This window comes from Alligator mississippiensis, chromosome 5 (genome assembly GCF_030867095.1).
Source record: "Alligator mississippiensis isolate rAllMis1 chromosome 5, rAllMis1, whole genome shotgun sequence".
Taxonomy (NCBI): Eukaryota; Metazoa; Chordata; order Crocodylia; family Alligatoridae; genus Alligator; species Alligator mississippiensis.
Window position 1 is genome coordinate 64,546,186 of NC_081828.1, and position 72,089 is coordinate 64,618,274.

General features: G+C 42.9%; 1 protein-coding gene across 2 annotated transcripts; it reads left to right on the plus strand.

The window, feature by feature from the left end:
- The first annotated feature begins 40,889 nt into the window (after positions 1-40,889).
- On the plus strand, positions 40,890-50,398 carry LOC102560847 (beta-1,3-galactosyltransferase 1). Of its 2 annotated transcripts, none has more exons than XM_014610344.3 (3): positions 40,890-40,955; positions 43,978-44,069; positions 47,116-50,398. In XM_014610344.3, exon 3 carries the CDS (start codon positions 47,323-47,325, stop codon positions 48,502-48,504), a length of 1,182 nt encoding a protein of 393 aa, XP_014465830.2. In that variant the 5' UTR covers positions 40,890-40,955; positions 43,978-44,069; positions 47,116-47,322; the 3' UTR covers positions 48,505-50,398. The 2 variants fall into 2 exon arrangements, with proteins under 2 accessions (XP_014465830.2, XP_019343951.2); XM_019488406.2 differs by having other exon boundaries at positions 47,144-50,398.
- Positions 50,399-72,089: the final 21,691 nt, after the last annotated feature.

Genomic DNA, 72,089 nt, shown 5'->3' on the forward strand with positions numbered 1-72,089 from the left:
TGTGTTTATTTCCCTACCTGATTCCATCAAAGTCATGGCAGGTGAGAAATAAAGGAAATTTACCAGTTCATATTAAAATGAGAGACTGATTTATTTTGCAGGCGTAGCTCAACTCTCACAGTACCCCAAAATTTGAACCCGGCCTTTGTTGTTTCTGAGTACTGCCTGGCAGAAGGATTACATATACAAAGAGGTACTTCCAACAGAGCTCTATGTAAATTACCTAGGAACTAAGGCTGTTTGTACATGTTTAAACACACACACACAACAAAAAGACCACACTTTACTGGAGGAAGAAGCATGTTACTTCAATGCAGGTTTCCAGGTCTGTAAAGACTGGGCACTTCAGTGAGCCTTTTTGGCACTTTTATCTAAAGATGATTCAATCAACTACTAAACCACTAAACAACCCCTACTAAAGCACCCAGTCTTTATAGATGTCAGGAAAGCCAGGTTCAAGTAAGCACTGCCTCTTCTTGGCAAGCACCGAGCTTGGTGCAGGAACATGCAGAGTTTAAAGTAAAGCACTGGGTTTTTGAGGAGGGGCAGAGGTGGGGGGGGGGGGCAGTCTGCAAGCACCTTAACATCTTTTCTAACATCAACTTAAATACTGAGAGCAAAAAAACATCTGTAGTGATTATGAAATATTCTAAATCAGTGGTGCAATGAACAGCAGTGGTGTTGAGCTGATATGCCAGTGAGTTTAGAGATTACATGAAGCTCTCGAGCTGAGCACAGCCACTATTTCACGTTCCAATTCCCCTCTCCCCACACTGAATTCAGCGGCGGGGAAAAAAAGAGGATGAACAACAAAGGTAGCTCCTAGATTCCAGAGCGGTGTGAAAGGTCTGAATACACTGTCATGTCTGCATCTGTTCACTAGGCCTCTGCAAGTAGGCAGCTATTTGATCCAGCTTTGGATCCAGCCACTTCAGATGCCAGGGATCCAATCCAGAGCTCCAGATTAGTTCCCGCTTTGATCCAGCTGAAGCAGCTCCGAAGCTTCAAAGCCGCCTCGGAGATCCGGCCATAGGGTATAATGGGGAATCAATGAAATATCTATAACTTTGTTGGTTTTTGTCTGATTTGGTTGAAACTTGCATATATGGTAGCCTCTGCTGAGAGCATGAAGTCTGCCAAGCTTCAAGAAGATCAGTGCAGGGATTCAGTGGGAACTGCACCCCAAATTTGTGAAAGCAAAACTCATGTCACATGTATGTGTTACACCCCATGGAGGTGAAAAATGCAGGGGTGGTATACCCTGCTGAGGCCACAAGATCTGCCAGGTTTCAAGAAGATAGGTACAGGGGCTTGGGGGAAACTGCATCTCAAACTGCTGACAGGCAAAACTCGTAACATAGATGGCTCTGTGTGTATTAAGGTGCAGCGGGCTGAAAAATGCAGGGGTGGTAGCCCCTACTCAGGCCACAAAGCCAGCCAAGTTTCAAGGAAATAGGTGCAGGGATTTGCGGGGGACTGCACCTCAAGCTGCGAACAAGCAAAACTCGCGACTTGGGTGACACTGTATTTGTTAAGGAGCAGTGGGGTGAAAGCTGCAGGTTCGTTAACTCATTAATGAGCAAGGATTAACACCTACAAAACCACAGACTAAGGAGAGGAAATAATCAATACAGACAATCAACTGCCCCAAGACAGAGACAGTCAGTTGCACAAGCACCCATGTCACAAGTTTTGCTTGTCAGCAGCTAGAGGTGCAGGGCCCCAGAACCCAGAAGCCCTGCACCTATCTCCTTGACATCTGGCAGGCTTTGTGTCCACAGCAGGGGCTACCATCCCTGCAGCTTTCACCCTGCTGCGCCTTAACACACACAGTGTCACCCATGTCATGAGTTTTGACTGTCAACAGCTTGACGTGCAGTTCCCACCAAACCCCTGCACCTATCTTCTTGAAACTTGGCAGACTTTGCGGCCTTACCAGGGGCCACCACCCCTGCAGTTTTCAGCCTGCCCTCATGGTGTAACATATACCTGTGACATGATTTTTGCTTTTCATAGATTCATACATGTTAGGATCAGAAGGGACCTCAATAGATCATCGAGTCCAACTCCCTGCATAGTCAGGAAAGAGTGCTGGGTTTAGATGACCCCAGCTAGATGCTTATCTAACCTCCTCTTAAAGACCCCCAGCGTAGTGGAGAGCACCACCTCCCTTGGGAGCCCGTTCCAGACCTTGGCCACTCTAACTGTGAAGAAGTTCCTCCTAATGTCCAGTCTAAATCTGCTCTCTGCTAGCTTGTGACCATTATTTCTTGTAACCCCCGGGGGCGCCTTGGTGAATAAATACTCACCAATTCCCTTCTGTGCCCCCGTGATGAACTTATAGGCAGCCACAAGGTCGCCTCTCAACCTTCTCTTGTGGAGGCTGAAAAGGTCCAGATTCTCTAGTCTCTCCTCGTAGGGCTTCATCTGCAGGCCCTTAACCATATGAGTGGCCCTTCTCTGGACCCTCTCCAGGTTATCTGCATCCCTCTTGAAGTGCGGTGCCCAGAATTGCATGCAGTACTCCAAATGCGGTCTGACCAGTGCCCGATAGAGGGGAAGTATCACCTCCTTGGACCTATTCGTCATGCATCTGCTGATGCACAATAAAGTGCCATTGGCTTTTCTGATGGCTTCATCACACTGTCGACTCATGTTCATCTTGGAGTCCACTAGGACTCCAAGATCCCTTTCCACTTCCGTGCCACCCAGCAGGTCATTCCCTAGGCTGTAGGTGTGCTGGACAGTTTTCTTCCCTAGGTGCAGCACTTTGCATTTCTCCTTGTTGAACTGCATTCTCTTGTTTTCTGCCCACTTGTCCAACCTATCCAGGTCTGCTTGTAGCTGTTCCCTGCCCTCCGGCATGTCCAATTCTCCCCATAGCTTTGTGTCATCTGCAAACTTGGACAGAGTACATTTGACTCCCTCGTCCAAGTCGCTGATGAAGACATTAAAGAGTATCGGTCCAAGGACCGAGCCCTGCGGGACCCCACTGCCCACACAGCTCCAGGTCAAAACCGACCCATCCACCACCACTCTCTGGGTGTGACCCTCCACCCAATTCACCACCCACCAGACTGTGTAGTCATCCAAGTCACAGCCTCTTAACTTGTTCACCAGTATGGGGTGGGATACCGTATCGAAGGCCTTCCTGAAGTCTAAGTATACGACATCCACCCCTCCTCCTGTGTCCAGGCATTTCATAACCTGCTCATAAAAAAAGACTAGATTGGTCAGGCACGATCTGCCTGCCACGAACCCGTGCTGGTTTCCCCTCAGCATAATTTGTCCTGCTGGGCTCTCGCAAATGTGAGCCTTGATAATTTTTTCAAAGACTTTGCCAATGATGGAGGTGAGGCTGACTGGCCTATAGTTCCCCGGGTCCTCCTTCCTCCCCTTCTTGAAAATGGGGACCACATTGGCCCTTTTCCAGTCCTCCGGGACTTGGCCCGTGCACCACGAGCGTTCAAATATTCCCACCAGTGGCTCTTTTAAGAATTCGGGGTATAGTTTCCCCCAAACCCCTATACCGATCTTCTTGAAACATGGAAGACTTCATGCTCTCAGCAGAAGCTACCACTTCTGCAAGTTTCATCCAAAACCCAACAAAGTTATAGATATTTCATTGATTCCCCATTCTGGGAAGATTACAGCAGGGCATGTTTGGTCAAGCTAGCAGGGCTGACCATTTTTACTTTTGATGTTGGCATTGGCAAAGGACTCGCTGTTCAGGGCCCTAGCCTCTGCTGCAGCCAGGCTAAAAATGGTCAGCCCTGCTAGCTTGACCAAACATGCCCTGCTGTAATCTTCCCAGAATCTGGCAATAGCAGCTTCCACTGATGTTGAATAATTGGTACTTCCATACTTGTGCTGTTAGCATTGGTGAGGATACTAGCATTTGGCCTTCTAGGCTTTTCAGGTAGTCCCTGTAGGTCACCCAAACTTCACAGCCATAGAGAAAAGTTGGGATTACCACAGCCTTACATAGTGGGAGCTTTGTTTGGATGCCGATGTTGTGATCACTGAAAGCACAATGATTCAGTCTTCTAAAGGCAGAGCTGGCATATCAGATCCTATACTGAATCTCCTTATCGATGTTGGCCTACTTCGAGAGATGGATGTTCCGAGGTATGAAGCGTTCAACATTCTCCAGCTTCTACCCATCAATGAGGATCTTTCCTGGAGTTGTTAACTGGACCAGAGCAGGCTGGTGAAGCACCTTCTTCCCCTGCTAGCTTGACCAAACATGCCCTGCTGTAATCTTCCCAGAATCTGGCAATAGCAGCTTCCACTGATGTTGAATAATTGGTACTTCCATACTTGTGCTGTTAGCATTGGTGAGGATACTAGCATTTGGCCTTCTAGGCTTTTCAGGTAGTCCCTGTAGGTCACCCAAACTTCACAGCCATAGAGAAAAGTTGGGATTACCACAGCCTTACATAGTGGGAGCTTTGTTTGGATGCCGATGTTGTGATCACTGAAAGCACAATGATTCAGTCTTCTAAAGGCAGAGCTGGCATATCAGATCCTATACTGAATCTCCTTATCGATGTTGGCCTACTTCGAGAGATGGATGTTCCGAGGTATGAAGCGTTCAACATTCTCCAGTTTCTATCCATCAATGAGGATCTTTCCTGGAGTTGTTAACTGGACCAGAGCAGGCTGGTGAAGCACCTTCTTCCCCACAACGTTAAGGATAAGTTCCAGGCACTGGTATGTTTGAGAGAATCAGTTAAGGGTCATTTGTAGGGCTAGCTGGGACTTGTCAGAAATGCAAAATGAGCACAGAAAGTTCAACAAATAAACTAGCACTTAGCTATCTTCCAGTGGGTATGCACAGGCTTCACCTTCGTAGATTTCATAGACATTAGGGCTGGAAGGGACCTCGGAAGATCATCAAGTCCAGCCCCCCGCCCAAAGGGCAGGAAGTCAGCTGGGGTCATAGGATCCCAGCAAGATAAGCATCCAGATTCATCTTGAAGGTGTTCAGTGAAGGCGCTTGAACAACCTCTGGTGGCAGGCTGTTCCAGACTTTGGGGGCTCGTACAGTAAAGAAATTCTTCCTTATGTCCAGCCTGAAACGATCTTGTAGTAGTTTGTGACCATTCAACCTCGTCATCCCTTGGGGTGCTCTGGTGAACAAACTTTCCCCCAGATACTGGTGGTCACCCCTGATAAACTTGTAGGTGGCCATCAGATCACCCCTGAGCCTGCGCTTTTCCAGGCTAAAGAGCCCCAGGGCTCTCAGCCTGTCATTGTAGGGTCTGCTTCCCTGATCTCTAATCATGCGTGTGCTTCTTCTCTGGACTCTCTCAAGCTTCTCCACATCCTTTTTGAATTGTGGAGCCCAAAACTGGACGCAGTACTCCAGCTGCGGCCTCACTAAGGCCGAGTACAGGGGGAGAATGACGTCCCGGGATTTGCTTGAGAAGCATCTATGGATGCAAGCCAGAGTTTTGGTCGCTTTACTAGCCGCAGCATCGCATTGCAGGTTCATGTTCATCTTGTGGTCAATGATGACCCCCAAGTCTCTTTCTTCCATAGTGCTAGCCAACATAGCACTGCCGAGCCTATAAGGATGCTGCGGGTTTTTTTTCCCCAAGGTGGAGAACCTTGCATTTATCGGCGTTGAACACCATCAGATTCTCGTCCACCCACTTGCTGAGCCTGTCCAGGTCAGCCTGGATCACCCACCTGTCTTCTGGTGTGGATGCTTTGCCCCAAAGTTTGGTGTCATCTACGAACTTGGCCAGTCCACTTCTGACTCCAGTGTCCACATCATTAATGAAGATGTTGAACAGTATGGGTCCAAGGACAGAGCCCTGGGGGACCCCACTGGTCACAGGACACCACGATGAGTGACTTCCATCAATTACTACCCTCTGGGTCCGACCCCGGAGCCAATTTTCCAGCCAGTGGATCGTGGAGGACCCAAGGCGACAATTGCCCAGTTTCTCCAAGAGACGATCATGGGACACCAGATCGAAGGCTTTTTTGAAGTCAAGATATATGACATTAATCTCTCTCCTTCTGGCTCCCTCTTATCTCTCAGATGCTTTTCAGAGCCTGCCAGCTTGTACAAGCAAACAAACAAACAGGCAGGAGCCCCACTCTTGGGCCAGTCCTGGTGGCTGCCTAATCCCTGGTAACCCCAGGCTCCAAGCAGCCTGCTTCAGCCAGGTGCAGACCCTTGAGGTTGTTTTCAGCATCTTTTATTCTTCCCCCTGCTGATGCTGACCCATGTGGCTGACTCTTCCTCATTCACCACACCTGTGTCAGCTCCCTTTCTGGGAGACTCACTGTGTCCCTGGACCTGGTTCCCCAGCATTCGGTGAGTCCTACCAGGTCTGGTATGGGCATAAGGATGTACTTCCAGGGTATGGGGCTGTTCAGACTCCCCCACACCTCTAATAACAGGGCCCTGTCTTGTTACAATCAGCTATGGTGGACAGGGAGCTGTGTGCACATGCCTGATGTATGTTTGCTAAAACAACTGCTAAACTCCTAACTAAGCAAAGGACATGGGGGGGCCAGCGGATATGATTCAAGGACACCCTCAAGCTAAACGTTAACACGTGTGGCATTGACACCAGAAATTGGGAAAAACTAGCGCAGGACAGGGTTACATGGTGATGCATTGTGAGAGAAGTTACATCTTATGAGGAAAACCATCTCACCCTGGAGGCAGAAAAATGACAGAAACAGAAGAAAAGGAAACAAGACTAAGAAATGCAGGGTCCCATCCTCCCTTTAACCACTGCCTGTGGCATTCTCCAGAGAGTCAGTGGCTCTAGAATCAGTCTTCTTAGCCATCAATGGACTCATTTACAACCCCTTACTTGACCTGTGGGACTGATCTTCTTTGACCATGAAGGATCACCAGCAACAACTATGGCTAGCACTGCCGAACATGTGTGCCCATAATCTTCACCTCATGTAATTTATTAGACATGTACAAGTGTGCTAACATAACAAGTACTAATAACGTGCAAAAGTGATGATGGCTTACATTACATGGTAAGACCTGGTTCTGAAAGTAGACCGTAGCAGCCCGTTGGCTGCTATCAACTACAATACTCCTGGAATACTAGGTGCATTTGAAGATCCAGGAATTTTTATATGCTGGATTTACAATGTTTAGTAGAAATCATCATCAATGTATCTTCAAGTTTTGTTGCCGGGTGGGGGGAGAGGAGTTGTAGTCCTTCTCAAGCCCAGCCTATAAGTCTTACCTCTATCTTCTCCAGATTTAAATTAAGCCATAAGTACCATTCAGATACTGATTTTTTCTTCAAAATGTAAAGCACATTTTGCATTTTAGACTGGGGCATAGCGGCTTCTCATTACCGAGGGGTGCACCCTTGCACCTTCACTCAAGTTCCCAGCTAGACCTCGAAATAACTTAAGTATTATTCCCACACTATCCAAAATAGCTGACTTGTGTCATCCCCACCTTCCCTGACCTAACACTCATTCCATCAGACTCTAAGGTGGCATTTTATTCACATCAACATCCCAGTAATTTTGTCCCTTCTGCTCTTCCACATGACATTTTTAGCTAAAACAACCTAGAAGCATCCTGTGCCCTATATGAAAAGTTTACAAGTGTTTGCTTCCTCTCCAGTTATGGAGACTGAATGGGCCACCCTCTTCCCTGAATATCTTTTTTACCGCTATCTTTGCAGTATTTTGTAAGTAGAGTTGAACAGTTTGGGGACAGCAGTCACACCCTGCTATAGTCACTGCTAGTATACAGGCCTTCACAGCTTATGCATAGTTACACTTTCTTCTGGGCCTATAGATAAGTGTGTAGTGTGTATGATTCCCTGCTGCCTAGGAGATGGGGTTGCCTTCCAAGCCCATAAAACTATGCAAAAAGCATATCAACAGACTAATTACCAGGGACCTTGAAAACTGTTTGGACAACACCTGAGAATAATATAAGCAAGTATTATTTTGACAGAAATGTAGGCAGAAAGTTTCAGTATTTTGAAGTATTTGGAGATGTTTCCATCAGACTGTGATTTAGATCTTTAAATGTCATGATAGAGCTACATAGCTCACAGCCAAGTGGAATAGAAGAGTTTGGATGAGGCAGTGTATTGGCTTAATTTGCTACCAATATTAAATAATTTGCTACCTATAGTAAATAATCTTTGTAAAAATGCAACTGTTTATCATCACTGGTTCTTCACATGGGTAGATCCAGGACTTTGTAAAGTAGGATTCAGGAGCAGTGAATAGTGCTGCAGCAGCCCCCATCACTCCCAGCCTCCCCCTCCACCCAAGGAGCAGCAAACAATAGCTCTTTTTAAGTAACAATCTTCTCTCCCCCTCCCTTTTCCTGCATGCACAGTGGCATGTCCCCTCCCCTTTTCTCCCACTTCCTCCCTCCCTGGCTCACTGCGACTGCTGCCTACAGCTGCCCAGGATGTGAGCAGGAGAGTTCCAGAGCTGCCCCTGTCCTGCTCCCACTGGGATGAACATGGAGCCAGGCTCATCCAGAGACAGCAGCGGGCAAAGTCCCTTCTTCCATGCCTGCTCCCTGTACATTGGGGCAGAATCCAGTGTCATGTGTATCAGCATCCCCATGCTGAAAAATGTTGGCAGAGGTGGTTTAGTTAAAGAAGCATGGCAAACAAGCTTTAGTTAAAGTGCCCCACCACCATCTTTCAGTGCAGGGATGCTGATGCATGAGATGCTCCAGGTATTTTAATTAGAGCTGCTCTTGAAGCTGGTATAATTGTGTCCCCTGCTTCCGCTGCCACCCCAGCCACCGGGGGCATGCATCGTTCATGACTGAAACTGCAATTTGTAGTACAATTGCATTACAGATACAACAGCACATATTCTTTTTACTACATGCAAATAAGTTATGTTGAAATTCTAATGAGAATCCAACAAAACAACTGAAATTAATATCTGAATTCAGATTTTTGAAAGATTCCTAACCTTAAATTCAATGCTTGCAGAAGATACTAGATGCAAAGTATAATGTACGTTTTTGTCTCAGAAAGGAGACAGTATAGTATATTTCCATATCACTGCAAATTTCTCATGCTATACCAGTGGTGTGGTTTTAATCCAGATTTGTGTTGGGCCAGTAATGTAGCTTTCAGGGCCTGTAAATTGTGGAATCCATCTTATGTCCCTTACCTGAAATTACCAATTTGTTTAAAAAAGTCCTGGAATACACACATTTCATGGTTATTACAAACTTGAGCTGAATTCTGCTTGTGAAATAAATGAATTTGCAGTCTTAATTACCACTCCTCTGAGTGGTCATTAGTATTATAGTACCCTCTAGAGGTCTTTACCAAGATCAAATCCTCATTATGCCAAATGCAATAAATCTATCATGCAATAAGACTATCATTCCCATAAGCATTCTGTTAATTCAACTTTGAGCATCTTAAAGATTTGTTCAACTGTTAGATGCTAGATTCTTGGAATGAAGTTTTGTGTATGGTAATTGAACAAAATTTTTCCAAAGGGGTGAGAGAGGTTTTCAGGTATAAACAACCAAAACACACTTGTTTTGCCAGAATGTAACTGGAAGAAAAATCCCTTTTAATTTAATGTGTGCACCTGAAATAGATTGTTGATATACGTGGCTGTTACATTATCAATGCATCTATTCAAAACTTCCTAGAAGTTTGTATATTCCATTTTTAGATTGGTACTGATTAATTCAATCCTAACAGTAAATATTTTGGATTTGCATATTTTTTGAATATCAGGTCATAGTATAGATGGAAACTTTTAATATCTTTTTAGCTAATAGAGAACATTAGAAAAAAAATCCCTGTAAATTATAAACTTTTGAAAAAATGCAAAATCTGCTTTTCATTTTTTTTTTAATTTTGTTTCCTGGAAAGATTTAAATGTCTCTACTGGCATTTCTTGAAGACTCAGAACTGAGTTGGGACTTTCTGCTAAAAACGGCTCCACATGCATGTATTCCAGTGCAATGGCCCAAGATGTGTCCACTTAAGACCGGAGATTGCTGTTCTTTGTAGTCTACAAACATGCCATAATGGAGAATGGTCATTAGTAGGAGCATCATGTAACTGTCTAATGACTACAAGAGTACATGTGATCTAATCTGGGATCATGGAGACTGAATAAAATGTTTCTAGACATCTAGCAGAAGGCCTAGAGGACATCTAAGCAGCACTTTATGGGAGGAATAGTATGCAGGTTAATACACAGATATATGGCATAGGCTTCTTCTACCCCAGTTTATGTGGGGGGTTAACTTTTTTGCATCTTTTATTAATAATCAAACCAGCACTGAACTGAATGGTTTTAGGTAGGTTTATTGTACTTATCCTGGTAAGCATATTTCTTAGTTGCCTAAAGTTGTAGCTCACCTATGCTCAGAACTTTTGCCATCTCAGCAGGGCTGAGGAGCATGGCAACTGTCTCAATGGCATCCTCAAAATAGACTTTCTTTCAGCTGCTGTAGTGGCATCTGCTCTGGGAATCTCTTCTAGTGGCACTCTCAGAAGATGCCTTCAGAGCACAAAACTCGGGAGACATAGGACTGGAGGGACTTCTTGGCCATTGAGTTCACACCCCTAAGCATGACTATCTTCTTTCAAAAACACAGTTGGAGATGATAGTGCTTATTTTTTATCCAGTAGCTCAGTGGCTAGACTGAACAATCTAGCCAGCCCAGCAGAGCCTGAATTCCTATGCCTTCTTCACCCTGAGGATGTTAAACACACGTCTCTTACCTCTCATGAATACGTTTTCTTAGTCTGGTGGTCTCTTTCGTCCTTCCTGTTGAAGCTGTGCTGTGGTGAAAATATTTTCTATTTTCATTGGGCTAGAGAGTGTTAGCATAATTTTCTAGTCCAGTTATCAGGGTATTCACTTGCAAGACAGGAGTTCTGAGTTCAGATACCTGCTTGTAACACTATTTCTGTACTTTATTAAATAGCTGTTTAAAGTTAATTGCACAAAATTTGCCACAACTAAGTCCCACAAGGCTTAGATGAATAATGAAAACTTTGATATAGGCAAGAAATGCATGTTGCGTGGATAAACTAAATGACACAAGTTTGTTAAGACATTAATAAAGAGAGGGAGATAGAAAAGCTGAATAACCTTGAGCATCTGGAATGCTGCTGCTTTTACAAGAATCCATATAATACAGTTTCTGAGACACTAATTCCAAAGATTAATAATTTATGAGCTACCCACACATAAAAACCTGTAATTACATTTATGTTAATTTGTGTAGCACTTGATCTGAATAACGCATTATTGTGAGGACCTTTAATTATAAAATAGAAATGAATCAAGAATTCTCTAATATGAATTACAGAATAAAATAGCTTCTACATCTTTACAGTCATCTATTGGGTTTTCATCCAAGAATATCATTGTAGTGGAAAACAGAAAAAATTAAACTAATTCTTATTTTCCTTTTTCTTTACACTCCAGAAAAAAGTAACTATTATAGAATAAGAAATGGTCTCAACATCATGCTTTTATTTTCTTAACATTAAACCCAAGAAAAATATACTCTTGTGTATTACTTGAGTGATTTGTTGTTCCCAAATAAGGCTTTATAAGCATCATGAATCTTATCATTCAGATTTTCTTTTTTCTGTGAACTTCATCAGTTAAATATGAATCTAGATTTTGGCTTGAATATTTATATCTATAACACATCATAGATTCTCCAGCTCCTAAGAATGCAGTCAAATCTTCATGGTAAATAAAAATTTAGTTTACCCATAGAAAACAGGGCCCTAGGGAAAATGAAATTTTAACTTTAAATGTAGCTGCATAAAAACTTGAAGCTGCATGCCACTCCTCTGTAAATTTTCCTGATGTGTATGTTGAGACTATTCTAGGCTTGTACAAAACTATTCTAGCAGTGTACGTAAGTACACAGATGGCAAAGGGTCACTAGATGGGGCACAAGAAAATGTGGGTTTTGTTAGGTCTAACAAGACATGTGTGTCCTGCAAATGGCTTCCCTTGTACAGCTCTTAACCTGACTTCTTAATGTGGTCTCTCTCTTATGTAGGCTCAGAGTTCATATTTGAATTATACTATCAACTTCCTATAAAAATGGTCTCTCCGGTTCTTAGCCTACCAAGGGCTGTAAATCCTGACATTTGCAGAACTAAAGTTGTGTTCATAGACGTTAGGTCAAGTGTCTCCCTGAAACCACTTTATCTCCCTGAAACCATAGCATGGCTCCCCAAAGGGAAAGGGAAGCAAAAGGCAGAATTTTTTCATTTTTTTTTCTTTACAGAAGAAGCTGATTTTCTCAAAATTGAAGTCTTTTTCAATTTCAGTGTTGAGGAGAAACAATTGAACACATTTTCATTGAACAGGAATTTTTTTTTTTTTTTGTCTCTGTTCCATTTTAAAGCAGAAAAAAAATGTAAGCTTCTGAAAAAAAAGACAAGAAAATGCAATTCCTGTCCTCATCCAGTTATACAACATATGCAATATTCCTTCTCCTGGTATGCAGAAACTTTTAGCTGAATTTCAGATTGGCATATTACCCCATTTGGGAGAAGATAGTTGCATTCCCATTTCCCTTCAATACCTTCTATATCTGTCTCTTGTCTAATGAAATCCTGACTCGGTGAGAAATAAAAATTGCATACAGATTGGGGAGTGGATGGGAAAGAGAATTGGCCAAAAGTTACATTCCTCCTTCACGCATTTGCCCTGGGTCTTGTTGGACATTATACTTGGGATATAATTTAGTTAGACTATAAGCATCACTATGAGTTTGAATTTTTTTGAGCAATCACATAGTAATGCTTACAATGATTTCAGCTTTCTGGACAGGGCTGGAGCTGGCTCTGAGGCTGATAAATGGCTGTTTGTCAGTCCCAGATCCCTCACTGACAAAGAGATATTTGCTGACCCTAGTCCCAATGCCATGTGGCACCTGGCTCAAACAGCTCTTTGTTGCTCCCAAACCTGGCACTGCACTGAAGCCAATGAGAACTGCTGGTATTACTGTCATGGAGCAACAATGCTTAACAGGATAGCTTAACATGTATGATCTGACATACTCCTCACCTGAAAAGTTCTAACTTTACTACCATACTATCATGTTTTCTTTCTTGAATGAATGGACTCTCACATTTTAAGTGCAGTTAACATGTGCTAAATGCAACAAGGTATCCATACTATTGTTTCTAAACTAGATACCTGGAAAAATGTAAACTTTATTGTGGTAGTGTTGGAGTTATGTTGTAGGTATGATGGTCCAGGAAGAATGCTAGAGGCAAGGATTTTTGTGGACCATGTCCTTTATTGGACCAACTGTATAGTTGGAAAGAGACATACACAAGTTTTTGGGTAGCACACTAGCCTTCCTTAGGTCTCAGAAGATATTGGCCTTAAAGATAGCACCCACAAAAAATCCTTCCCTTTCATAAGCTTTAATGTCTTGCATTTGAAATTTTGTCTAACTTTATCCCAACTATAATGTTGGCCCAATAAAAGATATCACCCTAAGAAATCATTGCCTCTCATATTGTTTTGAGGCAGAGTGCCATTTTCCATTTGATCACAAGATGGAGCTATTACAAAACTATTCATATTAGGTGAAACAAAATCAAGAGTTTCATAATTTCATAGACATTAGGGCTGGAAGGGGGCTTGGAAGATCATCGAGTCCAGCCCCATGCCCCAGGGGCAGGAAGTCAGCTGGGGTCAAAGGATTCCAGCAAGATACGTGTCCAAATGTTTCTTAAAAGAGTCCAGAGTAGGTGCTTGCACCACCTCTGGAGGGAGTCTATTCCAGGCCTTGGGGGCTCATACAGTAAAGAATTTTTTCCTTATGTCCAGCCTAAAATGATCTTGGAGGAGTTTGTGACTGTCTGACCTTGTCATCCCTTGGGGTGCTCTGGTGAACAGACGTTCCCCCAGATCCTGATGTACATCTCTTATATACTTCTTAATGGTTTGCTAATACTAGTACTAAATAAATGCCAGTAACCACCATACAGTAGAATCTTGTGTAGAAGAGCCCAGTGATATTGTAACAGGGAGCTCCCTTTGTACACTCTCCTACTAGGCATTGATATAGCAGAAGCCCCTTCTGCCTGCACACCCCGCCCCTTCGGGCATTTCTTTTTCCTTCTAAGTATTGGCAGAGACCTAGCACACTCATTGCATGGGTGTGGCAAGGCTAAGACAAGCCAGAAAGCTGAAGTGGCTCTCTGTAGCAGAAACCTAGAAACTACATCTACATATCAATTAAGCTAAGTGTCACTAAAGAAAACAAAAGAACTAGAATATCCACTTCAAGCAAAGCCTGTAAAAGACAAGAAAAGCCAAGGTGCATTGAAAGCATGACTGTAAATATATCCTGGTGAACACATTCCCACTTTGGTTAAGACTTATTTCCAAAAGCAAACTTCCCATATCTTTCTAAAGTTTATACTAAATCAGTTGACTGCATCTAACCTAACTCACTTACTGTCCCTAGTGGCCTTTGATCCTTACTACCTCACATTGCATTTTTATATATTACTCACAGTACATTTTTATATTTCATCTGTTTCATCTTTGGCCTGGTATTCTGTATTTTATGTTTTATACCTTTTAACTTTTAACAAATGTGTTCTTTGGAGTAAGTCATACCTTGGATTACTAAAATTATTATTATATAAATACATTGGAATTGTAATCACTGGAATTGTATTGCTATATTGGCTTGGTCCCCTAAGTATATGTGAGTATATATGAATCAGGAGATATTTGAATGACAAAGCAAGAGCCTCCGTCTGTTAATTGACAATAGCCTAGCTAGAGGAACTTACCATTTCAAAACTCTACAAGCCATTTTAAGCTAATTAAACCACCTGAAACCTGTAACGACACACCTGTTGAGTCAATCAAGTCAAGGGCGGACTCCCAAAACTGCACTATCAGGCGGAACCCCCAGTGACTGTGACTAACGGCTGTCATGCACCACTCAAGACCCATGTGGGACATGACCTCCAGACTGGGCAGCCAAGATGATTCTGGGGGATCACACAAGTCTGCCAAAAGGGGATAAAAGGCAGTGAAGCATGACCCGCAGTGGCGCCCTCTCATCCAGAACCTGACCTACTGAGACAGAAGGACAAGCAGGCAACCCCCTTCTGGAGAAGACATCACCTCGGAGGAAGGTGCTCATCGACAGCCGACTCTAGCACCCCAGATAGGGGTAAACCAACATTGGTGCTACGCTACTATTGCAGCAATTGTGTGTGTGTGTGTGTGTGTGTGTGTGTGTGTGTGTGTTTGCATGCGCTAAGGTGACCAGTACCCATCACAACCACCCAGAATTTACATTTATAATTTTTTTAGAACTTCACATCCCATCTAACAAACTAGAATGTATGATGATCCTGTGAGTTGGTCCTTTGTAGCCAACAATACCTGGAGATTAGGGCTGTGCAAAGCTTCGGTCCCTGATATGATTTGGTGGAGATTCGGCCCGATTCAGTGGCCAAATCTCTGAATCTGAATTGAAACAGAGGACCTTTTAATCTCTCTGAATTGAATCAGAACCCTCCAAATCAATTCAGAGAGATTCAGAAAGATTTGGAGATTCGGACGTGGAGATGGTTTAAATGTTTTTTTCTACATACCTCTAGGTAGCAGGCAGCTTGTGAACACTATGATGCTGTGGTGCATGGAGAGTCCCACAGAAGCATGGGGAGGTCCACAGTATGCTTGGCTGCAGTCCTAGAAGTGGACTAGAAGCACTTCCAGGTCTACTGGGGATCACACTGCCCTCCCCTCCCCCCCGCACCTGCCCGGCTTGGTGACTGGTGCCTCCTGGGTCTGAGGTGAGCACCCGGGTTCCCCCTGCAGCTGATCGCTGAGCTGAGAGGGCACAGGGGGGGCCTCCACTGTGCTCCCCAGCAGACCCAGTAGTGGATCAGAAGTACTTCCAGTCCACTTCTGGGTTCACTGCCAAGCACATGGAGGGCCCCCCTGCACTCCTGTGGGACACTCCATGCACCCCAGCATCACAGCAATCATGAGCCACACCTACTACCTCACAGTATGTAGAAAAAAACTTTTAAAGCTGTGTCTGTCTGAATTACTGATTCTCTGAATCAGCATCGAATCTTCAGATTCGGATTCAGCCAAATCAAATCAGGAAGAATGATCCAAATCAACTAATCAAATCACTGTCCCTGATTCAGGCCAAATCTGAATCTGAACTGAACACCCCTACTGAAGATGGATGATATTTCCCACCCTCTTTCTTCATAGCTGTTGAACTTACTCACCATAATCCTTGCCTTATTTCCTTCAACGTTCTTCCCTTTCAATGACCTTGTTATCCTTTTCCTACTTTCTTGCTTCTCTCTTGCCCCCTCTTCAACCTTACCACTCCTTTACCTCTCTTCAGTACAGTAAACTGGAACATGGGTGACATCATACTCTTACTAGGTTCATATGTTGTTCTCTACCTACCTCACCCCTTCATCCTCTTCTTGTCTCTTTACATTGTTATCTCCTTGAGACAGGGACTTCTGTGAAATCACAAAGTATATTGCAAGTACTTCCACATATTAATAACATCTACATATAGTTGTAGGAGCAAAATTATTTTTCCTAATTCTTGGAAATAGGATAATATCAGTGTAAACAGCTTATGCCATTTAATTAGGACTGAGCTTACATATCTACTTATGCTAATGTCTGTTTAGAGAAAGAAGTGCACATACAATAAACCATATTTTATTAGGTCTCACTTCAGAGTCACATCTCCATAGTGAAAGACAGATTTATTAGAAAGATCCAATTAAATTATCCCTAGAAATGGTGCCTTATGTCCCACAAAGCATAACGAAAATGAAATAGGTTTAACTCATCTATCCATCAGGGGAATTTTGTCAACTGGTGCTCTTTTGTCATTGTAGTCCTCTTTTATGTGAGAACAGAAACTGCCCTTGGTCTAGATTCATAGATGTTAGGGTCGGAAGGGACCTCAATAGATCATCGAGTCCGACCCCCTGCATAAGCAGGAAAGAGTGCTGGGTCTAGATGACCCCAGCTAGATGCTCATCTAACCTCCTCTTGAAGACCCCCAGGGTAGGGGAGAGCACCACCTCCCTTGGGAGCCCGTTCCAGACCCTGGCCACTAACTGTGAAGAAGTTCTTCCTAATGTCCAATCTAAATCTGCTCTCTGCTAACTTGTGGCCATTGTTTCTTGTAACCCCCGGGGACGCCTTGGTGAATAAATACTCACCAATTCCCTTCTGTGCCCCCGTGATGAACTTATAGGCAGCCACAAGGTCTCCCCTCAACCTTCTCTTGCGGAGGCTGAAAAGGTCCAGTTTCTCTAGTGTTGTTTAAATATGTCCCAGAGAGACTTTCTCATTTTGCTGATGTGTGAAGGTGTTTTGGCAAAGCAGCTCATCAGGGCACTGGGGAATTCATCATTTAAGTAGGTATAACAGAATGGAAATCAAAATGCAGGGTTTAAAAAAAATTCTGAGTATGAGTCTAAATGTACTGCAATCATTTATTTACTTAGCGTGAATTTGTTGTGCTTGGTACCTTTATATATTTAACTTTATTCTTACCCTTTTACTTGCCCCATATGCTTGTATATGTTTTATGTTCTTAGTAATGTTCTTAGTAATATCTAACTGAGTAGATTGAATATCAAAACACTTGTCCATGTAACCTCATATCTGTAATAGTTTCTGTGGTATGCTTTCATGCACATACCTAGTTGGCCTGTGTGAAGCAGCTAGTATTCACTTCAGGGGCCAATTCAGGGGACAGTGATTTGATTTGGTGATTCAAATCACCATCCCAAATTGAGTCAGCTGAATCTTATTCGGAGATACAGTTCTACCGAATCAGCCAAGTCTCTAAATCAAACAAGCCCCATCCCCTGCCTGCTCTCCCAGCCCCATCAATGGCTGCCCTGCCCAGCCCCAGCATCCCAGCACTTGAAAGAAAAAAAAAGTGCCCCACACTCACTGGCTCCTGCCTGGTGGGGGGGATCCCCGCTGCCCCCCACTGCCTCAGGCTGTGGGGGTGCTCTGCCATAAGCCCCCAGAGGCCCCAACAGCTGCTGCTGCATCCAGTGAGTGCATTTGTGAAAAGTGGTTTGTAAATTCAAACAAGCACTGAACATCGTTAACCTCACCACCAGACACCAACTTCCTACTGCCCAGAACACACTGAGTGGATCCAGGCCATGCCATGACAAGACATGCAAAACCTGCCAACAATATCTCTAGTATGGAGAAATCTTCACAATACAATACATATCTCCATCAGGCCACCAAATGCCCTGATGGAAAACATGTAGGAGACACTAAGCAACAACTGCGCACTAGAATGAGTGCAGACCAAAAATTTATTAAAGACAAGAACAGAACACCACCTGTCTCCAGCCTCTCAGGCCTGATCCTCAAAGGGAATTTACAAACCACTTTTCACAGAAGAACCTATGAACTGCACTTTATCAGCCTCCTAGGCACAGAAACTCATGGATTCAATGTAGACACTGGAATTCTGACCCACTGCAACCTGCCAGACATCTGACTCCCCAGGTACCTCAACTGTGCTGCTATACCCTTTTCCCCCCAACCTGTCCTTTCATTAAGAAACAGCACACACACCAACTGCAGGTGCTTCCTCAGCCTGACAAAGGGTTTTTCAACCCAAAAGCTAGCATCCCAGGCAGCTAAGCTGAGCTGAGCTCACCTGGAGCCTCACAACTCCACTACAACCAGCAAGCATCAGGCCTGTCAAAGATGTGATGGGTCTGGGCTTTCCCTAGCCAAGACTGTGCATGCATGTGGTGTCTGGAGGTTACAAGTTGCCTTATACCCACCTTTCACCAGAGAGATCCTTGGTTCTGGCATTTCCTGGGACTGCCACGCCACTGGCAGTCCCACTAGGCCTCCTGACCCTGGAAGGCTGCAGTTTTAGTGGTCATGCCCAGGACCTGGGGCTTCCCCTTCCCCATAGCCCCTGCCCATATCTCCAAGTTCATCCTGGCACGGGATCTCAGCAGGCACATGTTCTTGCCCTGATGGCTGGTAATACAATGAGTGCCCTCTCCAGCTCTGAGAGCAGGGCACTAAATGGTTGTTAAACCCAAAGGTAAAAAAAAAGAAGGAAGTGCAGATGGAGTAAGGAGGGTAGCACATACTCAGACTGCATGTGGAGGTTAGGGAACCCCAGGAGCAGGAGGTTCACCTTTAGGAATACCAATTTCTCCATGAAACCAGGACCCAAGGAGGTGTGGTGGGGTATCAAAACATCCCCAGCAATGCTGAACACCCTTTTGCTCGGTACACTCATTGGTGGACAGGGCAGGTGTTCCTGGGCAACCATGGCTAGATCTGGCCACACCTGGCTGCAGCTTACCCAGTAGGCCAAGGGGTCATGCAGCAGTGCCTCCACATGCTCGGTGAGATAGGCAGCCAACAAGGCCTGAGCACTACCTGCCTGATGGTGGGGTCTGGTGCCTCTGGACCCCACCATGGAAACCATGCCCTTGGTCCACATTGGCAGCACCTGTGGTGGAGGATGAGACTGGCTGGTGGATAGCATGCTAGTATGGGACAGTGGATCCCCCTCTTCAATGTCCCCCTGCCTCCACGCTTCTGCCACCCTGACTCTCTTTACCAGCACCTTCGTTCACTGATTCAGGATTTTGGTGCTGCATACACTGATGCTCCCCTTCACCCTTGGGTCACACATGGTGGCCAGCACATGGACCGTACTTTACCGCAAGGGATCAAACCATTTCCTGGTGCCTTCCTTCAGCCACCTCACCAGAGCCTGCATTTCTGGTGACAACGGCTTGCCCCAGCAAGGAACACTGATCCCCTGGTACTTCTCCATTTGATTCTGAAGTTCCTTCACTACAGGGATCACCTGGCTAAGGAGGGCATTGCCAGTGCTCAGGCTCTCACCTTGAGGAAGGGCTTGAGGACCACCAAGATCTGGGAGATGTTATCCCACTCAGCTCTGTTAAGGGGGCCACTGATCCCAATCTCCCCAAGCAAGGCCATCTCATGGTTGGCCTTCTGTTGCTCCACCAGCCTCTTGAGCATCAGATATGTAGAATTCCACCAAGTCTCCACATCCTGCATGATTTTGTGCTATCAGATGTTCAGCTCTGCCTGTTTGTCCCACAGCATCTTCCCCCCCTTGATGCTCCGGTGGAAGTAGCCTGCCACCTTCCTGCATTTGGAAAGGAGCTTGCTGGTGGTGCTGGCACTGTCACCATCAGCCCTGTCCCCATTCAAGGTGTCCCTGACAATGAGGTGGAACTTGTGTGTCACACAGCGGATGCCAACAAGTTGGCATCACACATTCCCTTGACCATATTAGCCTCATTGCTGGTGACCATGAACCCATGAGTTAGCTCACCCTGCCCAACAAGTCACCTCTGCACCAAGCAGTTCATGGCCCCCATGATCTCAGTTGCCATGTGGGACTCATCCATCACCTTGGCTTGAAGGAGAGTCCAACTACAGCCTGACTGGTCACACCACTGCCCTGTGAGGGAGAGGTAGGCGTGATCTCCACCCTGGCTGCTCTGGAAGTCTGAGGTTAAGTGTAAAGCCACCTGTGGACCTGTCTTGTGCAGCTTCTCCCTCAAGTACTCCCTTTATGTCACATACAGGGAGGGCACCACTGTCCTGCTGAAGGTGGTGCATGTGAGCATTTGGTATGATGGGGCCACGAGCACCACGAGCCACCTGAATCCTGGCTGCCCAACTAAGAGAAAGGGCTGTCCATTCACAGCAGGCATCTCCCCAATGCTCTGGGTGACCTCGCTCACCTTGGGAATACGCCTCCTCTGTGCTCACCACTTCCCCACTGCTGCAGGGTGGCCTGTTTCTGCTTTAGGGGATCAGGGGCTTCCAAGCAAGAGGGGAACTTCTTTTTGGGCATGCTCTCACTGGTCCCAGGCTGAGGAGGAGCAAGGGCAAGGGGGTAGTGCCTGTGGAGATGCATCATCCCTGTGGTGCTCATGTGTTTCGTTCCCTTGTCCTGGCTGGTTTTGGCTCAGCAGTACAGGCAGATGGCAGAAGATCCCACATATGATAGCTCAAAATTACCCCAGACCACACTACCCCATCACTTCTGGGGTGTGGCTGCATGTGCAGATGCTACTGCATTTTCCCCCTCCTCAGCAGACAGAGGCACAGCAAGAGGTGGAGCAGACTCAGCTGAGCCATTTGCCTCCACAACCTCTACCTCTACCTCCTCCAAAATGCCTTCTAGGGAAGGAGACCTGGCTCCAAGAGAAACTTGAAGGGTGTGGAGCACACACTCATATGATCCCCCCTCCTTCCCCAGAATTTCCCTTGCTATGGCACTCAGATCTAAATCCAGCTCCAGCTCCTCCTCTGGCACTGGAAGGCTCAGGCTAGGCACTGAAATGGGAGTGGAGGAGACTGTCATGCTGGTGCTGCTTGTTGTCATAGTAGTGGAGGAGTGGGGATTATGGCTGGTGCTCTTGGAGGGGATGCAAATTTAAACAATGGCACTGCTCCCCTCTCCTTGCTGCCAGTAAAACCAGAAGCCTCATGCCTGCTAGTTGTAAGAAAGAGGCTCCATCTCGGGTGGGAGGGGGGGGGAAACTTACAGCTCTCCCTCTGCCCCCTCTTCCACTCCTCCCTGAAGGTCTGCCAACTGCCTTTCCAGCATGCTTCACAGTTTGTTTCATAGCGTATTTGGTGTGCTGGAAAATCTGCATTTTGATGAATTGCCCATAAGCTATAATGGGGAATCATAAAAATGCCTATAACTTTGTCATTTCATGCATGATGAAAATTGCAGGGATGGTAGCCCCTTCTGCAGGCATGAAGCCTGCCATGTTTCAAGGAGATAGGTACAGGGGTTTCTGGGAAACTGCACCTCAAACTGCTGACAAGCAAAACTCATGATGTGTGTGACTATGTATGTGGTAAGGCACAGTGGGGTAAAAACTGCAGGGATGGTATCCCCTACTGAGGCTATGAAGCCTGCCAGGTTTCCAGGAGATAGATTCAGGGGTTTCTGAGAAACTGTACCTCAAACTGTTCAGAGCAAAACTCGTGTCACTTGTAAGTTTCAAGGCACAGAGAAAGTTCAAACAATGCTTTTTATGCAGTTTTTCCATCCCTCCCCCAGAGCACTGGAATTGAAAGGGACCTCAGGGAAGGATCACAGTCACTGGCCAGCTACACAGTCAATATCAGAGCAGTCATTCCCCCTTCTTTCCCCTCCCTCTCCTTACCTTCTGTTTAGCTGCAAGCAAGCCCAGCTTTGAAACTTGAAATGTTTCAAAACTTTTGAAACATTTTGAGTGCCCTCATTTCATTTTGAAGCTGTTTCAAAGCCATTCATTCCATTTTGATTTTGCTGTTTCAAGCTTGCAATGGGTCGAAACAGCTTTAAAATGAAACAGTGGTCGAAATTTTACACAGCCTTAATATCTAGCATGGAACCTAGTAATTGTCTTTGAAAGTACACAGCAGGGCGTGATTGTGGCTTTTTCTTTAAAGACTTTAATGTGGAACATTTACCACAATATTATTCATGAAAAACCTTAACTATCAAAACATACCAGGCCCATCAGCCTGACTTCTGTCCTGGGGAAGATCTTAGAAAACTTTATTAAAGAGGCCATTCTTAATGGACTGGCCGACACCAACATCCTGAGGGATAGCCAGAATGGGTTTGTTGCGGGTAGGTGTTGCTTAACCAATCTCATTTCCTTTTACAACCAGGTGACCTATCACCTGAACAAGGGAGAACAGATTGATGTCATATATCTTGACTTCAAAAAAGCCTTCGATCTGGTATCCCATGATCACCTCTTGGTGAAACTGGCCAATTGTGGCCTTGGGTCCACCACAATCTGCTGGCTGGGAAATTAGCTGCATGGTCAGACCCAGAAGGTGATAATTGATGGAAGTCAATTATCATGGTGCCCTGTAACCAGTGGAGTCCCCCAAGGCTCTGTCCTTGGACCCATATTAATATATTAATAACCCATACATTATACAATAACCCAATCTTCATTAATGATGTGGACATTGGAGTCAGAAGTGGACTGGCCATTTCACTGATGACACCAGACTTTGGCGCAAAGCATCCACACCTGAAGACAGGAGAGCGATCCAGGCTGACCTGGACAGGTTCAGCAAATGGGCGGACGAGAACCTGATGGTGTTTAACATTGAAAAATGCAAGGTTCTCCACCTTGGGAGGAAAATCCTGCAGCATCCTTATAGGCTCGTCAGTGCTATGCTGGCTAGCACTATGGAAGAAAGATATTTGGGGTTCATCATTGACCACAAGATGAACATGGGCCTTCAATGCAATGCAGCAGCTAGTAAAGTGACCAAAAAGCTGGGTTGCATCCATAGATGCTTCTCAAGCAAATCCTGGGACATCATTCTCCCCTTGTACTCAGCCTTGGTGAGGCCTCAGCTGGAGTACTGCGTCCAGTTTTGGGCTCCACAATTCAAAAAGGATGTGGAGAAGCTTGAGAGAGTCCAGAGACAAGCCACGCGCATGATGAGAGGTCAGGAAAACAGACCTTACGATGACAGGCTGAGAGCTATGGGGCTCTTTAGCCTGGATAAGCGCAGGCTCAGGGGTGATCTGATGGCCACCTATAAGTTTATCAGGAGTGACCACCAGTACCTGGGGGAATGTTTGTTCACCAGAGTGCCCCATGGGATGATGAGGTCGAATAGTTATAAACTACTGCAAAACCATTTCAGACTGGACGTAAGGAAGAATTTCTTTACTGCCCGAGCCCCCAAGGTCTGGAACAGCCTGCCATCGGAGGTGGTTCAAGCGCCTTCATTGAACACCTTCAAGAGAAAATTGGATGCTTATCTTGCTGGGATCCTATGACTCCAGCTGACTTCCTGCCCTTCAGGTGGGGGGCCTGGACTCAATGATCTTCCGAGGTCCCTTCCAGCCCTAATGTCTATGAAATCTAATGCTTTTTTAAAGATGCAGGGTCAAAAGAAAACTACTAATCAAATAAGGAAATCTGCACTAAATTTGTTTCTATATTACTGAAAGGACATTTTTTTCTTTAATGAATACCTGAAAAGGAGGAATGCTATTTAAAATAATTTTACTTTTTGCCACAAGTTAAAGCTACGTGATGAAGTACTCTTTTACACTGTGATACTATAACACTCTTCACATTAGTGCAACCCACAAGTTTTTCCTCGTGGATAGTCAGAAAATATAAGTACAAGGAGAAAAAGTAATTAAGGAGACTGTTAAAAATGTAATTGCTTAGTGTACTTTTGGTGGTTAAGATGATGTATATTGTTAGGGTGCTTTTAGGTACCTTTGGGTAATGGAATTGTGTAACATACTTAAATGTAATGTAATTATTTAATAAGTTTCTGTCGAGCTCTGTCACCTCAATGACACCCAAGAAGGCCTATTTAAAAATTTGCCTTCTGTAAAATTACTTCTGTTAATAGTTTTTGGAAGGACTTCCTTCCCATACCTATTACCAAAACTCTTTTTTTTTTTTCATGCTTTGATAATGACCGGTTTAGTTTATAGCAGCCCTTCAGGTTTCCTGGCTCTCACTGCACTTTCCCTGTCTCTGCATAGAACTGTATTACAAAGGTTATCGTATTTGCTCACCATGGTAACTCTCTCTTTCATTCCCTCCAGTAGTTCTGCATCTCCTTCTGTGTTGATACCAAACTGCTCATTCCCATGTGTAAGGCTATGTAAGATCTAAACTTACCTTCATTTAATCTCTCATTTACTACTGCACCCTTCCTTAGGGCCTGAACTCTGGTTGCACTGCATTCCTTCAAGCCCTTACTCAGAATACATATTATGTTTTAAAGACTATTAACTGGGAAAGACCCATATTCATTACCTCTCTAAGATCTTCACATTTCAGCAAGCATTTCCTTCCAAAATGTAAGATGCATCTTCTTCAAAAATTACCTTGCAAATGCAATCCAATTAGTAATAATGCTTATAGTTCAGAATATTCTGCACGCAGTCTTACTTATTTTTTATTTCACCTTTTTGCTCTAGTATGTAATTGCTTGGCTATATTTCAATAGTGCTATTATGACATATTCATGACATGTCTGTCTTCATTTCACAGTTCTCTCACCATTAGTCTAGGATCTGAATACAAAACACTGTTGTGTTATTATTAGTACTAGTAGAAGTATTACAATAGTAATAATAATTATGGTAATAATAATATTCAGTTAGACTAGTCATCATCATCATCATCACCACAATAGGCAGACAAGGTTCTTTGGGTAGATGTGATATCTTTTATGAGACCAACTAAATAGTTGAAAAAAGTGCTTTGCAAGCTTTCAGGCACAAACACCCTTCCTCGGGCATTGGGAGGTTATTAATATATTACGCTAACAATAATGATAATAATAACCAGTCTAACTGAATATTTACATCTCACTTCCCTTTGGGATCCAGTCACCAGGTTTATAAGGAAGAGAAATCTTGTTTAAAGGAAAGGGTTTAAAAGCAAAATGGATAAAGAAATTAATCTCAACAGCCTATATTTATATTAGACTGATTTAATCTTTTGCCTCAGTAAGTTAGATAGGCTTGTCTTTTGATTAACAGGGGGGGGAAGAAACTGAAGTTGCATTCTTTTGGGAATCCAGAAATTTGGGGGATTCATCACATCTTGTTTTGCCTTCTGTAGTGTCTCTCCTCCAGACAGCTTCCATTTTTCAGAGAAAAAAAAAATATTTTTTTTTTCAAAGTCCCACTTTCCGACATGTACTGAAGCCTATGATTTACCTCACTGGTATTAGTGGACATAGATGTGAAATCCTCTTCTTGCTGTAAACGGTTGCCCCCCACCCCCATTCATCCAGCTGGACCAAGTTAGAAGGTGGCCTGTTGCTATTTCCTTCATTGCTTGGCAGATAGACCTATTCAGCCTTAATGATTTACATCACAAGGTTTCTAACTGCCACAGAAGTCAAGGAGGAGGACTGTGTTGAAACTATCATCTCACTTCAGTAATTTAAGCTTCCATTTCAGGAAACTTTTTTTTATAAAGCACATATTAATACTAATCACCCGCCACATTCACCCCAAAATAATGATAATCTCAACAGAACACTATTTATTGTGCCTTTAATTGTGCTTAGATAGTGTAATCTGCATGGAATGAAACATTATTCACTGTTCACAAAGAGAAGAAAAATTGCTCCCTTTGCTATAGAGGGCAGAACACAAAGCAATTATTTTAAATTGCAGCAAAGTAGATTTTGATTAGAACTCAAGAAAGACTTAATTCTAGAATAGACTGCTCAGGGAGGCTGTAAAATAGACTGCTCAGGGAAGTTTTAGGATCTCCAACATAAGAGGTTTTCAAGAGGAAGCTGGATAAGCATTAGACAAGGATGTCTTCAAAGTAGAATTCCTGCCTTCATGCAGGGGGTTGGACCAAATGACCTTTGAGGTCCCTTCCGACCTATGATTCTATGATCTTGCATCCTTACTTCCTTCTGCAAAATGTAGTTATGTTTTACATGCAAGACTTGTTCAGGGCAACTGTGTTATATATTTGTGTTTTTTAAACAAATAGAAAAAACTATTTAATCTTATGGACACAATGCGTCATCAGAACAACATGTTGTGCAAATTTGCTGAAGAGAAAGCATCGGTCAGCTGAGTCATGCCATGGGGATATTGTACAGAAGTGCTCTGCAGCTTCCTGTACACTGCTGAATGAAGGGCATGGACATGCCCAGGACCAATAGTATTACATACTTGTTGGATTCACTAGCTACAAGCCATACATTTTCCTGGGAGGGAGCGTGGAGGTCTAAAGCAGTAAGAACTGACTTTGGTATTGGCAGCGGAAATAACATTAATAGCAGCTGCATTCTGGCTTTTTGGGTACTTGGCACCTTTTCTACAGGTTTGGGAATATTATGTTTCTGTTTGTAGCCCACCTTGTCCAAAGCCTATTTACTAGATCTCTTTATAGGAAATAAAAATATTCATCTTGGCTTATTTTTTAAGCGTAGTAACATCTGCTTTAAATTTTTACTTTCAAATTGTTATTCTTATGAAAGGAGATAGAAAAGTGAACCTTAGAGATTGAGCTGTTCTACAGACTTTGATCAATCTCTGTTTTTTAAAGGGAAAGTTCTGCAATATGCAAAGGTAAAAGGAATTAATCTATAGCACTGTGAATCTAAATGAATAATATTTCATCAGGATAACACAATTAGGGTATAATAATTTAAAAGGAAAAAGTGCACATATCAGAAGTTTATTTAGTAAAAAACATATAGAACTTAGAAAATAAATGACTTCAAAGGCTGTTAAATCCACTCCATATTTTCAAAAGTGCTATTAAATGTAATTAACATAGTTTTGCAGTGCTCGCCTAAAAGCGCTTAATTCCCTTCACATATAATAGAACTATTTGTTATTCAAATTGCTGTAATCATTATGAGCAAAAGTGGTTTTAAAAAGAATGCCAAGTCATTAATGCAAATTATAAAGTTAGTCCAAATTTGAAATAATTATTGTAAATCTTTTCAACAACATTTATTAAAAAAAAAATATATATATATATATTTTTTTTTTTTTCACTAGGCATGCTGTGCTAAGATATAGCTGGCTTGTCATGGCAACATAGGACTAGAAATAAAGACTCCATGCACTATTGTGTGTTTTAAATTTAATGACTGCAATCTGAGCAATTGAAGCAAATATTCCAAAATGCTGAGAGCCAAAGCTAACACCTCTATACAGATCAGGAACTGAGCAGCCACCAGTGGAGAAGGGAGGGGTGATAGAATGTATGATCACACTTGTGCCTCTTAAACCCCTATGTCATTCTGGGGAAAAATGCTAAATGGGCTCATAATGGGAAGATTGGAGGATATTGCACATAACTCCAGTCTTTGTTATCCAAGAAGCATTGGAAGCCACTTTTATGATACGAACCAAAATAAGAAAAGATCCCATTGTATCTTCAAAATCAGGAAGGCAGCATGATTGGGTCTATAGCTTCTAAGGACTTCTAATCTCTTTGTATGTCTCAGTGCTGTCACACCAAGAATCCAAAAGAGTATCACTACTGGATCTGGTTTCAGAGCCGTATCTCAGAACCTGCCCAGCTAAAAGAAGGACAAAGCATAAGACTGCAGTTGCCAATTCTGGGGATTTTCTAAACCAAGCAGTCATATGAATATTACAAATCAGGCAGCCTAGCACAGTGCTCATATGAATGGCATAAAACCAGCTTTCTAATAACCCTGAAGCATACTTTGGTTAAATAACAAGAGGAAGAACCTGTTCCTCCTGTAGCGTTGCTCACTGATAGCACACCAAACCAATGCCAAATAAATCTGCATATCTCCCTCCAAGTTTGTTTCAAGAATGAGTAGGATATTCTAATGAGGCTCATACAAGGGAAAAAGAAAAGAAAAGTCTGCTACAGCCTTCCTTCTACAGTAAAATAGAGTTAAATGTTGTGACCTTTGGAATCTACTATGGTATCCTGGAACCTGCTCTGAAGTCTCACAAATAGGTGATGCTATACCCTAAGTCAGGTATATTATCTACCTTACTACTGAAGAGCTGCCCCAATATTTCTCTTTTAATCATGGTGGGGGCCTTAATCAATCACCAGTAATGTCACTCCATTCCTTCCAACAGTAGGCTAAACATATATAAATATGCAAGTCACTTTACTCTTTCTTGTCCTCCTGGGAGAGTAATATCTATAAGCCTTATAGGTAGGGACAGCTTATGGAGTCTTCTTTGGAAACATTTTTGCCATAGACTGATGTAATTATGCAGTCCTGGGTGACTTCATGTGTGGGAAGCTATGTGTGGGTATCCATGCACCTAGATAACTAAGGAATGTAGTGGAGAAGTGAAGAACATGGCTAGAATATCACTAGATTCCTGTTCCATGAGGGGAAAACATCCTTATGCTCTACCCTACAGAGCCTAACTTTCAAAATTCTGGTTTGTGGTTCATCCCATTTCTTTCCCTTGGTGAACCCGCTTCTACACAGGCAGGGAAAGACATTGGAAAAAAGGCACTTATTAAATTAGTTTGTTACTTTTTTATCTCCCCCACTACTTCAGGCTGTTCTGCTTCTATGCAGTCAGTTCAGCCTTAAACAAAGGAATCAAAAGAGATGCAGTTAACTGACATTTTCTTAAATGAGATTTAACAGGGTTTCGTGTTTCTTGACAGTCTTTAATTTGCATCTTTAAACAGGCATGATCTTTTTGTTCAAAAGTTAGATAGAAATTCTTCATTTGTCAGATCACCTTGAAGTCCTTGATGTTAAAGCCATTTATTTATATTGTAGCAAAACCCCGTTTCTTTTTTTTTTTTAATTTATTTTAAAATGCATTCCCTCCCCTTCCCCAAACATTTCTGACTTTTTCTCTCCCTCTCTATTCCCTATAGATAATTATAAGTAAGCTAAGATATAGGATAAGCTTTAACATTTTATTTTGGGTAGTAAGTTTTATTTTTCTCTCCCCTCTTTGCAAATAAGTTCCCTGCTAGTTCGATATTGATACCCACTGTTTTATAAGTGATAATTATTATGTCTGTACTGCTTTTATATTGTGTGATTATTGTTTTAGGCCTATATATGTATGTTAGCATAAGTCATGTCAAGTTTCCATTTTGTATGTCAAGCCTCCATCATGTGTCCTCTGCCTGGACATCCCCCGTGTTGCAACTGTATGATTCATGTACCCCTCCCATGTAAATTGAGTCCCAGATGAATGAGAATGATTGGGAATGATTGAAATACAATGGTAGCAGGCCTCTACTGAATGGCCTGTAACGACCAGGCCATCACCTCGCATTGATTCATCCAGGAACCATGGACCTCACCCAGGAACAGAGACAAGAACCCAGCATTTGAAAGACAGAAGACCCTGTAGAACCAGCAACTCTACCTTTATACCCCACCATTACAGACACCTGAAACTGCACATCCCTGCATGGAGCACACATGCTCAGTACACCGGGGGCTGACCCTTGCCTGGGCATGCCTCCTGTCACTGGGGTCACACAAGGTCTGTCCCTATAAAAAGGGGCAGTGAAGACAGACCCAGTGGGAATGCCATTTCTATCTGAACCAGAACAGCTCCACGCCACACTGCCTATCCACCCCAGAGGCCCTGCCGGCGACCCCCTCTGGACAATACCGAGCTGCAGGAGACCTTGACTGGCCATCGAGGACCAACTTCTAGCCTCGGATAGGTAGATATCACCTGCACATTTTCTCCTCCAGTTTGGACTCTCTCTCCCCCTCCTCCCGGACTTCAGCCCCTGCATCAAGCCTCTTTAACCCCTGCTGCCAGTGTGTGTGTGTGTGTGTGTGTGTGTGTGTGTGCGTGTGTGTGTGTGTGTGCCAATAAGACATTGTGTTACCATCTCCCCTGTTCAATAAAACCACTGTCATTTGTAAACCCTAGTTGGGTTGTATGTTACTGAGCCCCAGTCCCTTCCGCATCTTAAATTCCAGTCTCTCTCAGCTTCCCCCCCACCTTTTGCTGCCACCTCTCAGCTCCTCTTTGTCCCTCTTCTGTTCCCCTGCTGCAGCCTCTTGGCCCTGTTGCTTTCTGCCATCTCTCAGTCCCATTCCTGCTGTCCACTGCCTTCTTCCCATGTCTTTCTGCAGCCCTTCCTGCCATTTCTGCTGCTTCTAGCCTCCTGGCCCCATTTCTGCCATCTACCACCTCCTTCTTGTGTCTTTCTGCAGCTCTTCCTGCCACTTTTAGCCTCTCAGCCCTGCTCATTTCTGCCTCCAGCTGTCTCTCCCCATCCCTCTCTTTCTCCTCCTTCTGTTCCCAACCTTTCCTGCCCCTTTCCTCTGTGTTCTCCAGCTTTCCCCCACACCTTCTCTAGTTGCCCCTTCTCCCCCACAATCCTCTGGCCTGCCACCAACTTCCCTGCAGGTTTTCCAGCAGCCGGAGCCCTTCTCCAGCTCCCAGCATGGGCAGCCCCTCCCCTGGTTCCCAGAGTCAGCCCCAGTATCCTCTGCACCCTCTCTAGCTCCCCTGCACCCTCTGTCCCAGTTTTCCTCTCCCCACTTAACTTTTGGCTCCCCCGTAGCTTCAGCTTCGGGCCCAGCCTCTCTGCTGGCTTCTCTCTGGCATCACTCCCCTGTTCTGCAGGCTTTGGATATTGCCCTTTAATCAATTAAGGTCAATTAACTTAAAGTAGCCCCCAAGCCTCAGTTCTTCAGCCCAGTTTTCTCTAGTCTACCAGTTCTAATCCCAGTCCTGGTAACTTTCACTCCCTATATTTCCACTTCCTTACCTTAACTTTTCCCCAGGTATCCCAAGTACACCAAGCACATACATACATACACATCACAACACCAAACTTAGGAACTCACCTGTGTATATGAATTAGTGATCTGTGTATGTGTATTGGGTGTGCAGGTATTGATAATTGATTCTGATCCAATTTCTTTTGGTCTGTGTAATGTGTGTAGGTGCTTGAATTGGTGATAGGCGTGTATTTGCCTAGGCTGGTAATTTTGGATGAGTATGTGCCTGGACTGGTAGTGTGCCTGGATTGGTAGTGTGTATGTGCATGCTTGGTGGGGGTGCATGCACCTATAGTGTGTATATGTGCCTAGTGCGTGTGTGTATGCACCCAATTGATTTTTGAGTGTGTGCATGTGTAATTGTACACCACACCCTCCTGTCTAACAGCACAATATTGAGATCCTGAGGGTTGGCCTGGCCCCACAGGGCAACAATATTGGCTGACAATATATTAAGAAACTGTATTTTTATATTATGTTTATCCCTGTAACAGGAGGCCTTCTCTGAGCCAACTTCCCAGTGGCCCACCCACCTGTTTCTGGGCTAACCACCCGCCTTCTTGCCCACCACACCTTGACAATAATTAATCAATAGATGTTGATTAAGTGGAAGGCTGCCCATTTCTTACCCCGATGCCAGGGGGCGCTATCTGTGGCTCCATTCCTCCCTTACACCTCAGCCCAAGCCTCACAGATGTCATCCAGATGTTCTCAATATCACCGGCCCCACACTAGACCCCAGAATCCTACTAGTTGAACCCCACCTGGATTCCTCTCCTCAGGCGGCCTATTTTGCCTTCATCCTGGGCAGCATAGCTCTCTGAACTGCTTGCCCTTTACAGGTGTGGTCCCCCCCAGGACCTTTGGCTACTAGCCCTGGCCCACCTCCAAGCCAGTCGGAACCCCAGGCCCTCAGCTCTTGGGCATTCCTCATGGTGAGCCGCTGGCTCTTTGACCCTTCTGGTCCTAGCTCCAGCACTGACCAGTCAAGGGATGTCCAGACAGGTGCGAGTCTATGGCCCCACACCCTCTCTCTGGGGTCCACCTTCCAGACCCTACAAAAGGGGTAACCCACCCGGTTGTTTAGTTCATACCCAGGGTCAGGAGCCTCCTGACCATCCCCTACAGCTCCTCCCTTACCTCCAGATGATACCAACAGCCAGGCAATGTTGTTGCCTAGCCTCCCAGCCCCTGTTTATATGGGCAGCCCTGAATCTAAGTCATTGGCTCCAGAATGAGTTTTGCTTTCTTTTTTCCTAGGCAGAAAGTCTAGCTGCTGTTTTTCAGGGTTATAATGCTTGCTCCTCAAGGGAGAAACTTTAATCCAGTACATACAGCACACAAGTAGATCCCAGCACAGAGGGACTAACTCCTGGCTTTATTTCAATTCCATTCTGCAAACCCCTCCAGCTCCTAGCCCTGCTCCATGCTTGCTAGACTTTCAAAAATGATTTGCAGAATCAGGATGATTATGCTTTTGGCAGGGGTGAGTAAAGCACAGATACCGAGCTTGAATTATTACACATCTTCTTAAATCCTACTTTTTTTTAAAAAAGAAAACCAGTTATATCTTTAGAAATCTGGTGTCTGGGAAATTTTTCCCAAACATCCACTCCTGTTTTGGCTCATGATAGCAGAAACACAAGGTGGTGCTATCAGTGAAAGTGCCCCAAAATCAATAATTTCAAAAGTCAAATAGAGATTCAATGCTGATACCTCACTGGTATCTTAATTAGCCTTATGTACTGTATCCTCAGTTGCTTGTGTGATGGCGTAGCATTCACATTCCACATTCTATTGAGATCAAAGATATAAAAGCAAATGCGCACATCACCATAAGGGTTTGCCATAGGCCCATTCAAATAACAAGGTTCATCAACCCTTGAATTACTTATTTCTGGACCAAAGTGGAACTTTAAAAAAAAAACATGGTTAGTACAAAGGGCTGAGTATCTTCTTGTGCTTTGATCAAGTAAGGTTGTTTTAGTTTTTAATCTACATCCTTAAATAGCTTCAGGAATTCTTGGACTAGGTTTATCTTTACAGCTTGAGATCTGAACTCATTCAGCCACTGTTGTAGGCCTATTCCCTTGACTTTCAGATCAGTAACAGTCATTTGAGGTCTTTGATTATATAAATGATTTGCCATGAGGGCTATGACCCAGGATAGACCTATACAGCTTCTCATGAATGATTATGACTTCTTTCCCTATGTTGATCTTGCAGCAAATGGTAGTTTCTAGGAAAACAGTGTCCCTGCTCCAGTGACTGGACCATGGTTCAGTAGCTAACATGAAGAATCCCATAAAGGCAGTCTCATTCTTGTCATTAATGGCTAGCTTATGAACATGAGTCTTGCTCCCTGATATGGACATGTGTGTAGCGGCTGTTTTATAATATCTGTCACATATAGCATTCATAACAGGGTGTTCAGTATGTGGATTCATATAGCATATGTGCTCCAGACACATCATGATTTTTGTCTGCTTTATGCTCACCCTGAGAGATGTGAATCTTATCAGGCTGTTCAGAAGGTGGACTTGAATTTGTAGTTGCCACTTCTTTGACAGTGTGGCAATGATGTGGTCAGTGTTACCTATGTGATACGCAGAACTTTGTAATATGTCTTGTTGCTTTTTCATAATTTCAGTTTATCTAGCTGCTGTTCAGGTTCTCCCAAGCATCCAGCCATAGCTGAGCTGCAGTGTCTCAGAAAGTTTGTTTTCCTCAAGAAACCTGCCTGTGAAGCCTCAGTGTTGTGCCAGACCAGTCGTGCTCAACCTTTCCAGTTCATGGGCTTGATTTGTGGGGCACCGCTAGCTCAGGCTGATTCCATCATGTGGACCAACCTCACACATTGGGTTGGGTTGCAGAACAACCCCATCACTGGGTTCATGAACTGATATCTTGTATTGCATCCAAACGCATGCATTGGTTCCATGGCCACATGCCAGATCCAAATCCATGCACCAGCCTGATCCAGGATGTGAGGTCATGTCATCTGGCCCATGGGGCTCACCATGGGTCCTGACATTTAGCACTGGGGGTACAGTGATATTACTAATTGTCACAGGGCTCCCAGAACTAGCAATTAACATGTCTACTGCTCCTCTGCTACCAAGTTTTTCAACCCATGGAGAACCCCCACAGACCAGATGATCAGGCTCTTTGGGCCATATCCACTGTGGAGGCCATACGTTTAGCACTGCTGTGTTGGGGTTGTCATGAAGTCTTCAATAGGTTAACCGTATTCTTAAAATAAGAAAAAAGAACTATTCTCTTTCATACATAATGATGTGGGAGGACATAATGCGTGTCAAAATTAATAACGATGGCAGTACATGACTTTTGCTCCTTTAACAAGCACTCATCCCAGGGTTGTCCATGATGCCCCCTGGTGGCTGCTCAGCCGTTGCCCAGCTTGGCTTTCTTTGGGCACTCTCCCCTTCACTCACCTGCTACACTTTGATGTTCTTATCTTTTAGGGAAAAAGGGAATCTGCCACAGGACTTCACAAGCCTGGTCTTACTTTCATGACAACAGGTGTCCATGGGCATTGCCTTAAGAGCTAATTGCATGGCTCTGACTGCCCCTTATACCACATCCATATCTTACAGCTGGTATCAATCATCTTCTTCATCCACCCTATTGGACTATGGCCTCAGTCCCTGTGACTGGACCTCCCTGCCCAAGCACTTTTCCTACCTTGGCTACTCCCTGGCATGGTTTCCAGGCTTAGCTACTTCTCCTGGGCACTTCACTTCTCCTGGGTGAAGCCTCCCTACCTGTGCTCCCCACCCAGCACTTCACCTATACAGGCTACTCCTAGGCAAGTATCCTTGCCCCTTCCTGGGCTTTGGGCCCCTAGCCCCATTCTCCAGGCTCCTTTGCCCCAATCCCTGGACTTCTGTGTCCTGCCTCTGCCCCTCTCCAGACTATGGGTCCCTCTCCATGATCTCTGGGCCCTTTTGCTCTGATCCCCAGTCTACTTTGTCCTGCCTCCTCTCCTCTTAGGCTACAGGCCCCTGGCCCTGATCTTCAGGCTCCTTTGTCCCAAACCCTGGGCTTCTTTGCCCTGTTCCCAGGCTCTGGCCCTGCTCCCAGGCCTCTGACCCTGCTCCTGGGCCAGTTGGGACTTATAGCCCATCCCCTTGCCAATCAGGTGACTCCCCGGATTTCTACCCAAGTCCTCACTGCTACCTCATTACTCTTATGTGACCTCAGCAAATGTGTCTTACTATATTCCCCTTGCTACTAACATATAGATTCACCGTCTTTGGTGACACTTGCCATTTTGGTAAAACAAAGAAAGAAACAAACAAAAACAAAAAACAAACAAAAAAAAAAACACAAAAAAACCCCACACTGTTACGCTTTATGTAAATTGCCATAGCAGGTAACTCCTTTATTCTTATAGGTTTACCTTACTGGCTTCACCTACACTTTCCCAGTTCAAGTTTTCCCCTAATTAAAACCCTTGCAGTATTATCCCTACAAGGCAGACTACCTTCAAATATTACTCTATTTTCTTGTATCACTATTGTCTCCTGCTATCGGTCTCCTTCTATTTTCTTAACTCACAGATTTATCTTCTTTTTTCTGAAGTTTCCTGTTTTGATTCTCTTAATTTTTAGTAGCAGACAGAAAATGGCATATAGATCTTGGCCATGGATCCCAAGAGTCTTCTTGTAGGTCTGCTTCATTCATGCTTGTCACGGCAGGGTCCTGCAGGAGGGCCGTGATCTCCTTAAGGCCCCCCTCTCCGTGTCAAGTTGGCCCAAGGGCACCCTCTATTTCTCACCCGCCGTATCTTTGATGGTTTGAATTGGTTGGGAGGCTGCTTTATGCCCTCTCAGACACGTCTCTATGTTTATTTGGACCTCGTGGTTTCCCGGACTCCTCGTGGGTCTTGTTCTACAAGTGGGTGCTTTGGGACACCCCAGCCTTATGGGCTATGCGTGGCTCCAACCACCCCTTATACCATGCCCCAAGCCTCACAGATGGAATTGACGATGGTCTGTCTCTGTCCATATTCACGCCCGTCTCCCGGGCCTTCTCTGGTGTGCGGCCCCCTTCTCTGGGGCCTTCTCTAATAAGGCCCTCCCCTCCTCGGGGCTCGCCGTGCCCACCTTGGGCTTCTTAAAATGCTGCCCTCCTCCTGGGGGCTCTCTGCGCCCACCCTTGGGCTTCTCAAAAGCACGCTCCCCTCCCTGGGGCTCGCCACGCCCACACCGGGCTTCTCAATAACACCCCATCTCTGGGGCTCATCACGCCCGCACTGGGACTTCCTAGTAGTGTCCCCTCCTGGGGCTTGCCATGCCCGCACTGGGCTTCTTAAAATGGCTGTCCCCTTCCCTGGGGCTCGTTGTGCCCAACTTGTGCTTCTCAAAGTTGCCCCCTCTCTGGGGCTCATCACACCTACACTGGGCGTCTCAAAACACCCCTCTCTCAGGCTGGGGTCTAAGCACCCCATAAGCTGCACCTTCCTGGGCACCAGGGTCCTCATACTCTGCTGTGAGTTCCCTTTAAGAATACTGCACCCTCACTGGCACCAGGGTCCTCACACTCTGTTGTGAGTCCCCGATGAGGCCTCCTCCAACCCCTTATAGCCTCACCCAAACCACAGGTGTAATAACAAAACAAAACACAAGTCCCTAGGCTACAACATAACTATAAGCCACCTGGCTGTAACCACATTGCTCCAACATCTTAGAGCTGGCTTAGGCAGTACCTGTGGGTCTCACTACTTCTCACATACCTACTCCAAGAGCTCCTGCCTCTCTGGCTGCTAGTAGGGAACTGCCAGCCTGGCCTCAGCCCTGGGCTTTATAAGAGCCAGGCTCTGCCTCCTACAGGCAGCTGACCGCTGGCAGGTGTGGGCCATTTGCTCCCTCCAGTTGCCCTGGCAACCCACAGGTGGGCTCCTATTCCCTGCTAAGGCTCTTCATGCACTGCCAGAGCTTTTCCTCTGGCAGTTTCTGCCCTCTAGGAACACGGCACCTCAGTGGTCTGTGACAATGCTAATATCAAGTCATGTATGGATCTTCTTGAACCATAGATGTAAATTAAATTAAAAGCTAGCTAATTTAATTACCTCTTAATGGAGCAAACATTTTTTATTGTCCCTGTAATTTATATTTATACTGTATATATATATATATATATATATATATATATATAATTTTTTTTTTTACTGTTTTATATAGTACTGTTTTATATAATATGTCTTATTTAATTATTTGGTTTCACTGAATCTATGTACATGAATAAGAACATTACACATGGAGAGTATCTGCATGAGCTAAGAATAGCTTGAAAACTAGCTTGCTCATTCTCACTCCAACTTACAAAAGTGGTTTTATGGGTTGTTTTTCTTGGGGGGGGGGTTACAATCTTGTTTGGGGTAACAATTAGGAATCTTCATTACTAATTTTGGAGATGAAACAGATTTTTGAGTCATCTTCCTGGATTAAATTGAACAAGTGGTTTTCAAGATGGGGAGAAGAGGTTTCCTCTCCATCTTCAGATAGTATTTTTCTCTTATTTTTCTACACCTGAGTATTATTTTTGTGGGAAAGGAAGTATAAGGGCATTGAGGCTTTCCTTTTGAACACAGGGAATACATAATTCAATACAGTAGTTAGAACATGGAACTGAGGCTTAGGAGTTTTTCCATGTTTTATTCCCATTCCTAACAAGAAGTTGTTTGTGTTGGCCTCAGGCAAGTCACACAAGTTCTCTGAGTCTGTTTAACCCAGCTGTAAAATCTGCTTGATAACATTTACATGCATTATATTACAGGGTTTTTGTAAGGTTACATTATCAATTTTGTTAATTGTTTTGAAATCCTCAAAAGAGAGAAACCATGTATGCAAAGCAACAAACTATGTTCTTGTTGTCCTTAAAATTATTAAGCTTTTTTGACTCAACAATCATCCCAACATGATTTGTTTAATAATGTGCCTATCAATAGAGCACCATGCATGCACTGGGAAGCATGCCCTTCCCCATCCCCATCCAGAGAACTCCCACACACAGTAACCATCCTTTCCTCCTTGCTTCAAGATTCCCAGAAAGACACTGAGTCTGGTCCTTCTCTTGTTAGTTGCAAGTGTGTCAATTTTTCTACCTGCACCCTACCTCCATGGATCCCTACCACTTGTACACAAACCCACAGATCCAGGAGTTGCAACGTTTCCTTCTAGTCACCCTGAACAACCCTCATTTGAGGCTGTGGGAGATTACACATACCCATTTGCTGTCTACCTGGAGGATAATCAAACTGGCAACTGCCTTCCAGCAATTAGCTCCCTAGTCATTTGCCCAGCATAGTGCAACCTCCTTCTTTCCATGCACTGGGGCATACCCTTTGGGGGGGGGGGTTGCATTGTAATGTGCTGATTGGAGGATCTGACTATGAGGGGAGGGAGGAGGGCCTCACAAGTGTCATCAGGTGACAGTCTTGGATGGTGGGTTAGGGGCTGTAGGCCCCCATTGTCTTGGTACCACCCTGCCTTCCTGTCCATGGGGCTAGACCACACTCAGTCACCACCCCCTGGGGTAAATGGTTTCTTCTACATCTGCATCCTTCTCATATCCACATGGGGTAGTATGGACCCCAACTTTCTTATCCAGCAGACTGCCCTGGCATCATCAGAATCACTGAGGCACTGTTTGGATCCCTGGAGGAGCCAGATTGGACACTCTTCAGACCTCCTATATTTGGTCCAAAAATGGGACCGGCACTCTTCATCCTTCCATGCTTTAATAAGGAAGTGGGGGTATCAGTACTGGGACATGGGGAACTGACAGTTGGTGCCTGATCTGTGGTAGAGCCTCTGAGGAGCTGTCAGAGGAAAGGGATCAGAACACCCTCTGCCCCAACTTGCAAAATGCCCCTTGGCATGTGGCTCCCTCCAGATTGAGATAGATCAAGATCCATCAGGGAATAGACGTTCGTCCTAGGGCCATTTATGATGTGGGTAGATTAGGGCCAACATCCTGTTTTTTGAACATCATGCCCTACCTCTTGGTGCCCATGGCTCCACCATTCAGAAAGAGATTGAAGAAGCTGAGATCCAGATTAATAAGTGGGGAAAATAAATGACCTTTTTTTGTTTTTCTGATGGAAAGTTTAAGTCATCTTCTGAAGGCTTCAAAAATGTTTAAAATTCTATTTTTTTTCTGTAGAAACTTTTTCCTCCAACAGTAAACAAAACAAAAAGTTTACTTTAGCCTATAGGACTTAAGTACTTCATAATAACTTCTGCAATACAGTAAGAACAACATTTTCTAAAGTATTTTTAAAAGTGGCTACTAGTAACCTCTCTCAAGTCAGGAGGTGTTCAAAAATAAAAATAAAAATAAATTGAATTTCAAAGTTTACATCTTTAAAACAGGTTCAGTTCATCTTCTTGGAGGTTTAAAACAAGTTGGTGAAAATTGGGTGAAAAAATTAACCAACAGTAAAACATACTATGTTGACATTTTTAGAATAAAATATTTTTTTTCATCTGAAGCAATGTTTGTTTTTATTTTAATTTTGTGTTTTATAATATAAGATAGAATGCAAGCAATGAAAATTTATCTGGAGAAAATGATTTTTCAGTTCAATCTTTGCCTTTCATGAGTGTTCATGTTAGTAAAACTGAAGTGCTAGAGTATCTAGGGAAAGTAAATATCAATTAACAATGAATATAATAAAACTTAAGCACTTGCTTTATTTCAGTGTGTTAATATTTCCATTTTAGTTAACCATGCATTGAAGTGCTTTCTGCATCAGTGAGGACCTACGGTCACTGGTCATTATATTAACATCATAGTGAAAGCATTCTTGAATGTCCCAATTAATTAAGAAAAAAACTTCAGGAAAAATTTCCAAATGAAAATACTACAGAAAACCATGGAATGTAGACCATAGGTGTTGTTTCTGTAGCACTAAGAATCACAGTTTATGATAGGCAGCTGTAGCATCTATGGATAACTGAGCTCCATCTGAACTTCAAGCCCTCTTCCTTTATTTCAGACATAAAACAAACAGGAAATCAAAGAGATTTCAAAATATTGTGTAATGTGATGCTTTTTTTTTTTTTACTTCATAGGTGTGCTCATTTGTGATTGAAATAAACTTTGATATTTCATAGATTCATCAATGTAGGGTCAAAAGGGACCTTGTAGATCTTCTAGTCCAACCCCCTACTGTGGGCAGGAGAGAAATCAAATGATCCCAGCCAGGTAAATGTTGAGCCTCCTCTTAAAGACCCCCAGGGTAGGAGCCATCACCACTTCCTTTGGAAGTTGGTTCCAGATCCTAGCCGCCCTGACTGTGAAGTAGTTTTTTCTAATGTCTAGTCTAAAACTACTATATTTAAAAACTGCTTTTCTTTCCTCATTTAAAACAAATTACTACCCTAAAGAAATAGGAGTTCAGCTACTCATACTGTTAAAAAAAAATCTATGAGACATACAGGAAGTAAATTACGTAACTGGCATGTCACTTAACTCAATGTACATGGTGTGATTCATGAGTCATAAGACTTTTCACCAGCCTTTTTCAGAAGAATAAATGTGAATGAACTCTAGTCAGCTTGGTGTATGCTGCTGCGTGAATCCAGGTGGGTAAGAAACTTTTTCCCTTGATACTGTATTTTAGTAAGGTTACTATTGGAAGGATTTGATGCACATTCCACATTTGTCTGAAAGCTTTTTAATGAGTGTTAAGTGCTGTAAATTAGACTGAACATTTGTTATTCAGTAGCATTAATTCTTAACCAATTATATGACTTCTTATATCTTAAACTGTGAATTATGAACTTTCTAAGTTCTTTTAAAGAAAGTTTTCTAGAAAGGTACCCTTGCCTCTGCAGTGGCTCCAGGAATACACTCAAAAGGTTTATGCATGTGTAAAAACAAGTTAAATAAAAAGAAAACTGGACTAAGCAAATTTGGCATGATAAAGAACAGGCTAATGCAACAGTAATCTCCATAATGGTAAATTTTGCCTTTCTTTTCAATTTTTCCCTCAAAGTTTTGTAGGTTAAGGTAAAAGTAAAGCAATTAGTAGAACAATAGAAGAACAAATGTAGAACAATAGTAGAACGGTAGACCAATGACTTTTGAATTATGAATTTATCATTTATCATTTTTATGAACAAACACTCAAATGTGCATTGCTGGATGGCTTGGCTACCATATTTATATACTTGAGTGAAAAGGTGGTACAAAATTTAGTTGGTTTTTTTTATGCAAACTTTTTACTTGTGTTGCTTGGGAACGTTCATATGAATGGTTTTCTGAAATATCTATGAGCAATATGAATAATCTCTGAAAAATGTAAAAAAAATTACCAAATAAATTTTGATTTGATCTGGCTTCATACATGAAATTATAAATTGCAAAAGTGTTACAAAAAACAACAACAAAAAAGTTAAAATTAACAAAACCACCACTTGAAATTCAATTTTGGCAGAAATTACTAAAATAAACTTCAACCATTCCAAGTATTATAAGATTAATTAAGATAAAGTTTCTAAATGAAAAATTAGCATTTTTTTCCCCCACATCTTATCATAAAACAGTACTTTCCTGAGTTAGTACTTTGTTAGGGAAGTTGGGAGGAAATTTCTTGGCAATTTATAATATCAAGATTCTAATGATACCCTTTATTCTAGGTATTGTTTTTACTATATCCTAATTTAATATTTTTTCAATGTTCTTTCTTTAGCAGCTTTATTGTATGTAATGCCATGCTTAGATTTATAGCCCTTAAAAGTTTTTGTACAAATTTTTGAAATGCTGAAGCAAAGTTCTTCCTTCCCCTTTCCTAAAGGAAGCTAACATATAAAAGAAACATATGATACTCCTTACATTATATATATATATATATATATATATAATCTGTATGTGTGTGTGTGTGTGTATAAATCAAATCTGGTAGTTCAAAAACCAAAGAATTTTGGATGAAATCTTGGCCCCACTGACTAAACTACCTCTGATCTCTGTGGCGAGGATGTCACCTCTTTCAAATACACAAGCATATGAAATTTTTGACTGAACTGGTTACTTGTATACCAATTCAGTTTCTCAGTGAAGACTATGACAGTGTAAGGGTGTATAGGACTTTTTTTTGCCATTGCCGCTTCACTTTAAGTATTACTATACCTTCATTTCATTTTGTAACCTCCATCTTGAGAGAACACATACTGATGGTGCTAAAAACAGTCCATTATGGACACTCTGGGCATTTATGTACATGCTTTGGGCTGGGGGGAGCACTTTAATTAAAGCACCTGCAGTGGCGTGTGTAGTCAGTTTCCTGAAATCCAAAATGGTGGCTTGGGCACTTGAACTAAAGCTCATTTGACAAGTTTTAGTTCAAGCACCCCGCCACGGTTTTGAAGCACAGGGATGCTGAATACAAGTGGCATGGAGACTGCTGGAGTGTATTAATTAACACATTCCAGCAGACTTCATTAATCAAGTCTGCTCAAGGCATGCTAATTAGCATGTTTTTCTGGGTTTTTTTTCTAATTAGCATGCATTGGAGCACACGCCCAATATGTGTATATGTGACCTCTATGCTTAGGAAAAAAATGCAGAATATCTTAGAGAGCGGGGTCATTAATTTGAATTAATTTGAACTCTAGCCTTATTTCTCAGCTCTAAAGCTTCAGTCCCTGATTTGATTCGGTGGACATTTAGCCTGATTCAATGACTGAATCTCTGAATCTGAATTGAATCAGAGGACCATTTAATCTCTCTGAATCAAATGGAATCCTCTGAATCGATTTGGAGAGGTTTGGAAAGATTTGGTGATTCAGACATAGACACAGCTTTAAATGTTTTTCCTACATACCTCTAGGTAGCAGGTGGCTCATGAATGCTGTGATGCTGGGGTACATGGAGTGTCCCACAGAAGCATTAGGGGCTCCCTAGTGTGCTTGGCAGCAGACCCGGAAGTGAACCAGAAGCACTTCTGGTCCACTTCCAGGTCCGCTGGGGAGCACACTGGGGGCCCCCCTGCACCCCCCCCAGCTCAGCGACTGGTGCCTCCTTGGTCTGGGGGGGCACCTGGGGTCCCCCTGAAACTGATCCCCTGCACACTTCCCAGTGGACCCAGAAGTGGACTGGAAGTATTTCCAGGCCACTTCCAGGTTCACTGCTGAGCATGTGGAAGCCTGCCCCCCGCCCGCATTCCTGTGCGACACTTCATCCACCCAAGCATTACAGCATTCACAAGCCATGCTGGTAACTTGAAGTATGTAGAGAAAACATTTAAAGCTGTGTCTGTGGCCAAATTGCTGATTCTCCAAATCAGCATTGAATCTTCAGATTCAGATTCGGCTGAAATGAATCAGGGACAGTGATCCAAATCAACAAATTGAATCACTGTCCCTGATTCAGGCTGAATCTAAATCCAAATCAAATAGAGCCTGCTTCACACACCCCTACTAACTAGGTCCCTTGTATGTGACATTTTTTCCTTTACATTGGTTTTAAAAATTAAGATGACCTTTTGGGTTTTTTAATTCAGGAGTCACCATAAAACAGTCTACAAATCTATTTTCCAAAGTTGAATATTCACCACCAAGAAATATTTTCCTCTACATGACATTTTTGTTTTACTTTTGCCTTCAGGATTTGTAAACAGCTGACAGCTCAGAAGAGATTTTTTTTTTCATTGAAAGACAGCCCTTACAATGAAAAAAACAAAAGGAAGACTATTGGAGGTAAACCATGCTTTATTGGGTTCTTTACACCTCCCTAGAAAGCTTATAAGCAGTGCTAATTTGTCAATGCATAGGTTGCTTAGAAATAGTTACACCCATTTTTCTCAGTCTCTTTGTTTTTGTGGGGTTTTTTTTTTCTTTGTTTGTTTGAATTAATAATTTATTGTAGAGATATGGGCAGTTTCATTTAAATAATATTATTAACAATGATACCATGGCTAAATACAGACAGCCAAAAAACCCAAGGCATAATTGAATTAACCTTTACAGGGTTCTCGAAGCTAAGAAGATTTTGTCGTAAGCAAACATAACACACATTCACCCTTGTGTGGAGGGAAGCAGGCAAATGCCTGCACTAGCCAGACCATAAGGCGGGAGTGGGGGAGCCGGGGGTCCTACACACCTCCCAGCTTAGCAACAGAGCCCAGCTGAGCAGGGACATCTCTGATTGGCATGTCCCCAGCCCCCTACTGTCACCACAGACTCTCCCCTGCACGAAGACCTAGGCTTCCACAGCTCATAGCCATCATAGACTCAGTTGGGGATGGGGGCTCTGTTTCCCCCTCAGCAGCCCCTATGGCTGCCCACCAGCTGGGCTATGGAGAAGGGGCTCTGCTGCCTAAGCTCTGTTACAGATGTGCGGCTGTCTCAGCTGCTCTAGAGCAGACAGTGGACAGAGGCTAGCTTACTTGCCCTGCAAGGGGGATTGGCAGGGAATACACAAAACATCCTGGGATGCTGGGGGACTGAGAGTTAACTTTAGTCAGAAGGGGATCTTGGACAGAAGTTCAATAGACCAATTTAATCTAAATCCATTAAGTCTGATACTACATCGTTCCAGGTCTATCTTAAACCAGTTTCTGTTGCCCTGGGAGGTCAGGCCAACTCTCAGGATCTCAATATTGCACTGTTAGACAGGAGGGTGTGACATAATTGCACATATACAAACACACACATCAGTTAGGTGCATACACACACACTATCAGCTCAGGCACATACACATTCAAACCAGACTAGGCACATGCATATCTATCACCAATTCAAACACATACACTATACATCCCCAAACTTAGACACAGATCACTAATTCATATATCATGCACACAATGCCATATATATATATATATATATATAACATATATATATAACATCAATACAAACCTAATAATGATACAATATAAAACAGTGGATATCCAAAACCAAAAACTTGCTACAAAATAAAAATGTTTCAAGCTTATCCTAAGTTTGAGCTCGCTTATATTTATCTATAAGGAATAGAGAGGGAGAGAAAAAGTCAGAAATGGTTGGGGAAGGGGAGGGAATGCATTTTAAAATAAATAATAATAAAAAAAAGAAAAACTGGGGGTTTTCCTAAATTTCAACCATTTTGAAACCAGTTTATGTATGCTGAACTTCTGTTCTGTTACAGATTTAAACTGTTTTCTGATTGCTTAAACTGGTTTGTGTGTAATTTCTGTCCCTAGCCCATAGGAACAGCAATAGACTGAGCTACAGACTTTTAACCAGAAGTAAGACAGGAAAAGCTTGAGTAACAAATTAAAAAAGACATGACATTCTAGGAAATGATGAGGCAAGGGTTTTTTATAGTATCTTTTATTGAACCAGATATACAATTGTAGAAAATGATGGAGAAGCTTTTGAGAACAAAGTACACTTTTTCAGATCTGGGCAGCCCAGACTGGAGGAAGGTCACTATATGGCTAGGTATAGACATTATGCTTTTACTGGTATAAGTGATCAGAAACCAGTCTAAACCTAGAATACAAGTTTCACACACAAAACTGGTCTATACCCAAAAACAGAATAAAAGTTCAGCTCACATATACTGGTTTAAAAAAAGGTAGAACAAAGTCTAATATTTCCCCTATACCAAAGGCTAGGTGTGAAAGGTTGCACAACATGACTCTGGACTGTATGGTTGAAGCAATAAAAAAATATCACAACCCCCACCCCCTAAAAAAAAAAACCAAAAGATACTCCCAAGAAAACATGCAAACAAACCAACCCCTTGCTTTTGCTTATTTTACAAATTCTATACTAATAGCCAGAGCTTCAGTGGGGAGGATGTACCAGAAGACCCTATACTTAGAACTCCTTTATTTTGGCTAAATTAAACTCTTACATCTCACAATTTGGCTACCTTTCCAGGGTCCAGTTTTTGAAAGGCCATTTCCTGTATAGTAGACCCTTTGCTACCATACTTTTCTAGTGAACAGAAAACTAGTACATTTCAATACCTGTCTTTCTTCTGGACTCTGGAGGTTATCGCCAAAATGTTATAGATTTGTACATTTCCTGTCCTTGGGGATGCAAGACTGATCAGAGTTTGACTTTGATTTACTGCAGATAATGCAAACTTACGTCAGGTCCTAGAGTTTGTCCATCCAGATGAGAAGGTATGACTGATAAGGCCTGTGACTGAAGGACCTCTTATTACATAAATTATTTACATAGTACTAGTCTTTGCATTATTTAGGCATTTCCCAAACCTGCATTCACAAATATGTAGTAACGTTTTAAAAGAAATATAAAAGCATACTAATTATAGGCAAAGTTGAAGATGAGGTATGTAATTTTCACAGATAAGATAATAGTAGACTACTAAAGAAACTTAAGTACCATATCAAATTGACCTATATTTATATACACATATAAATGCATGTAAAAACATATATATTAATAAAATGTGTTGTGTGCATGTATAAACATATTTAAAATATGTGCTGCTTTCTATTTACAAGTGCTTGTCTTTTGTGGGGTTTCTTCTTCCCTTAATATTCATGGATTATATTATTTCCACTAAAGGCTCACATTTATAATGAGAAGACATACAACATATGGTATGTTGTATTTCACAAATTACCATTTTTAATTTGATAAACACTGACAATTTTGTAATGAATGGTATAAGTTCCATTGTCTTTAACAACACATTTATCACTTTATGTTTATATTTTCCTCAGATAAGGTATGAAGTTATTAATAAATTTCAAAATTGTGTTCTATTTTTCTTGCTTTTCTTAAGAAAATGACCAATCTACACTATATTCTAGGATGACATAAACTTTCATTAAAAAAGAACCATGAAGAATCAGTCCTCCAAATATGATTTTGATCATCTGAATTGTTACAGAGGATACCAGTCAGCTGAAGATAAATGCTTTTCTTCTGATCGAATACATTCATAATTAAAAGCAACATTTGTTTTGTCTCTGCTATAATAACTATCAGAATGACCCACCGCAGAAAATATTTTCACATTCCTTGGCAGCTTGCTAAGTTAAGTGTTTTCTTATATGCATTCATCTTTTTTTTAGTAATATGTTTGTGCCTTATTGCTAATAATTGTAAATTTTTGGCCATTTTACCCAAAATCAAAAATCAAGAAAACACTGGTTTGAACTTGATGGAAGGATTTGCAGTAACTGCCAAACAGTTTCATAAATCTGACAAAGCAAATGAAATCATTTTTCAGAAAAGCAACATTTCCAGCTTTCAGAAGTTCATAAGGAACAGAAAAGAAAAGAAACAAAGTGGAACTGTGACGCAATTTGCTAATGAAGAGACAACAGAGCCTGCCTCAAATTCATCTATTTACCCTCACCCATTCCAATTTCTTATTAATGAAAAAGATAAATGTAAGCAGAAAACTCCTTTTTTGGTACTATTAATTCCAACCAGAGCTGATGAAAAGAAGCACAGAGAAGCCATCAGGAAAACTTGGGGAAATGAATCTGTGGTTCCTGGAATTAAAATTGTTCGCCTATTTATGTTGGGTTTTAGTGACAAAGACCAGAATGAAAATATATTGCAGGAAAGTAGGCAATACCATGACATTATTCAGCAAGACTTTTTAGACACCTATAATAACTTAACTCTTAAAACTATGATGGGCATTAAGTGGATTGCCACATATTGTAATGGCACAAGTTTTATCATGAAAACAGATAGCGATGTTTTTGTGAATACAATATATTTAATACAGGAGTTACTGAGGCCCATTATATCTCCTTCACAGTATTTTTTCACTGGTTGTCTTATGAAAAATTGTGAGCCTATCCGTAATCCTGACAGTAAATGGTACATGCCAAAAGAACTTTACCCAGGTGATCAATACCCAGATTTTTGTTCAGGAACTGGCTATGTCTTTTCTAGAGCTGTAGTTCCAAAAATTGTCAGTGCCTCTTTAAAGGTCAAATATGTACATTTGGAAGATATTTTTGTAGCTCTCTGTCTTGAAAGACAAGGAATCACTATTTCACCCCCACTCAGAAATTCATTTTTTAACATATATAAAGTCCCATTTTCTACTTGTGTATATAACAACATAATTACTTCCCATGGAATTAATCCAACGGAACAGATCATTTTCTGGGAAACATTGCAAAAGGAGAAACATATGTGTCATAAATAAAACACATGTACAGTAGAGATTCCATGGGAATGCAAGATGAAATTATACTTTATTTAAACTTTATGATTGCTGAAAGTGCATCATGAACCTCTAATGGGGATCTAGACAGATAGACTTAATGGGTGCCCATACATGTGCTCTGATGCATTGTAATTAGAATGTGTTGGAACAGACTCAATTAATCAAGACTGCTCTGCATTTGAATGAGAATGCTCTAACAGTGCTGCAGCATCATATGTATAAACCCCTGTGGGTTTAAAAATGGCTACTTGTGTGCTTTAACTAATGCTTGTTAAACATTTGTTAGTTAAAGCTTTAGTTAAAGCATTCTTTGATATTTTTAAATGCACAAGGCATGTGACGCTGAGGCATTTTAATTAGTGTGGTTCTCCAGCAACCCCCAAACAGGTGTATAGGCAGCCAATGATATCAGTGATTTTTGTACTCTATTTATATGCAGAAAAAGCTTTTTAGTCTAAAAATATGTTTTGTCTCCACAGAAGAATTTCACTATAAGCACAGTTCTGAAATAATGGTCATTGCAATGTAGATGTTGAAATGATTTAAAGCTTTCTTCCTACTTCAGATAGCATTTCAAATAAAGAAATGGAATAATTGTATTTTCCTTTATCTTCTAAAACCACTGTATTTTGCTCCTCACAGTTAGAAACCTGTCTTAGTTATGCTCACTCACAAACTGCTCATCCTTGACTATACCTGCTTTTTAAATAAAAAATTAAAAAGCAATGCCCACACTACACTTTTGAAGAAACAAAAAAGATTACCTTCTAGTTCTTAGTTGCTGATGAAGATGAAATAATGAACTCTCATCCCCACTTGTAGTTCTCTGATCTGGTTTCTCAATTTGGTGTACTAGATAATTGGGATGGTTCAAATAAAACCATAGCCCAATGATAATTGGTTGTTAATTGCATTTTAACCTAAGTCAACATGTTTTGTTTTGTTTTATTCTGTTAATGTGTTCCACCCTCCTGTATCACAAAAAAATGAGGTTTTAAATTAGTTTTTACACCTAAAGTTGCTTCCCATGGGTTGATTGGTAAGGTTGAAATTCCTTCTCTACTCAAGTTGAGGCCTGCTAATCCCTCTAACTTCTAATCATTCTATAGCTGACACAGTGCACCATATGGATTCCCTGTGGAGATGAATGGAGGCCAGAGCTGGCCTTAGGGAAAATACCACCCTGGGAAAACTTGTATTTTGGTGTCCCCCCGCACACAAGTCAGTGGCACTGCTGCAAGAAGAGGTGATTAGGCAGGCACACAGGATGCAATCCAGTAGGGAGACAGAGTGACATGGTGCACAAGGCAAGCAGGCAGGCACCACTGCTACCACCTGCACTGCCTGGCCCAGCTCCTCCTGATCAGTGGCTGAAGGTGGGGAATGAGCTGGGCTGGGCACCTCATCTCCTGCCTGGGGTGGGGATCAGCCAGGGCAGAGCAGGGTGGGGGCAGGGTAGGAGGAGAGCATTGCTGTAAATGTGTGTGTGTGTGGCACCCTCCTGACCATGGTGCCCTAGGCTGTCATCTCTATTGCCCACCCTTTAGGCTGACTTTGATCAAGGCTGTATACTGAAGCAGATTGGCCTCTACTTCATTTGTTGCAAAAATCAAGAAGTGAATGAAGGAAATAGAATATAGAAAGAGAAAGGATTGCCATTGAAGGCAGCTGAATTAATGTCCTAGAGTACTGAATTCTATATGAATATCTGTTCTTTAAAATAACACAATCTATCCTACATATGAAATGTGGCTGGTATCTTGTGAGAAAATTTTGTGTTAGCAAAGACTGAATCATAATGTTATACAGGCAACAGGAGGCTGAATCATAAGGCTATACAGGAGGCTGAATTAAAATTATACAGACAACATTACTTCTGGCATTTCCTAATTTTTGAGTGTTCAACTTTAAGAGTATTCTTTTAATACAGTTGGGGCAGGAGGAAGATTGGGGGAGCTTGGGGGATTGGGAGGGTCATTTGTATTTTGTTGTATGCAATATTTAATAATATGGAGGTATGATGTTTCTTAGCATGCCATACAGCCACACTGTAAAAGTTAAGGGATAATGAGAGAACATTTTGCAGGAGGGCCACAAGTGTTTGGAAATAGTGACCCTTTAAATAACATGAATGTTGTGACTTCCTTAGCACTCTGCAACAGCCATCTGTTTGATAGGGTTTTCAGGGAGGGCTGAGGTAGGGCTTTCTATGATGATAAAGGGATGGAAGGTAGTTTCATATTGGGGTTTGAATGAGTTCCTGTTAAACAAATTGTTACAAGAATGCTACAGCAATTTTATTATATTATTAAATGTGTTTGGTTAACTAGGATAGGTATCACTTGACTTACTTTAAATCTATATAAACACACTGTTGTCCTGTGGGGCCAGGCCAACTCTCAGGATCTCAAAATTGCGCTGCTAGATGGGACGGTCTGACACAATTGCACATATACACACACAAAATTCAATTAGGTGCATACAGACACACTACCAACTCAGGCACATACACATCCAGGATTACCAGTCTAAGCACATGCACACCTATCACCAATTCAAGTACATACACACTATACAAACCAAAAATTGACAAAAATCAGTTGTTAATACCTGCATACCCAATACACATACACAAACACACACTTTCATGGCTGTACCTTAACCCTAGGGGGTGTTTGGGGTAACTTGGTGCTTGGGGTTACTTAAGGTCAAGTGGCCCGGGGGTAACTTGAGGTCACTGGAGTTTGGGGTTACTTAGGGTTAATGTGCCCCGGGGTTACTCAGGGTCACCTGGTGCTCAGGTGAAAGCAAGGGAAAAAGCCCTGTGGCAAAGAGGAGACAGCCAGGAAACAGAGAGGCAGAAAGGTGGGAAATAGGAGCTGGAAATGAGAGGTAGAAAGCTGGGAGATTAGGGGGCAGACAAGTGGTGGCAAGGAGGAAACAGAGAGGCAGAAAGCTGGGAGATAGCCAGGAAATCAAGGAGGAGGGTCAGGAGGTCAATAAGACAAAAACCTAACTCGGGGTTTCAAAATAACAGGTTTATTAAACAGACAACACACTACACAGCCCCATGAAGTTATTGGTTCCTACACACACACATACACAAGCACTCACATACACACCCACATAATGGTCGCAGGAGAGAAAAAGGTTTGGTGGACGGATTGAAGTCAAGGTGTGTAGGGACAGAGTCCAGATCCTTTGCTTGGAGAAGGAAGGTAGATGATAGCTACCTATCCTGGGCTGTGAGTTGATCCTCAATGGCCAGTCAGGGTCTTCTCCAGCAAGGAGTTGTCCAGAGGGAGTTGCCAGAAGGGCCTCTGGGTGGATAGGTGGTTTGGTGTGGTGCTGGTCCAGATGGAGAGGGCATACCAAGGAGGTCACAATCTACCAGCCCTTTTATAGGGGTAGGCTACCTGTGTCTCCTATGGGAGGGACATGTCCAGGTAAGGACTGTCCTGCTCAAATGCATACATGCAGATCCATGTGTCCTCACTGTCTGGTAGGACACAATGGTGGGGTTGCTGGTTTCTGTAGGGTTTTTGTCTTTCAAATGCTGGGTTTTGTCTCTGTTTCTAGGTGAGGTCCGTGGTTCCTGGGTGAGTCAATACAAATTGTTCAGCTGATGGTCCACTTGTTGAGTTGATTATCCAGTAGAGGCCTGCTACTGTTGTATCTCAAACACCTTCATTCATCCCCATTCATTCAGGAACCAATTTGCATGAGACTGGTTAGATATGAGTCACAGTTACAACATAGGTTAAACCCAGGCAAAGGACACAAGATGGAGGCTTAACATACAAAATGGAAACTTGACATTACTTTACAGACACAGGCCTAAACCATACAATATTAATATGAAACAATAAAAACCAATGCAAAAAAATGATAGGAATACAATATAATACAATATAAAACAGTAAAAATCAATACAAACATAACAGAACACTATTTACAATATAAAAAGGGGCTTATTACAATAATAGCATACAAGAAATTATCTTAGCTTACCTAGTACTACTTGTTATCACTTATAAGGCATAGAGAGGACAGAAAGTCAGAAGTGGAAGTGCTTCTGGTCCACTTCCAGGTCTGCTGCCAAGCATACTGGGGAGTCCCCCACACTTCTGTGGGACACTCCATGCACCCCAGCATCACAGCATTCATGAACTGCCTGCTACCTAGAGGTATGTAGAAAAAACACTGAAAGATGTGTCTATGTCCGAATCACCAAATCCTTCCAAATCTCTCCAAATTGATTCAGAGGTTAAGGGGTGGGAATGTATTTTAAACTAAAATACAGTATTCACAAGCCATGCTGGTACCTTGAAGTATGTAGAAAAAGTATTTAAAGCTGTGTCTATGGCCAAATTGCTGATTCTCCAAATCAGCATCAAATCTTCAGGTTCAGATTCAGCTGAATTGAATCAGAGACAGTGATCCAAATCAACAAATTGAAGAAAAAGAAAAACGGGCTTTTGCTACAAAACAAACTAATATATAAGTGAATAAAATAAAAAACAAGGCATCTAGCTACTCACTCCCAAACATTAGGTAAAATCATATTTAAAATGTGATGAGGACTGTAAATATCCACCTGTCCTGGTATATTTAGGAGTAAATTAAAAACTTGCCTAAAGATGTGCAATTTACATTGTACCTGGACAAACAAAAACCCTGTGCTTCAATAGTTTTGTAGACAAAAGTGCAGCTCCCCGCTGTAACTCAGACCACTTTGCTGGAGCAATCATAAGTTCACTGTTGGTTTCAGGAAAGAGGAGAATCTAGCTGCTGGCTGTAAGCCTGCTGCCAGTTTCCCCTAGCAATGACCACTCTTCTCTGTGAGGCTGCAAAGTTTTCAGAATGGGAATGGGGAAAGGGAGCAGAGGGAGCTTATTCTAGCGCATGGGTGACTGGTGCCTCCTGAGCCTAGTGGGGCACGGTTTGTGGGCAGCAGCGTGGTGGCAGGGTAGTGAGTGTCAACTGCCTGCAGAAGCTGGCACTGGTGTCGGCAGCAGTGGGGGTGAGGTGGTGAATGGTGACTGCCCGCAAAAGTTGCCTGCAGCAGCGGCCAATCTCAGGGGGGCACGTGCCCCCCTGTTCTCCCTCCCCCACCAGTCTCCTATGTTCTAGGGGTTCCCCAGCCAGTGCTGAAAGATATGATGGGTAATTTGGAGGTTCCCCGATACAGCCACCCCACCCTCCAGTAGGGGCTGAAAAGCCCCCAGACCAAATTTTCAACCTATCAGCCATTTTTTAAGTTGTCTGCAGCCATGCACTTGTGTTTGTTTGAGGCTATAGATCACTTTCTCTGGCCAGATAGGGCAAAAATTGTCACTTCTGTCTTTGCCTGCAGTTACTAAATCTATGATCCAGCAGCATAGCAAGACAGCTGGGCATCCAGTGTACAGAGGCAACATAAATTTCCAGTTCCAGTTCTGTCTGTGCTGCCAGTTCAATTACAATCACGATCATGTGGCTGCCAGTGGCAGCTGTTATTCTTCACCTCTCTTCCCACAAGACAGTAACCAGGGTCCCCCTTCCCTAGTTACACCACTGCTGCAATCGTCTACCATGACTATCCTTCTATTGATACTGGGGAGTTCAAACTCCAAGAAAAGTTTGCTAATCCATGGCTTATCTGTGTAATCGATTGTGATTGCACTTCTTCCTATAAAGCAGTTACAGGGTATGCCCAAGTGTTAATACTAGAATTGTACTTGTTTGTTTTTCCCACCAGAGGATGAATACTTTCTTTTATGCTACCCATAGGCAAGAACTTGATTTTAAAATAATTAAAGCAGCCTTCAAGGCTGTATGCGTCAAACATAATCCTTTCTATGAAGGCTGTTCAAGCATCACTCATTCCTTAATGCCTTGTCCTATAAAAGAAAGACTTTCTGCTTCATGAATACCCAAGTCTCTTAAAGTCTTAAAATGAAATACAATTAAAAAATAAAATAAAATAATAAAAAAAAAGATTAAATTTATGTGGAAATTTATTTAAGCCCTTTAAAAATGGAAATAAAAACATGCAATTTAATAACACGAGCAACGGTTAAACAATTCACATTAGTGTAGTGCCTTTCATCTTGAAGGATTACAACATATTTTATCAAATGAATCTAAACTATTTATATGGACAAAGTAATCTAGCCACTACTGAGAGACGAGTACTTCCTGCAGCATATAAGCAATGTAAGGCTATGTGCAGATATTAAAAAATCCCGAGGTAGAATCGATTCAATCTACCCAGATTTCTTTAAGCTGCGTAGATTGAATCAGGAGTGAACAGAACTCATGTTCACTCTTGGGTTGGCAGGGATGGGGAGGGCATGCAGATATCTGCACTGGCCAGGCTGTCGTGGGAGAAAACTCCTGGAACATCGGCAGGTAAAAGTTGGCTTAAAGCAGCATACCTATGGAGAGATTTTAACTGAGACTGTAGAGATAAAATATAAGAGGTGAGTCCTTCACCGCCTAAAAGAGAGGAGGTGTGAGCCTGTAATAAGGAGGAAAGTTGGGGAAAAGGGTGTCCAAACAGCAGCTTGTAAGGCCTGAGTTTTAGTTTTCCCCTTGGGTGAAGAGCTAGTGGGAGAGCCTTAGTCTATTTTAACCTGCTTTCAGCACATAGCTTTTCAATTTTTTGTTTTAGGGTCTGATTCATTCTTTCTACTTGTCCTGAGCTTTCTGGGTGCCAAGGGGTATGGAATTTCCATTCTATTCCTAGGCAGCTGGCCAGTGTTTTGTTTATGTCAGCAGTAAAATGTGATCCTTGATCGCTTTCAATGGTACGAGGTGGACCAAACCTGGGTACAATTTCATTAAGGAGCACTTTTAATACTTGTTGTGCTGTAGTTCTTCTGGTGGGGAAGGCTTCTACCCACCCCGTGAGTTGGTTAACAATTACTAGGAGGTTTTTGTACCCATTGTCTTTAGGCATATCAGCAAAATCTATTTGTAGTCTTTCAAAGGGAGTATAAGCCTAAGGGCGGGCTCCGGGGGGTCTTGATCTTTCCTCTTTGATATTAAACCTTTTGCATATACTGCAGTGTTTTAAAAGCTTTTTTGCTTCTTGGTAGACTCCATTTGCGTAGAACAGTCTATTAGTAATAGCGGCAAGTTTTTTTACAACTTAAATACTTGCTTTGATGGAGTTGTTGTAGATAAGGTTTAAGGGCTGCTTTAGGTAGCACTATCTTTCTGTCCCCCTTTTTTTATTTATTTTTTTTGATACTTTATTCCATGAAAGATCAGGTACAGAAAGCAAAAAAACCCCCCATCAAACTCACTAGAAAGAAACCATTCCACGACATTCAGAACTTCACACCGTGACAAACACTTTTGCAGTAATACACATCATGCCTAACATGCCATATAGCTCTTGAGAAACGAGCAGTTCTACTCTTCCCTGTCTCATAGTACATATACAAAAACTTTCGGCATCTCAGCCCAAGAAAAAAAACAATGCAGCCTGGTGAGGGCCCAGGGCATGGCATAAGCCGGAAGCCACAGTCTGCCACCGTGCCCAACTGCTCGGGCAGTGGTTCAGCTTTAAGTATTTTAAATGGAGTTACCACTGCATAGCCCATCTTTCTAACTCCGTTGACTATTTTTGAAGAGCCATCTACATAAAAAATCAAGTCAGGGTTGTCTAAGGGTAAGTCACTGAGATCTGCCCTGGGTTTGCCTGAAAATGCTGCAACTTGAAGGCAATCGTAGGAGTCTGGTTCCCCGTCGCTGGGTAGAGGTAACAGAGTAGCTGGATTCAGAGTATTGCATCTCTCTATGACCAGGTTTCTGGCCATTAAAATTGTGGCTTCATATTTGTTCATTCTCTGATGAGAAAAATATTGAGTGTTTTTCTGGAGGAGGAGAAGGGCTATTGTGACTATTGTTGCAGCTGCTGTCACTGAGCGAAGGCAGCCTACTCCCCCCTTTGCCACTGGATTTAATTGTGCAGAAAAGTATGCTACGGGCGGCTTTATGATTTTAAAAGACTGGTTCTTCCTTTTCTTTTTCTTTTTTCCTTTTTTTCTTCCCTTCCATTAAAAGTTTTAGTAGCAATGGTTAAGATTTCTGCCATGGATTTACCTTCAACACCTTTAGTGTCATGTTGTAGTTTCTTTGTAATATCTTCGCTAGCCTGACTTATGAATACAAGTCTTAACACAGGCAAAGTGGCAGGTGACTCGGGATCTATGTTTTCATACTGGTGTATAGCTTTACAGAGGCTTTCAAAGTAGTCTAAAGGGTGTTCTTCTGGACTCTGAACAGTAGACGTTACTTTAGACCAGTTTGTAGTTTTATCCCCTGTTTAAGTTCTTCTAAAATATTTTCTTTTAATATTTGTATTGAATTCTTCCCCCTTTTTTAATTTTAATTTTAGTCTGGATCTTGCCTGGGTATGCCATTGGGCAGGGGGTGGTTTTGCTGATGCTGATCGGCTAAAAATTGATCGGCATGGTGTAGCACTTGAGTTTTCTCATCTGAGGTTAAAAGACTTTTGAGAAGCTGCATGACGTCTGACCAGGAGGGGTTATGAGTCATGAAGATGGTTTTGAAGCACCTCAGAACTACTTTGGGATCATCTCTGAGCCTGGGGGTATTTTCTTGCCAGCTTAAGAGGTCAGTGGTGGAGAACGGAGTATGTGTCCAGTGACTGATAACGTCTCTACCCACGCCAGGCACAGGGTATTCTCTTAGGGGAGCCATAAAGCTAGGGGCAGGTACTCGTTGTTGGCTACAATTAGCTTTGGGAGTCGGATCAGTGTTCAGGGAGGTTGAGTCTGGAGAGGGATGCCTTGATCCATCTACAGGCTCAGGACTTGGGCAGTCGCCGGGAGGCAGTCAGGGTGATGCCTCCCCACGATTTCCCGAGTCCCCTGCCGGCACGGGAATGAACGGATCAGGTGGGATAGAGGGTCTGGGCATGGGTTTATAATCATCATCTGAATATAAAGGTGGTGCGGAGGGTTTTGGACATTGAAGGGAGCTAACAAATTCAGGGAATGTACAGGGGTCGGGGTGGCTAAAGACTTTGATCACTTACTAGCAACATTGTCCCACAAATACCAATAGTTCATTTGACCGGGGCAGAGGTCCTCCAAGATCTTTCGTAAGGCAGTCAGGCGATTTAGGTCAAATGATCCATTTTCTGGCCATGAACCGGGAATAGCTTTTCCTTGGCTGGAACCCATGATTATATCTAAGTACCAGCAGTCTTATTCCCCAAGTTCTACCTGCCTAGAAGCTGTTTCATCTACGTACAACAACTGGTGTTCTCGGACCCCACTGGCTTTCTCCGTGAGAAGGGGCGTCTTGAGTCTGAGACCCTAGTCATTGGTCGTTATAACAGCATTTCTACCTTATATCTGTGTCTTTTGCCTTTTGGCCAGGCTACCGCTCTAACAGCTTTTAAAGTGGCAGACGGATACCCTTGGACTGCTCTCAAGGTCCTCTAGAGGAATAAAGGTGGGACTCAAACCCACAATCAAACAGAAACAAGACCAGAGTCCTCTAAAGGACTAATCAGAAACCAAAACCCTGGAGCAACAAGGAACCAGAAATTAAACCAAAAACCAAAAACATACAGACCTGAGGTACTCGCCGGTACCGTTCCTTTACCCAATTTGAGAATCCCGCCTTATTGGTCCCGAGGGGACCGTCCACTACCGAGACTGACCCAAATAGGTGAACTCACCTGGTGCGCACTGGCGTGTCAGGGGTGGAGGTCTCCAAAGGCACCAAGCTAAATGGGTCCCATCTGGGGTGCCAAATTATCATGGGAGAAAACTCCCTGGATTCTGTTGTCTAGCTGCATAGGGACCAGACAACATGGGTAAAGGGTTAACTGCAGTTTATCTGCTCGAGCAAAGACCATAAACCAGCAAAGAGGTAAAAAATAGCCCCGACTTAAGGGTGGGGCTGTCTTTTATACCTTTTCTAACAGAGAAAACTACAAGGTCATTAAATATGCAATACTTATGGTCATCATCTTCTTATATGGTGCATTACACATTTCCATAGTAACACTACATTAATCTATTATAGCTAGTACTTTTCCAGAAGCAAAGGTTACGTGTTATCTTACACATTCCAATCTGTTTTCCTGTCCTAGCTGTACCATCTTCCCTCCTCCTGGCCCCCCTTATCTCGTCCCTAGCTGTAACTGGTTCTCAGTACACAGACTTATACAGATTTACGTTCTTTGTCTTTTTTTTCAGAAAATGGTCGACACAGTTAAAATAATTACTTAACATAAATAAAGGCTTAGATATCATTCTGCCTTGTGGTCAGCCACGTTGCTAGGCCACAGGTCATGCCTTGTGTTTAGCTACAAAGCTAATACTTTTCAACAATCTAAATTATTGTTAACCTAACAGTATGCTACAGAAAACTATTTTATTAGTTTAGAGCCCCCAGGCCTGGCCCTGGCCCCAACCACCCCAGACCTGAGCAAGCACAGCTAGGGGGATCCTGCAATCCCCCACCCTGCTAGGCTCAGCTAACACTGGCAAGTAGGAGAAGGGCTGAGAGCCACGTAGGCTGTCAGCTGAGCTGAGTAGCATCAGTGGTGGGGAGCAGATGCCCTCACAGTGCATCCCTTTCTCTCCTCCCCCCCAACCTGAGGAAGAACATTTGAGGGTCCTGAGGGGCAGGGGACCTCTGCTGCCTCATTCCCATCCCCCTAAACCACCACTGGCAGCTGCCAGTAGGACACAGGACTGGAGAGCAGATGCTTTGCTGCTTCAGCAATGTAACAGTCCAGGGGGTCGGACCGACCCAGCTCAGCAGAGCAGACAGCACTAGCATTCAAAGGATCATGGGATACTGAAGGAGAGTGAGGTAACTTGAGTCAGGAGATGGTCTGGGACAGAAGTTTAATAGACCAGTTTAACCTAAATCAGTTAAGTTTGGTACTACATCCATCCAGGTCTATCTAAAACTGGTTTCAGCCATTTTGAAACTGGTTTATATACAGTGAACTTGTGTTACAAGTTTAAATTAATTTCCAATCACTTATACCAGTTTATGTGTAATGTCTGTCCCTAGCCTAAAAGTCCATAGCAATTCTGAGAACTCAGAAATTATAAAACATCCATATAAACAAGCAAACAAAAAATCAGTAAACAATCTTTTATGCAATGTTAATATTAGTTTTGTGTCTGCAGCTTATCAGCATGTTAAGCCTAAATCATTGCTGCTTTGTAAAAGTTCAAATAAGTACCCAAACTGGAAGGCATTAGGGAATTTCACCTTGTGCTGATAGTTTCAGGAAATGCCTGTAATACAGGTTAAATTTGTTAGAATATTCATTAGCTTCAGAATGTACAGATACACAACTGAATGACCTTCAGATACATTAGTGTTTTCCTATTTAATATAACATAAAAGTACAGGGAAAATGTTTTCTTATTTTTTTCCCTGCCACTTTACTCTGCTCTAGTGTTTAAAAAACAAATAACAAATATTGCTTGGGTGTAAAACTGTAGCACTCATATTGTTTTTGAAGTATACCAAAAGAAAACGCTGTTATGATGCACCTGTTCCATCTGCTGGATTCTGTAGTGCAGGGGTGTCAAATTCACCTAAGACTCCCATCCAGATCTGAACTGTGGGGCTCCTTGCAGGACACAGGGAAGGGACAGCAGCTTTGGCTCCAACCCAGATCACTTGGTGGCAGTGATAGCAGCTCCAGCTCCAAACTGGAGCATGCAACAGGGGTAATGGTGGGGGTGGCAACTCTGGCTCTAACCTGGGGCATGCAGGAGTGGCTGTAGCTTTAGCCATACGCCCTATGCAAGAACTGGAGCTGATGATGATATGTGCCCTCTGCCCCAGCAGCAGCTCCAGCTCCAGTACAAGACATATGCAGGGGAGGTAGAACTGTGGAAGTGGTGACAGGTGAAGCAGCCAGGGAGTGACAGTGACTGTCAACCCCGACTCTTCCTTTTGCCACCAATTAGGTCTGCTAGGACCTAAGAACCCTGGATTTTGTAGCAGGTCACCCCCTTACCAGCTACAGTCCACAACTTTTGCTGACCTACCAGTAGTACAGTGGCCCAAATGGAGCAACTCCAAAAGTCATAGTTTTGACACTTCCGCTTTAGTGATTCCAGTATAGCAAAACCACAGTAACTTTAGCTCTGCTTCATTCAGGACAAAGTTGCAATGATTTAACTCACTTGAGATGCTACAGCATGATGCAGACATATCAGATTTTAACAACTGATGTCTGCTCCCAAGCTACAATCTTCCTTTTTTTTTTTTTTTTTTTTTAAGGCAATTCATCTTCACATTTGTTTGTACCCAGAGATGTTGACTTCCGTTCCCCAGTGTGATTTTTTCCATCAGCTCGAATAGCACTTAGATTAAACTTTGTATCAATTTAACCGTTTTCTGTGTTAAAAAGAAAGAAAGGATATGAGCGTTGAATTATGTTGCATGGGAACTTTTTGAACCTAAGAAGATAATTTTTGAGGATGAAAATTTCACTCTCACTGCCATCTGTTTGTAAGGTAATGAGGCTAGAGTAATGTAAGGGGATCCTATGAATGCAAAATGCTATATCCAACTGGGAAAGATTCACCTGGACAATCAATACAAAAGTTAGCAGTAAAGCTGTCTTTTAAAAATCCCTTTGCAAACCTTGCATTAGAGGGCATGCTGGACTGGGCTGCATCAAACAGCACTATAGAGACTCCAGCAATGCTACAACCAGTGAGGAGGATGCTGTGATTTAGACAGGACCATAGGTTTTAGAATCAGAGAGGAACAAAATCATTTAAAGCTAGGGCTTTGTCTTCCTTTTCTATAACCTGTAAGTTTTGTGTAAAGTATACCAAAATGTGCAGTGCAGAATCTCACTTTAAATCTGAAAGTGATGCTAATAGCTGAGTATTTGGTTTCTTGATGGAGGGTATAGTACACAAAATGTAAATAAATTAGTTTGTGCTGATGTCCATGCTACTACTATGTAGGTGGTTCCTGGACTAGCTGTCTTATACCTCTCAAGTATCAGTATGCTACTCTGCAGTCACTTCTGTGCTTCTGGCAAAAGCAACAAGATGAATCTTTGAATCCTGCTATGGGAGAACATTGAAAATCCTGGCCGTTACTTTATAGGCTGGGAGAAGAGGAAACAGAAGCAAGAGCTTGTGTTAGGTCAGGAGAACTGGGAAAGGATATGTGCTCCTTCCTGTAGGAAGAGGGAAGCAGTGAATTATCTACTCTTAAATGTGCCCTATATTTTATATTTAATAAAATAAATAATTGTCTCTGAACAGTTTCAAATTATGCCTGACTCCCTGGAGCTCTGTATGGACGAGCAGTTAAGTTTTTCTTATTTATTTTTCATTTTTCATGAGGAAAGGTGAACTGTTTTATTACTTTCAAATTTCTGGTATATATCATAACTAGTTAACTCACTTGTGATTAGTGAATAATAATCTAGCTGTCTATTCATTTTTCAAAGATGAACAGTGAGCCAGGCTTTCTCTGTTAACACAGCTAATTGAGTATCATTTGGTAAGCTATAATGTATTCTACATAGGAGGATGCTTGGTTCTTATACAATTTTAGAAGATTAAAACTAGTTACACTGAATAAAAAGGCAGTGCAAAAGTAAGGAAACAGTTAATTTTCCATTACTAGTGATCAATAACTAATTCAAGTTTCATAAATATCATTATATTATTCAAACACAAATCTGATTTAACAAGCAGGATGCACATCCAGCTGTTGTTCTGGAATTTTTTCCTTCAGGGTCATGATATGAAGTGATTGAGCAATAAAGAGAAGGAAAATAAAAATGCTGATAGAGTATTTTGACAGCAAGACATTAAATTCTATGATGTGGAAACCAGGCCCATATACAATGTCCCTGTAGCTGAAGAAAAAAATGGAATAATGCTTAATAATTTTGCAAGGTAAAAGTCTCAATTAAAATGACTGTGTATGTCAATTATTTGAAGTCACTACTGTATCTAGAATACAGGTTAGTTTTGGCAATACTTACAAGTCTTTGCAACAGTTATCAAATGGAGCAACTGGGTAGATTAATTTTGAAAGAAAAAAAAAGCAGTTATGACTGCTTGGAAAGCTAATAGGACATGCACTAGATCTATAGTGCCAGCTGCATGTGATGTGTTTCTGATAGAGTTAAACTGAGAAAACATCTAATTCTGATCAAAGCAATATAAAAATTCTATTGTCAGTTTATAAGAGCAAGTTGCAAGGTTTAATAATAGAAAAAAAAACAGAACTAGGTGTTGTTCTGTTGAAGAAACTGTGCGCACCGGGTCTGACCCCGGGTCGCTTACGTCGCTCTGCACGCGGGCTGTGGCCAGCAGCCCGGGCAGGCCGGATCGGAGAGGGCGGGCGCCGAGCTAGAATTAGGCACAGACACGTAACGGTTGATTTTAAGATTGTTTTACTTACACCGAGATGGTCGTGGTGTAGGCTGAGAACTTGCTTGAGTTGCGGTTACAACAAAAAACACGAACGCATGTGGAGGTTGCAAGGCTCCACGCAGACAGAACACAAACAATCACATGGAGGTTGCTAGGCTCCACGCAGAAAAACTCCGGATGTCCAGGACAAGCGCGCATTAAACTCGTCGTTACGTCTTATAGTAGGCTCCGTTCGAAGACGGGAAGATGTGGGCGGTGGATCAGGCCACCAAACTCCTCTGAGCGACACACAGGGTTTCTATTACCCTGCCACGCACACCCAGAGTCCCCACGAGATGGATGCGGAGTCCTCTTCCGCTTGGGCGGAAACTGCTCAAGCCTCTTATACGGCTAGCAGGCCAATCGCTAGCCACCACGTGTGAATAATTTAGAACTAGCCAATTGCGGGGCACGAATTTGCATACGACGAGCAGGAAACCTTTGCACCGTGCATTTCTGTGCTGCAAAGGAAATGCACCCTGCAAAGATCACTGCAAAGTGGCGGGAACACTTCCCTGCACGTGGGTTCTCTGCGCAGCAGAACTCCTCCGTGCAACGAAGTTGTATACCCACGGGGATAATTCTTAGTGCCGAAGCACACACAAAAAAATCAGACCTTTGGGTCATGACAGAAACACCCTCTTTTCTGCCATCCATCAGAGGGAGAGATTACAATATCTTCTTTTTGAAATTTAGTTTTAGGAATTAAGGTCATGGCTCAGGAATCAGTTTCTAAATGTTTTAAATGAGTCCCCATCACATTTTGAAGTTTATGTCAATCTTCCAGATCAACATATATGAAAGGATGCATCTGAATATATTTACAGGGGTATAGGTTATAGCTGTGTTGGTCTAAGGACATAGGCAAACAATGAGGGCTGTGTGAAACAGCACCACTTCATTTCGACTTCTGTTTCAGTCTTTCAAAGGGATATTGTTAGGTTGTCATTTAATTTTGAAACATCGTTCCATTATGTTTCATCGAAACTGTTTCACTGTTTCAACGTGTTTTGATGTTTTGCCCATCGGCTATAATGGGGAATCACGCAAATGCCTATGTTTGTAATTTTTTGCCTGATTCAGATAGGAATTGCAGGGATGGTAGACCCTTTCTGAGGGCATGAAGCCTGCCAAGCTTCAAGGAGATAAGTGCAGGGGTTTCTAGGAAACTGTACCTCAAACTGCTAAAAGCAAAACTCATGTCACTTGCTAGCAGCCTCCTGTCATCCTGCACGCAGATCTGAGGGCCAGTGCCCCCAGGAGGGCTGTGGGGCTATGCCAGACTCCTCCCAGGGGTGCAGGCCCCTGGATCTGTGCACGGGATGACAGGAGGCTGCTGCTACCACCTGGGAACAACGCTGGGCACAGCCCATGCCCAGCACCAGAAAAACTGTTGCTGTCACTGGCCCCACGCAGCAGCGGCAGCCTCCTGTCATCCTGCAGGCAGATTTAGGTGCCTGCACCAGTGGAAGGAAGCCAGCAGTGCTGGGAGGGCAGGTTGAGCTCTATGGGGTTGGTGGAGCCGCTTGGAGCACAGATCTGACTCTCCCCACCTCCTGCTGCTGGGCTGCACTCTGAGCAGCTCTGCCAACCCTATGGAGCTCAGCCTGGTGGCAGAAGGCAGAGGGAGAGCCAGTGGTAAAGCCGCTCCAAGCACAGCCCTGGCAAGAACAGCCTGGTGACAGGAGACTCTGCAGCCCTATGGAACTGGGTCTGGTGGTGGGAGATGGTGGAGAGCCACTGGCCAGGGCTGCACTCGGAGCCAGGGCTGCACTCGGAGCCAGGGCTGCACTCAGAGTGGCTCCACCACTGGCTCTCCCACCAGCTCCTAATGCTACACTGAGCTCTGTGGGGCTGGCAGAGCCACTCAGAACATAGCCATGGCTCTACCCCACCTGCTGCCACCGGGCTTCTTCAAAACTTGAAACATTTTGAAACTTTAGAGTACCCTCATTTTGTTTCAAAGCTGTTTCAAAGCTTTTTGTTTCATTTTGATTTCACTGCTTTGAGTTTGAAATGCATTGAAACAGCTTCAAAATGAAACTCCTGTCAAAATTTTGCACAGCCCTACAGACAAGGTTCTTTGGGTAAATCTTTGGGTAAATAAAAGATATCAGATTTACCCAAAGAACCTCCTTGTCTGAATATATTTGATATGAAGGTCAATTCAACTGGAACATAGGATTCTATTTTAATAATAAATGGCCTTGTGGGATTCTGCTGTTCTCTAGATAGCATATGTTCATGATCATAGAGCCAATGGTCTAAATTAAAGTCAAAGATTAAGGTCCTACTAGCGATATTAAAAGAACAGAAACAAATTTCTTCAGGAAAGTAGAGTTCGTAAGAGAAATAATCCATCCAAATCAGATACTCTTATGTTATATGAGGTAAATAAAACCATGGATGGAATACACTACACACCTGACTGAGGAGTAAAGAATATAGAGGTGTTCCACCAAGGGCTACATACAGATTGTCCCACTGGACTTATAGACAATTATGACATGCTCTTTCAAGGGTTTGAATGCAGGTCCCATGCTTCTCCTGATTCTGCTATGTGTGGGACAGGACAAAATATAGAAATGTTGCATATATTACATTTAGAATGTGATTATAATGTTAATTACGCCATTCATAGTACACCTGCCATACATTAACACCAATGTATGGCATGATTCATAGATTCATAGATTCAGAGATGTTAGGGTCGGAAGGGACCTCAATAGATCATCGAGTCCGACCCCCTATATAGGCAGGAAAGAGTGCTGGGTCTAGATGACCCCAGCTAGATGCTTATCTAACCTCCTCTTGAAGACCCCCAGGGTAGGGGAGAGCACCACCTCCCTTGGGAGCCCGTTCCAGACCCTGGCCACTCGAACTGTGAAGAAGTTCTTCCTAATGTCTAGTCTAAATCTGCTCTCTGCTAGGTTGTGGCCATTATTTCTTGTAACCCCTGGGGGCGCCTTGGTGAATAAAACCTCACCAATTCCCTTCTGTGCCCCCGTGATGAACTTATAGGCAGCCATAAGGTCGCCTCTCAACCTTCTCTTGCGGAGGCTGAAAAGGTCCAGGTTCTCTAGTCTCTCCTCGTAGGGCTTGGTCTGCAGGCCCTTAACTATACGAGTGGCCCTTCTCTGGACCCTCTCCAGGTTATCCGCATCCCTCTTGAAGTGTGGCGCCCAGAATTGCATGCAGTACTCCAACTGCGGTCTGACCAGCGCCCGATAGAGGGGAAGTATCACCTCCTTGGATCTATTCATCATGCATCTGCTGATGCACGATTAAGTGCCATTGGCTTTTCTGATGGCTTCGTCACACTGCCGACTCATGTTCATCTTGGAGTCCACTAGGACTCCAAGATCTCTTTCCACTTCCGTGCCACCCAGCAGGTCATTTCCTAGGCAGTAGGTGTGCTGGACATTTTTCCTCCCTAGGTGCAGCACTTTGCATTTCTCCTTGTTGAACTGCATTAAGTTGTTTTCTGCCCACTTATCCAACCTATCCAGGTCTGCTTGCAGCTGTTCCCTGCCCTCCGGCGTGTCCACTTCTCCCCATAGCTTTGTGTCATCTGCAAACTTGGACAGAGTACATTTCACTCCCTTGTCCAAGTCGCTGATGAAGACATTAAAGAGTATCGGTCCAAGGACCGAGCCCTGCGGGACCCCACTGCCCACACCCTTCCAGGTCGAAACCGACCCATCCACCACGATTCTCTGGGTGCAACCCTCCAGCCAATTTGCCACCCACCGGACTGTGTAGTCATCCAAGTCACAGCCTCTTAACTTGTTCACCAGTATGGGGTGGGATACCGTATCGAAGGCCTTCCTGAAGTCTAAGTATACGACATCCGCTCCTCCTCCTGTGTCCAGGCATTTCGTAACCTGGTCATAAAAAGAGACTAGATTAGTCAGGCACGATCTGCCTGCTATGAACCCGTGCTGGTTTCCCCTCAGCATAATTTGTCCTGCTGGGCTCTCACAAATGTGAGCCTTGATAATTTTTTCAAAGATTTTGCCAGGGATGGAGGTGAGACTGACTGCCCTATAGTCCCCCGGGTCCTCCTTCCTCCCCTTCTTGAAGATGGGGACCACATTGGCCCTTTTCCAGTCCTCCGGGACTTTGCCCGTGCGCCACAAATGTTCAAATATTCCTGCCAGTGGCTCTGCAATGATGTCGGCCAGTGCCTTCAGCACCCTCGGATGGAGCTCATCCGGGCCTGCCGACTTAAAGGCATCCAGTTCTTCCATGTGACTCTGCACCATCTCAGGGTCTCTGCATGGTAGTCTGGCACCTTGCTGCTGCCTCTCTACAACCCCAATGAGAGACTTGTCTTGCCCCTCGCTTAGGAACACTGAGGCAAAGAACTCATTGAGGAGTTCAGCCTTGTCCCCCCTGTCTGTCACCAATTGTTTCTGCCCGTTTAGCAGGGGTCTTATTCCTCCCTGGGCCTTCCTTTTACTCCCAATATATCTAAAAAACAATTTCTTGTTGTCCTTTACTTGGGATGCCATCCTCAGCTCCATGGTAGCTTTGACCCGTCTAACTGCCTCCCTACAAGCGCGAGCAGAGGAGGTATATTCATCTTTGGTGATCTCTCCCTGTTTCCACTTTTTATGTGCTCCCCTTTTGGCCCTTAGGCTGCCCTGGATTTCTCTGGTCAGCCAAGGAAGCTTCCTGGCCCCTTTCCCTCTTTTTCCTCGCATCGGGATCGTCTCGCTTTGTGCCCGAAGGATCATTTCCTTAAGGCACAGCCATCCTTCTTGGGCTCCCATCACTTCAAAACTCTTACTCTGCAGTGCATCCTTGACTAATCGCCTGAGTTCATTGAAATCAGCTTTCCTAAAGTCTAGCACTTTCACCCTACTAGTTGCCTTACCCACTCGACATCTTATGGTGAATTCTATTATTAGGTGATCACTGTCCCCCAGATGGCTACCGATCTGTAGGTCCCCTACCATGTCATCCCCTGCTGCCAATACCAGATCCAGTATGGCATTCCCCCTAGTGGGACCGTATACCTCCTGTGTCAGGTGGAGGTCCTGTACACAAGTTAGAAACCTGCGTGAATGGTGGGACTTTGCCGTCTGCGTGTCCCAGCAGATGTCTGGGTAGTTTAGGTCCCCCATAACTACCAGCCCTTTAGCTTTTATGGTCTCCAAGAGCTGCCTCAGGAGCCCCGAATCTATTTCTTCCCCTTGATGTGGGGGTCTGTAGCAGACCCCTACCACCAAATCCCTTTCTCCTTGCCCCCCATGTAGCCTAAACCACAATCCTTCTACTTCCTCATCCTTGATAATTATCATCCATGATAATATACTAAATAATATGTTTTGTATTATGATACATATAGCAAACAATTACATGATAATATAGCAAACAAATCACAAAGATATTCTACTTTGTGTTATGTAAAATATGTAACATCTTTGGACCTTGTTACATGCTTGTTACATGGTAAATTTAAGTGGCTTCTGGAGCTCTTAACTCCTGGACTGGATGCACATTAACACCTTTTAAATGGCTCGAAGCACTCGTTTTTCATTTAAAGTTATTCATTTTAAATCCTGCCACTCCAGGGCAGGATTATCTCCAAATCCACCTAATTTTGTTCCTGTTCCATTACCATGAAGCCACTTCCTACAGCTATTCTACCCAAGTTGAAGTCCTCCAGTATCCCAGAATGCTTTCTTCCCTTCTCCAGGATGCAGCTTGTGAGTTGCCTTTTTACTCTGAGGATTGTATCTGTATCAGGAGGATAGATGACAGTTGTTAGACTCTGAGGGGAAAGCTGTGTCTTAGGAAATAATTCTGGGGCCACCCCCAGAGGTAATGGGGTTCTTGTTGTAGTCTGAGGGCTAAGAGAGGCTGAGGTATCAACTACATTAACATGAAGAGCTGTTACACGTAACCTGATGTTATTTGAAATGCCTTTGTATTAAAAATGAAACTGTAGAACCTCAATTATATTAGGAGTGCCAGCTGCTGCTACAACAGTTAAGAATTTTTTAACCTAACTAATTTTTGCATCAGAAAGCTATTAATATGAATAGTATGCTCAGGTTGTACTTATACCTGAAAGTGTAAAAGTAAAAATGATTATCAGCTCTTTGATATAGGCCAATAAAATAATGACATGTTTGCTTCTTCTTGTATTCACAGCTATATCAAAAGAAAAAAAAAAGTTGGATTTTATCATTGATTTTTAGAATTGCTTTTGATTGTAGACATGTTGCTTACTCTTCTCTCTCATTGCTTGTGAACAAAACTACAATAAACCACCCCATGAACATTACGTCTAAACTTTATGTGAGCCATTTCCTCAATAACCCTTTATTAGAAATGGCTACAAAAATTTAGACTGGATTTGATCAGTTCATTTGAGCAGTGTAAAGAAAGTGGGGAGCCCAAGGCCTGCACCCCAACCCCCAGTCCATGCACAGACACAATTCAGTTTTTTAATAGGCATATTAATCTAAAGTATAAACATGACCAAAGAAATCCAATTAAAACATCATATCTTGCCTCAGAAATTATATTGATTTGCACTCATCATCAGGATTGTTTTCCAAACATATGCATAGCATTTTAAAATGCCCAGAGATAACTCATTATTTTAGCTGGGTTTTATGCTGCAAAGTATTCCTCTTCCCTCTAGGCATATCAATAAATTATTTGAAAGGGTCAGTATGAAAACTGGAATTACTTAAGGTAGCATAATTTTTCACAGGCTACAGACTATGCAAAGAACTAGTGGAAGGTTAGTGAGTGTCAGATGCACTAAGAATCCCCAAAAGGCTGGGTTTTCTTTTAATTAAAAAAGCTCTTAAAGCCAGTTCAGCACAGAGTGCTGAAAAGAACAGACAAGAGAGTTGTATTAATGACTTATTAGAAAGCTGGCTTACATTATTCTTCTTACTGGATGCATCTACATGTGTCCCCACTGTGCAGTTGGTACTGCACAGTCATTTACCAAGTACTAAATGACTGTGCAGTAGGGGTGTATGAAATGGGCCATATTTGATTTAGATTTGGCCTGAATCAGTGGACAGTAATTCAATTTGTTGATTCAGACCACTGTCCTGATCCAATTTGGCTGAATCCGAATCTGAAGATTTGATGCTGATTTGGAGAATCAGCAATTCGGCCATAGCCACAGCTTTAAATGTTTTTTCTACACACCACAGGGTACAAGGCATGGCTTGTGAACACTGAGATGCTGGGGCAGATTGAGCATCCCACAGGAGTGGGGGGGTGGGGCACATGCTTGGTGGTGACCCGGAAGTGGACCAGAAGTACCTCTGGGCCACTTCTGGGTCCACTGCTGAGCACGCAGGGGATTCCCCCCCCCCCCCGGCCCCCTTCCCCCCCTGTGCTCACTTGGCTTGGTGATTGGCTGCAGGGGGACCCCAGGTACCCTCCAGACCCAGAAGGTACCAAGATAGGGAGCAGGGAAGGCTCCCCTGTGCGCTCCACAGTGGACCTGGAAATGAACCAGAAGTGCTCCATCTGCTCCACCATCTCAGCATTCACGAGCTGCTTGGTACCTTCAGGTATGTAGAAAAAAACATTTAAAGCTGTGTCATGTCCTGTAGCAAAACCCCCAGTTTATCTTTTTTTAATTTATTTTAAAATGCACAGCCCTACTGTGTAGTACTTGCCAGTACTGTGCAGTCCTAGTGGTATACAGGTTGTTTCTGACCCTACTGTGCAATAGCAATGAACTACTGCACATTATCCTGTTGCTCCTGAGAAGTAGCAGCAGCATCAAGGTTAGTGCCCACTGATGCTACCTCACCATAGCAATGAGCTATGTCACCATAGTTCATCACTAAAGCAATGTAGCATCTTGTGTAGATGTGCCCACAGGGTATTTAAGGTGTTGGTCCTATAGATTTCTGTGACATTTTCTTGGATGACATCTCTAAGTGGATTAGACTTCTGAGGCCATACAGAAAAAAGTATAATAGCAAATGGCATCATTTCACACTGGCACAGGAATAAAAAGTGCACAGGATTAAAGTAATGGAGTTTTTCCCTTCCTTTGAACCAGCTTCATCTTTTTTTTTTTCTCTTCTAGCACATATGCTATCAAATAACCCAGTTTCCTTGATTCTGTGAAATATTTAACTCAGGAAGTTTATGATATGCAAAATCTTTTTATTTTTTTACAGCAGCTGTAAAAATTTCAAGTAAGTGCAAAGTACATGCAGTACATAAGCATGGTGTCTCAGTGTTTTGGTGGTGGGCATGCTAAAGGAAGCACTAGGTATACAGCAGATGGGCAAATAAAGGACGTATCACAAATGCAGTACTTAGGCAGGCAGGTGAGTAGAGAGGATTTTTATCTAAATAAAAATTAAGGGCATGTCTACATCACACTGAACTGATCTAGGGAGTGTTTCTATGAAAAATATGTTATGATGACTCACTCATACTCTGTGAGTGTACATAACATCAAAAGATGTCACATAGCCAGGATTAGAGTGGCACTGATCAGGTCCAGGGCATGTTCTGACTACTTGTCAACTGCAGGAAACTTGGCACATATTTTGGCATATTTTCATGGTTGCTGACAGCTTCTAGGTTGATCCAACATAGGGTAAAGATCGATTAAGTCTGATATTGGGCAACTAATCCCCACCTAGGGACCATCACAAGCCTCACCACCTTCCACTCCAAGTACAAAATGCATCTTTGACCTTGTTTTCTCTAACATAGGAAGGCAGCAACATATATAATTAAAAATATCTTAAAACAAGAGATCTCACTGTATCTGCATCGCTCCTTAGGTTGAGAGTGAGAAAACAAACACAGGCCAATGGTTAAGTTAACTTAGAAATAAGGATTTTGAAGATGTTGATGGGACCCCAATATCACACTTTCAAGGTATGACAGCTGAAAAGTGTGCTTGCATGATAAAGGTGCTTGCTGAAGGCCCTATGAAGATTAGACCAAGTGTTTTTTTTTTGTATTTGTTTAGCTATTAAGCTATATGGTGTTGCTAAAAGCCTAATTAAAGTTTAAGATGTAGTGAGGCCTTGTATAAAGTAAGGCCTAGTAAATTTAGCAAAGCCTTAAAGTAGTAAGGCTCTGTGGCATAGTTAAAAT

What these genes read in the sequence shown, in the direction of transcription:
- LOC102560847 (XM_014610344.3), top strand. Translation starts at nt 47,323, where the DNA reads ATGACCCACCGCAGAAAATATTTTCACATTCCTTGGCAGCTTGCTAAG.